Source organism: Echiichthys vipera (assembly GCF_963691815.1).
Source record: "Echiichthys vipera genome assembly, chromosome: 16".
NCBI classification, from domain to species: domain Eukaryota; kingdom Metazoa; phylum Chordata; class Actinopteri; order Perciformes; family Trachinidae; genus Echiichthys; species Echiichthys vipera.
This window is the reverse complement of record NC_139841.1, coordinates 26,373,881-26,445,693: the sequence shown is the minus strand read 5'-3', so window position 1 is coordinate 26,445,693 and position 71,813 is coordinate 26,373,881. Positions and strand designations below refer to the sequence as shown.

The 71,813-nt window shown below is 44.5% G+C and overlaps 2 protein-coding genes across 6 annotated transcripts; both read left to right on the top strand.

Annotated features, from left to right (window-relative positions):
- Positions 1 to 9,497: 9,497 nt before the first annotated feature.
- Positions 9,498 to 19,322, top strand: LOC310958620 (3-hydroxy-3-methylglutaryl-coenzyme A reductase-like). Of its 2 annotated transcripts, none has more exons than XM_083929637.1 (20): positions 9,498 to 9,630; positions 10,901 to 11,117; positions 11,316 to 11,427; positions 11,559 to 11,646; positions 11,808 to 11,892; positions 11,999 to 12,104; positions 12,715 to 12,821; positions 12,908 to 13,027; positions 13,127 to 13,260; positions 13,374 to 13,672; positions 13,800 to 13,954; positions 14,062 to 14,256; positions 14,813 to 14,971; positions 15,068 to 15,225; positions 15,346 to 15,451; positions 15,585 to 15,755; positions 15,899 to 16,039; positions 17,430 to 17,588; positions 18,203 to 18,357; positions 18,444 to 19,322. In XM_083929637.1, exons 2-20 carry the CDS (start codon positions 10,956 to 10,958, stop codon positions 18,553 to 18,555), a joined length of 2,724 nt encoding a protein of 907 aa, XP_083785763.1. In that variant the 5' UTR covers positions 9,498 to 9,630; positions 10,901 to 10,955; the 3' UTR covers positions 18,556 to 19,322. The 2 variants fall into 2 exon arrangements, with proteins under 2 accessions (XP_083785763.1, XP_083785762.1); XM_083929636.1 differs by having other exon boundaries at positions 9,549 to 9,630; positions 10,914 to 11,117.
- Positions 19,323 to 27,903: 8,581 nt separating this feature from the next.
- Positions 27,904 to 54,883, top strand: LOC310958686 (ceramide transfer protein-like). 4 transcript variants are annotated; one of them, XM_083929730.1, is made up of 19 exons: positions 27,904 to 28,375; positions 30,856 to 30,990; positions 42,736 to 42,852; positions 43,002 to 43,067; positions 47,115 to 47,222; positions 47,393 to 47,531; positions 49,742 to 49,834; positions 50,756 to 50,913; positions 51,000 to 51,092; positions 51,185 to 51,271; positions 51,363 to 51,455; positions 51,670 to 51,741; positions 52,119 to 52,214; positions 52,469 to 52,601; positions 52,698 to 52,768; positions 52,859 to 52,987; positions 53,624 to 53,753; positions 53,866 to 54,002; positions 54,118 to 54,883. In XM_083929730.1, the coding sequence occupies exons 1-18, from the start codon at positions 28,265 to 28,267 to the stop codon at positions 53,991 to 53,993; spliced, it is 1,959 nt and encodes a 652-aa protein (XP_083785856.1). In that variant the 5' UTR covers positions 27,904 to 28,264; the 3' UTR covers positions 53,994 to 54,002; positions 54,118 to 54,883. The 4 variants fall into 4 exon arrangements, with proteins under 4 accessions (XP_083785856.1, XP_083785857.1, XP_083785859.1 ...); XM_083929731.1 differs by lacking the exon at positions 43,002 to 43,067; XM_083929732.1 differs by lacking the exon at positions 51,670 to 51,741 and having other exon boundaries at positions 27,906 to 28,375.
- Positions 54,884 to 71,813: the final 16,930 nt, after the last annotated feature.

The window sequence follows — 71,813 nt, the reverse complement described above, 5'->3', positions numbered from 1 at the left end:
GGAGGCCGGGGTTGGTTGTCACTTCTTTATTATTATATAGTTTACAATGGTTATTGTAAGAGAACGGACTCAGAGAGACTTTATTAATGAATAACTAATGTGAGTCGAGTCATTCACTCAGAACCAGGCACAAAACAAAACATTGATTATTAGTTTTAAACATCAGTTACTGTTTTTACGTCTCCCCCAAAGTAAATTTAATGAAAATTTCATGTAAATGTAATGAAAAATGTTCTGGTACAGGATATAAACTCCCCACACCGGACTCCCCGACCACGATGAATAAGAAATACCATACACACATAAAACAAATGTGTCGTAATTGTGGTATTGCGCAACATACATGCCAAATCTCATCTCATCTCATCTTCATCCGCTTATCCGGGGTCGGGTCGCGGGGGCAGCAGCTTTAGCAGGGGACCCCAAACTTCCCTTTCCCGGACCACATTAACCAGCTCTAACTGGGGGATCCTGAGGCGTTCCCAGGCCAGTGTGGAGATCTAATCTCTCCACCTGGTCCTGGGTCTTCCCCGAGGCCTCCTCCCAGCTGGACGTGTCTGGAACACCTCCCTAGGGAGGCGCCCAGGGTTCATCCTTACCAGATGATCCTGAACCACCTCACCGGGCTCCTTTCAACACAAAGGAGCAGCGGCTCTACTCCGAGTTCCTCACGGATGCTGAACTTCTCCCCCTCTCTCTAAGGGAGACTCCAGCCCCCCTCCTGAGGAAACACATTTCGGCCGCTTGTACGCACGACCTCGTTCTTTCGGTCATGACCAAGCTTTCATGACTGTGAGGGTAGGAACCAAGATGCAATATACATGCCAAATACTTTGAAATAATCATAAAATTATGTTGTAAAGTGATACATATCGCTTCATATGTACTTTACCCTTTTGTGCCCCTTGTTCTCCATTAGGAATTATTATGGAAGTACTCATAAATGATTCAGCGCCGACTCGTTCCTCATTTGATCAATCATTTACTACTTTACAGCAGTTCGTTATTAAGTGAAAGGAAAACACATGGGTCTTACTGAGGAAGGTCTGTCCAGATGGTAAATGGGCTTTCTAGTCTCCTGATTACTCGAGGTGCTTTCACACTACTTCACCCGTTCACAGTGACATTCACACTGGTGGCAGTGGTCACCTACATACCCTCTAATCTACATCTAACCATTCACACCACAGTCACACATCCACTGGGAGAAATGTGGGATTCTGTGTCAAGGACACTTTGACATGCGGACTGGAGGAGCCGGGGGACTGGAGAACAACCCGCTCTACCCCTGAGCCACTGCCACCCCTGAAGTCCAGGCTTTTCTCTCTGAGGAAACTTAGGGTACGTCCACACGATCAAAACAGTCTTTTTTGTCTCCATGGTTCTTAAAGGTTTTCCTTCCACGTGGACTAGGCTTAAGAAATATCTGTGTCCACATGAAACCAGTGAAACCAGCTAAAAACACTGTAGTCCACATGCCAGGCCTGGAGGTGGCGCTGTAACTGCCACAGAAATACACCAACAACGGAGAAGAAGAGACGGGGAGACGCTGTGGAGAATCCAAACACCGGAGAGTTTCTCTCCAGATCCTCCTCCATCCTAGAGACAAACGTGTCCCTGGTTCTGGTCTTAGTGGAGACTTTGGTGCTGTTCTGGACTCTGATGCACCCATCACTCTGCAGTTAGTGTCCTCACTGAGCAGAGGGTGCTGCTGGGAGCCCCTTCACTCTGCAGTTAGTGTCCTCACTGAGCAGAGGGTGCTGCTGGGAGCCCCTTCACTCTGCAGTTAGTGTCCTCACTGAGCAGAGGGGGCTGCTGGGAGCCCCTTCCCCGTCCCTTAGCACTCACAGGCGCCACTTTCTCACTACATTTAGAGACTTTTCATACCTTCTTAACAACTTTATTTAGAAACAGAGCCTAGAGAGCAGTTTAGCTCCTTATTCAGAGCATCAGGGAAAAGGGAGAAATCTGCGGTCAGCCTAATTCATTCCTATGCATGTGGCTCAGAGTCCAGTTCAGTAAACAGTCTATGGGTCTGTCTCTGTCCTCTCACATAGCAGCAATGTTGTTGTTATGTGACGCCGCGGGATCAGAGGTAGGAGGTGGGGCAGCATTGTTTAAGAAAGTATGAGGTTTCACTGTACAGACGACAACACCACAGGGGGCATTTTGAAATCTTCCCACTCTGGGACACAGTTTCAAAAGATCCCGTTTTCAGGTCAGGCAAATGAGTGGAGGCACACAGTGTCATGAACGATGACGGGGAGAATACGGAGGACTGGACCCAAATGCAGACACAAACACGGGAGTCAGTTTTAGCAGATTTAATAAAACAATGGTATACAAAAAGTGTCCAGAGAGCGGGGGGGGGGGGGGGGGGGGGGAGTGAGGTCCAGGTGCAGGTAAAGAAACAGGGGTTGAAGGTAAGCAGGCAGGGATGCAGTCAGGGGAACAGGATCACAGGAAACTAAAACCAAAAAGAAACAATGAAGACCGAAAACATGGAACAAACTATCTTACTTAAATACAACGTGGAGCCAACGAACGAGACACGATACCGAGTAGTTGATGAAACGATCTGGCGCCGGACATGTCCAACATCGGGCTTCTTATACTGTTGGGGAGGTGATTAGTGGAATTGAGTGGAGCTGGTCCAGAACCACGTCTGCCGTCTCCAAACAGACAAACACAGAGAGGGGAGACACATACAGGGAAACACAGACAGAGGGAGACAAGCACAAGCACAAAAGGAAAGGGAGAGGCTGCCAGAACCTGGATCCTGACACACTGGCTATTTAACCTCATCCATATTTAACCTCATCCAAACAGGCTCTGCTGGCTCACACTCAAAGTGATGCTGTAGCGACAGTGTGGATTAACATAATTACCACTGGGTCATTAAATCAACACAAGCTTATCCTCTAATAATGAGGGTAAAACAGCAGCTTTCACGTTTGTTTTTAAAAGAATCAGACATTGCACAGTTTGGATGAACATATGAGGTGTGTATAACGCATTTAAACACTTAATAATACAAAAATAAACATCTGCTGTGTTCACTGAAATGAAGTACAGTCTGCAGCATGCATTAGAAACATGTACAAGATGAGTGAATGGTTCTGGAGAAAAAATATATGATATGCAGTTTTAAAAAATGGCAGGTAGTTTCACGACATTCAGACACACACAGTCAAATAATAATGTGTGTTTTGACAGCGTTTTAGTAGGTTTTTCGTTAGCAAGTTTAGTTTTTTTTGTTTGCAGATACATTTAGACACACACAAACACACACACACACACACACACACACACACACACACACACACACACACACACACACACACACACACACACACACACACACACTCACAGTGTGCCTGCAGGAGTACATTTTTTGTATAATGCAATATAAAAAATACAATAAATAAAGAAACAAATACATAAACAAAATAAATATAATAATAATAATTATAGAAATACGATAAATGAAGAACAAAGTAATAAAAAAGTAATAATATAGTGACCTATGGTTCACCCCGTCGACTTTCCAGCCAACAGAACCACCGTAATCCTCTGTTTACATCATAACTATTACTGATCAGCATTTATTCTTACCCTCCCTACCCTGTCCCTCTCTCATTATCATTTCAAACATACCTCACCGTACATGTCATGTTACAAACATCAGCAAATTGTTGTACTTGTTTTAATGTCTGTACGTTTTAAGACCATACTATCTAAACTATCCTACGTCTTCTTGTAATGGTGAATCCCATCAATTGTCCTATGTGTTTTTGAAATGTTGTATCGCACCAATAATAAGAAATACATTTACACAACAAGTGTGTCTAAAATTAGACGTCCCTGCAAAGCTACAGACACAGACCACAGGTGTACAGCACAAACAACAGGTGGGATCAGGACACAATAGCAGATACTGTCATCATAAAGGTAAAGCAGGATATGAATAACAAAGCACCTGCAGACTCAGGAGGAACCCCTAGTGGCCTGCCCTGCGTCAAGACTATTAAAGTGTATTATTCACAGCCGCCTGTTATCAGCATCATTTAAGCTGCCTCTAACCCTTAAGGTGATGTTTGCTCAACACTTCCAGCATTGTTCTAATAAAAGGAATAGAATAGATCGCCTTATTACATACATAAGTCTTCTAGATCACTAAGATCCTCTGAGGCCAATCTGTTCATGGTTCGCAGAGTAAACTCAAATCAAGGGAAAGCATCATTCAGTCATTTTGCAACAAACAGCTGGAGTAGACTTTCACCCACTCTGACCACTTTTAAAACTAGACTGAAACTTTTATGTTTACTTTATGTATCCATTCATCTTCAACCGCTTATCCCGGGGTCGGGGTCGCAGGGGGCTGGAGCCGATCCCAGCTGACATTGGGCGTGAGGCGGGGTCCACCCTGGACAGGACGCCAGTCTATCACAGGACACAGAGAGACGAACAGAGACAGACAACCATTCACACCTACGGGTGATTTAGAGTCATCAATGATCCGAACACCTGCACGTCTTTGGACTGTGGGAGGAAACCGGAGAACCCGGAGAAAACCCACGCAGACACGGGGAGAACATGCAAACTCCACACAGAAGGGCCCCAGCTGGGATGCGAACCTGTAACCTTCTCGCTGTGAGGGGACAGTGCTAACCTAATGCATTTGAATTCATGACATGTTGAGCTGTGAAGCACTTTGAGTCTGCCTTGTGTATGAAAAGTGCTATACAAATAAAGTTGCCTTGCCCTATTGTCATTGTATGATAGTGATGATGAATGGAACGATGAACGGTTTATGTGCAACGTGTGTTTTATGCAGAAGTCCAAATGATGTTTTGTGTGTGTTTTTTTTATCTCAGAAAAAACAGAACAGATTGTGGTAGTTCTTCACCTATAGTCAACATTTACATTGCATGTTTCATTTGAATAGACTGAACTGAGATAGGATTCAAATGTCACCATGCCGTGGAGAGCGCAGAGAAGCTTATTATTGACTCTCCGCTGTGAAACAAACAGACGAGGTTTGCAAAAGCGTGGGACTGCTACCTTCAGCAAAATGTCGTGATCGTCACTGAGATACGAAGAGAGCCAACTGAGGCCAACGGGAAGAGTTAAATAAATACAGGCAGAGTCAAATTTGAATAACAGGTTTTGTCGCTCGGAAATTATTTTTAATGATTAGATCTCTGGATGGAGGATCTCATCATCTCATCTTCAGCCTCTTATCCGGGGTCGGGTCTCGGGGGCAGCAGCTTTAGCAGGGGACCCCAAACTTCCCTTTCCCGGGCCACATTAACCAGCTCTAACTGGGGGATCCTGAGGCGTTCCCAGGCCAGTGTGGAGATCTAATCTCTCCACCTGGTCCTGGGTCTTCCCCGAGGCCTCCTCCCAGCTGGACGTGCCTGGAACACCTCCCTAGGGAGGCGCCCAGGGTTCATCCTTACCAGATGATCCTGAACCACCTCAACTGGCTCCTTTCAACGCAAAGGAGCAGCGGCTCTACTCCGAGTTCCTCACGGATGCTGAACTTCTCCCCCTCTCTCTAAGGGAGACTCCAGCCCCCCTCCTGAGGAAACCCATTTCGGCCGCTTGTACCCGCGACCTCGTTGGAGGATCTACTCGTGAATATTGTATTAACCTAAAGATAACGTGGTAGAAATATACAGTAGCCCATAGAACCTCTACAATATTCTTAAATTGCTCTGACAGCATTTGTTTCATGCACGTCTTCAGCTGAGTCCATATGAACCTGTTCATCTCTTTGTGGAGCAAATATTTGCTGCTGGACTGTTTGACTGGGTTAGTTGTTATTTGTTGTCCTTGTTTTAAGTTGTATGTCTTTTTCTTCCTCTCCTCTGAACTGTTCTTGAATCGTGTGTGAGCACATCAAGAGCAACTCAAAAACCAGAGTTGAATTCCTTGCACGTGTTCACACGATTGGCCAATAAAGCTGCTTAATCAGCCACTCACGCCCCAGCACATTACCAGCATCTGGCTCCAGGTTTTCTGGGGCCCGATGGTGGTAATTTGATCAACTTTATGTAGGAATATGGACGATGCGAGCAGAATATAAAGAAAGATAATGGTCTAAAAGTTGGATTTTCATACACGACCTCAACAAGACGGCTACACGGTGGTGATGTGGTTAGCACTGTCGCCTCACAGCGAGAAGCTTCCAGGTTTGCATCCCCACTGGGGCCCTTCTGTGTGGAGTTTGCATGTTGTCCCCGTGTCTGCGTGGGTTTTCTCCGGGTTCTCCGGTTTCCTCCCACAGTCCAAAGACGTGCAGGTGTTCGGTTCATTGATGACTCTAAATCACCCGTAGGTGTGAATGGTTGTGTGTCTCTGTTCGTCTCTATGTGTCCTGTGATAGACTGGCTTCCTGTCCAGGGTGGACCCCGCCTCACGCCCGATGTCAGCTGGGATCGGCTCCAGCCCCCCCGCGACCCTGACAGGGACAAGCGGTTGAAGATGATGATGACCTCAACAAGACAGAGCACCAATAATGCAGTAGAGTAGTACTATAGTGTTGAGTCATCATTTGGATTTTTCCAAAATAACGATTCCAGTCATTTTGATATCTAATAGTGGATATTGCACTGGGTCCAATACTTTAGCGTGTTGAGGTAGGAGTTAAAGTAAGAAATGAAAACAATAAAATTAGGTTTCTGGTTTGAAAATGTGGTGGTGTGTATATAGAATTTAGCTAACAAGAGGAAGAGATTAATAACATACAACTTTTAGTCAATTAGTAGACCTGCTTCTATATTTTTATAGAGTTATAAGTATTTTAATATAGAAGGGGAAAAAAACATGGTTATTACCCAGGAAGTTTTTTTTTATAATTTTTTTTAATCTTAATGCGAGAAGTGTCTCTGAAATTCTTGCACAGATGCTACCCTGTTATTTCTGTTCATTCATTCATCTTCAACCGCTTATCCTGGGGTCGGGGTCGCGGGGGGGCTGGAGCCGATCCCAGCTGACATCGGGCGTGAGGTGGGGTACACCCTGGACAGGACGCCAGTCTATCACAGGACACATAGAGACGAACAGAGACAGACAACCATTCACACCTACGGGTGATTTAGAGTCATCAATGAACCGAACACCTGCACGTCTTTGGACTGTGGGAGGAAACCGGAGAACCCGGAGAAAACCCACGCAGACACGCGGAGAACATGCAAACTCCTTGTAAATGAATAAATAAATTAATTAATAAAATTGTATATATGTAACATGTTGATCCTCTGCTCTTTTGTCACATCACAGATGAAACAACACAACATCTTTCTTGGGAATGCTCTTTTACTCCAACACTGTGGCATGGGATTTCCCTCTTTTTAAACAGGAAGTTAGGTATACTTTAAGTAGGTATACTACGGAAGCCCTTAACGGTCATACATAACATACATTTAATTCCCTGCGTTATTGATTTTATTTATTTTTTGGTATTTTTAAAACATATTTCCTGTAAAAATGTCCCCCTTTCACCTCTGCCTGACCTTTCACCGAGCCCCGTGACGTAGCATTACGCGACGTGGACGTGACGTCAGGATGACAGCGTCGCCATGTTGGAGCGGTTGCGTCAGGACGAGCCGTTAGCCGCATAGACATATAAAGAGTAGATGCCGCATCGAACGTTGGGCCGCGAGAAATGCGGCCGCCATCTTGGATCGGTCCTTCTCCCAGATAAGTTCTATGAGTGACTCGTTGAGCCTATGAGTTGAGCAGCAGAAGGAACAAGATGCCAGAGCACTGTGCAGCGTATTCCTGCTCTAATCTAATATTACAATATTACAATTCATAATCAGTACAATTTTAAACAATTATACATAAATCCATGCATTTTTGAATGTTATAGTGAGTCCCTCAGGCTGTGGCAGGTAGATAAATATTTAGCTGCCAGAGGAGCTGCTGTCCCTTATTTTATTATTATTATTATCTTGTCACAGTAGAGGCGTGGAGATTAGCCTCTGTGGGAATGTTAGTTAATTTACCCCCCGGCCAGATGTGTGTGTGTGTGTGTGCAAGCCTGTGTAGATATTAAAGGAGAAGCAGGGAGGAGAGGGGTTGTCGTACATGTGGTCCAGTGTAAATGGATTGCACATTTCCAGCAGTAGGTCAGCGGAGGATGTGCTGTGGTTTCATGAGAGGAAGACACTTCAGAGACAGTTAATCTCAGGTCACCTCAGATATTCTCAGTTTTGTTTTTTTAAATATTGAACATGACATTGACATGAATTATGAGATCATTTTTCATGTCATGTCACTTTTTTTTTTAAGTTTAGACTATCAAAGGAGAAGTGGCAGAATCTGATCAATATCCTTTGCTGTTAAACTGTTTCATCAAACAGGAGCAACATGATGTGGGGTTTATTATAAAGAATGAATTAGAGATTTACGAGGCAAGCGTGAACATGTATTTCCACTCTGTGCCCGATATTCTCACAGCTGAACTAAATGTTCCATACATTTTTACATGGTTCTCCACATCTCCACTTAAAGCAGGACGAACGTCACATGTTTGTAAAGCAGAACTGATGAGTCCAGGCTTTTTTAGTTCAGTTGTACCAGAGAAGTTGAAACAGTCTGAAAAGAAAAAATCATAAATTTATTTAACTAAGGAAAAATCTTAAATGGTTTGTATAATTTAAAATGGATATTACTGAACTATGCCCCGTGTTTTTGTTTGCACATTAAATACAATTACTACATAATTAAAATATGTAATAAAGAAGACATTCACATAATTAGACCTTGCCTAAAAACAAGGACACAGTCATTTTAGATACTATACAAAGTACTCCTACAACATCACCGTCTTTACCAATTAGAGCTACACTCAAATTGGTAACTGTGCAAGAACAAAACAGTGTGAAAATGATCGATTTAACAAAATGTTATATATATTTGTATACCACACACACTCGCTCCCTCTCCTCTCCACTACCACGACTATGCGACTGGCAGAGCATGGATCATTTCTGAATATTTATAAACATATAGGGTTCGGCTCTTGTTTTTTTTAGTGCTTTAAATGGAAGTGTGTCTGTTTGACTTGTATTTAGATGTGTCCAAAATGTCATCTCTCTCTCTCTGACCTAATTGTATTGATACTCTTGATTTATATGTATTTTAATTTTCTCTGAGTGTGTGTGTGTGTGTGTGTGTGTGTGCGTACGTGTGTTTGTGTGTGTGTGTGTGTGTGAGAGAGAGAGAGAAAGAGAGAGAGTGAGTGAGAGAGAGATTTATGTATTCATGTATGAAATATAGCCTATTAATACTCTATAAATGATTTCTCTTGTTGTGTTTATATTTATAGTGTTTGTAAAACACCTATCATACATCACATATATCATATATCAGATTATTCTATTACTGTTAATCCCACTGTGAATATTAAAATACGCTGAACCGTGTCCTGTCCTTACACTGAGTGGAGCGGGCGACCGGGCCAAGATGGCGGCTCCACCGCTCGTCAGCGCCAATAGGCCCAACGTTCGATGAGGCGTCTACTCTTTATGTCTATGGTTAGCCGGCTAAGCACAACTGCGAAGGGGCGTTGTTATCATGTACGGACGTCTCTGACCACGGGGACGTTTACACGTGAAGGTAGGGGAATTTAGAGGAATTTAAAGATTTGATATTAAATCTATAAAGTATAAAAATGCTTAGAAGGGGTTTTCACGCGACCTTGGTGGCCGGCTGTTACGTTATGAGACCCGGACGTGACAGCTAATGTGGCTAATGCTAACCAACGTTAGCCTCTAGTCCATAAGCATAATAAAGATTATTATTACGTCTTAAAACGTCTTTATTATGTCTATGCTCTTACTAACAAAAGCATTAACTGTCGTTTAAACACTCGTGTTGTATGACTTTATACAGGGTTCCTACGCAGTATGGAAAGTATGCAATATAATGTGAGTAATTTCCAGGTTTGGATAAGTACTGAGCAATGTTTGTGTTGTTTCCAGACTATTCTCTCACTTTCTAAAAGAAAATATATGAATATATACACAATCAAAACTAGTTTACTAACACAACACAGCCGACCTGTGGATAATATAATACTAATCAATCTGCTGTAGAGTAGATTATTCCCCCCATATGTGTCGTCTCCATTTTATTTATGATTAATTTTGATTTATCATTATTTTACTCATGATCTATTATTATTTATCATCATTTTATTTAGTTACAAGTATGTTTACTCCATCTGAAAAGACAATGAAGCAAAGACTTCTGTTCTCTTCTGTACCTCCTGGTTAATTTTCTGTCCCTACTGTAACTTCTGTAAGAGTTGCAGGTTCACACTTATTAATTTCACTCTTTTAGCATTTAGCTTGAGTAAAATGCTGTGTGTTGAACATGCGTAACATATAATAACAATAACATGCCTCAGTTTGGAGTTCACTCACTCATATGAGCTACAATATGAATGTAAAGATGATTACGTGGCAACATAATGTCAAACACAGTCGGAATTTAACATACGTGTTAAAAGTTGGATTTTAAAACCATTTATTTACATAATAAGCATCGAACAATTGGTATTCAGAGTATTTAATATTGACTGTTTGATAATGAATATAAAATCCTCTGAGAAGCCTTGATATTGAATCTGGAAAAGTCTGGAATTTAGAAATGGAAAATGTGAAGGAACCCTGTTTATGAATGTTACAGATTATAATAAAGTTAGGCTGTATATTTTGACGCATTTGTGTATTTTTTAAAGGTAGATAGCCAAGATATGTCACAACAGCTGTCAGCTTTGGTTTGGAATAATCATCTGTTTAACCAACAGAAGCAATTAGATCATCTTGTCTTGTTGTTTGGGACTGATTGGGTGTTTTTCCTCATCCTTTTTAAAAAACAACAGCAAAAACAAACAGGTGAGGCTGTGACCTTAGGTAGCAGGAAGACACCCTGAGACCATGTTGGCTCGTCTGTTCAGGCTCCACGGCCTGCTGGTGGCCTCCCACCCTTGGGAGGTTATAGTGGGCACCCTGGCTCTCACCGTTTGCCTCGTGTCTATGAACAACCTGGCAACCAGCAGCCAGATGTGCACCTGGAATGAGTGCCCCAAAGTCGAGGAGGTGAGTCTGCCTGAGAGGAGGAGGAGGAGGCGGCTGTGAGTGTGAGTGTGAGTGTGAGTGTGAGTGTGAGTGTGGGTGTGGGTGTGGGTGTGGGTGTGGGTGTGGGTGTGGTAGCTTTCCTCCAAAATGTCAAACAAGGAGAAGGAATCAGTCGAGTAGTGTTGACAGGAAGATGTCACTGTGCTTGTTTTCTTACAGAAGATCCACAGCAGTGACATAATCATCCTAACAATCACTCGCTGCATGGCCATCATCTACATCTATTTCCAGTTCAAGAATCTGCGACAACTGGGCTCCAAATATATACTCGGTCAGTGTGACGGGAGGCTGTAGGTCAAAGTTGTAGCGTTGTTTCGCATTTGAAATGTAATGGCCACAGCTGCACTATGAAAACGCCATCCACAGTAAAGAAACAACTGTCAACATTTCCTCTTCCCACAGGAATCGCAGGGTTGTTCACAGTGTTTTCCAGCTTTGTTTTCAGTACTGTGGTCATCCACTACTTTGGGAAAGAGCTGACAGGTCTTAAGTAAGTGTACTAAATGCACTAACATATATTTATTGTTCAGCAGACAGATTATGACTAATGATTACCAGTTTGCAATAGCTGTTGGGTTTTTTTCAGCCTATGGTTGAGGTTGTAGTCCGGTGTCCTTCCCTGACTGACTGATTTGTCTCTTCCCCCTACAGTGAAGCCCTGCCGTTCTTTCTCCTGCTCATTGACCTGTCCAAAGCGTGTACATTGGCCAAATTTGCCCTAAGCTCAAACTCTCAGGTAACGTTACACACCTTGTTTTGTTGTATGTGTGAACAGAAATACGATCTGTTGCCGTAGGAGGTATTTGAGGTGTTATTGATGAGTGCTGTGGTCTTGTGTGTAGGAGGAGGTGAGGGAGAATATCTCCCAGGGCATGGCCATCCTGGGCCCAACCTTCACCCTGGATGCTCTGGTTGAGTGTCTCGTCATTGGGATTGGCACCATGTCAGGTGATGAATACTGATATTTATTTCCCTGCAAAACTGTACAAGTTATGTTCTCCATTTTTTTAAAAGGGGACCTATTGTGCTCATTTTCAGGTTCATACTTGTGTTTTGGGTTTCTACTAAAACATGTTTACTTGCTTGTTTGCTATCTTTGTACTCTCTGTTGAAGCCGGGGGAGTAAAGCAGCACTTTCTACAGTGGAAAAATCTCCAATAAAGGCTTCTAAACCAAAAAAAAAATACACAATCGAGCATATTCCAACAGGAATGTGAACTGAATTTGAAGAGGAATTAATAACATTGGCAACCAAGTTTACAGGTTTCCCTGGTGTTGGGATGTAGCTACATGTGGCAGTGGGTGTGATGTAAACAGTGCAGTAGCGTGTCTTTAGCAGATGACCGTATAAAGAAATCATTAGAAACGGTCTGAAATCCGAAGTTTTTGCTCATTGGATTTACTTTTACATACGTTTACCTCATTATTTGGCAAAGTAAAGAACACCTGACACTACATTATATGACAAAAAATAAGCAAAAGAACAATAGGTCCCCTTCAATACTCTGATGCTGGTCAGTTGAGTTGACAGTTAATACTCTTTTGTATTGTTTTCCAGGTGTGCCTCAGTTAGAGATCATGTGTTGTTTTGGCTGCATGTCTGTCCTGGCCAATTACTTTGTATTCATGACCTTCTTCCCTGCGTGTGTCTCCCTGGTCCTGGAGGTAAGGACTATATGCAACATCTGTGAAAGTCTGAAAAGCCTCTCACTTTGAATGACTGCGCTCATGCTGCATATCTGTGTGTAAAGCTGTCCAGGGAAAGTCGTGAGGGCCGTCCAGTCTGGCAGCTGAGTCACTTTGCCCGCGTTCTGGCTGAAGAAGAGGACAACAAGCCCAATCCCGTGACCCAGAGGGTTAAAATTATCATGGTGAGAAACTCTTATCTTTGTTACAACAGATGGCAACAATACATGTGAAAAGAATGACAGCATGTAAACCGTCTATCTGTTTAATGATATCCTCCTCAGTCTCTGGCCCTAGCCCTGGTTCATGCTCACACTCGATTAGCAGCTGAACATCCAGGACATAATCGCTCCGTTGACGGGCCCATAGCTAAGAAACTGGACACTGGCGGTACAGTGTGGCCTCTGAAGCTCACCAGGTAAAAGCCTTAAACAAAGCAGATCGCTCATTCCACAAATGCATTCACTTGTTTTTGTCTCCTGTGCAGTAACGTACTGGTACATGACTTTGTCTCTCTTCACTTGTCACCAGCATGGACCTGGAGCAGGTGATAACTCTCGGGCTTGCGCTGCTCCTGGCTGTGAAGTATGTCTTCTTTGAACAAACGGAGACAGAGTCTTCCCTGTCCCTCATGAGTCCCATCACCAGCTCTTCTCCGACCCAGAAGCCCAGGCTGACAGAGGACTGCTGTAGGAGAGACTTCCCAGCCCAGCCCAGGATATCGAAATCCCAGATGACCATGAACAGTACCGTAGCAACCAACCCTGCCTCGCCAGCTTCCTCAGACTCTAAACCTTGCCCCGAGGGTGACGCAACATTAGGAGAGAAGGGTGAGACTTTTAATTGGTCCTGCTCGCTTTAGTGTCTGCGCTCACAGATGAAAAAAAAACAAACACTCTGATGTAAGGGCTTTGTTTATTAGCGTGTCGTTTGTTTCTCGTGATTCCTCTACAACAGAAGTGACTCAGCCTCCAGCAGCCTCGGTGGTGAACGAGCCCCGTGTTTCATATTTTGGGGAATCTCTTGCTCCGACACCTTGTGTTCCTCAAACCAGCTGTGACTCAGAGGCCCGGACGCTGGAGGAATGTATGGCCATCCTCTCAGATCCTCAGGTAAGCTGCCACAGAAGCTGGAAATCCTTGCTGAAGATATCTTTAGTTTTGTGTTCTTCTGAAGGTTTAAGGAATCACTGGTTTAGCCCTGGGTCTTTGTTTTCCAGAGGGGGCCCAGTTTTCTCAGCAATAAAGAAGTGATGAACCTGGTCACCTCACGTAAGATCCTGAACTACAAACTAGAAGCTGTTCTGGAGACTCCAGAGAGGGGCGTGGCCATCAGGAGGGAAATGCTTTCACCCAAACTGCCTGTTCTCTCGGCTCTGGCTTCCCTGCCTTATAAAGACTACGACTACACTCAGGTATTGGCAACATGCATATCTTTCACTTTCAATGGTGTCTTTTGCCGCTATCCCACCACATGGTACCGGCTCCACTCGACCTGGTGTGGTGTCTTCAGTGGCTCAGCTTTTTGGGGCTACGACTCTGGTGTAGCTCGGTGAATTTTGGCAGTTTTTGTATTTTTTAAAAACAAGTATTTCTCACGTCAGGGCACCACAGAGTGAATCTTTAGTTACAGATGTTACTTTCATACTCTCAGTGCTTTTGTGTATTTGTTCTGGTGTTCCTGCTCTTATCACCGGCTCTCTGGACTCTTTGTACCAGCGTTGTTGGCACAGAGGTCCGTCTGTAGACAATAACATTATTATTAGTTTCCTAAAAATTAACCTGAATTCATGTAGGATATTACTGCACACAGACCCTTTTCTGACATCCAACGCTGCTGCCATATGTTGTTTAATCTACACACACATTCATTTTGTTGCATTTTTTAAACCAATAAAATGTTTCTGATTTCATGTTGACGCTGCTACATCGTGTTTACTCAGTCTGTTACTTTGTGTTCTTGCCCTGTAGGTGATGGGCACTTGCTGTGAGAACGTCATTGGCTACATGCCGGTGCCAGTTGGAGTGGCTGGTCCTCTTCTGTTGGATGAGAAGCAGTTTTACATTCCTATGGCGACCACAGAGGGCTGCCTGGTAGCCAGCACCAATAGAGGATGCAGGGCACTCTCTGTAAGTGAAGGGATATCTATCTCTTGCTGTTTTTGGACTCTGTATGTGTGTGTGTGTACATGCTGTGTTGACGTTTTTTTGTCTTTTCCCGTGCAGCTGAGCGGGGGTTGCCACAGCAGGATCCTAGCTGACAGTATGACCAGGGGTCCTGTGGTGAGGCTGCCCTCAGCATGCCGGGCGGCAGAGGTCAAAGTCTGGCTCGAGACCTCAGACGGATTCAGCGTGATCAAAGAGGCTTTCGACCAGACCAGCAGGTCAGCGGAAACTCTCATAGAATGACTGATGGTTATTCCATTTCCTTTGGTCACGCCTATGAAATGTTATTGCAGTGTCGGACGACATACAGATCATACATGAATCTTTGCTCTTGGTAGGTTTGCCCGTCTGGAGAAGCTGCTGGTAGGCTTAGCAGGGAAGAACTTGTACATTCGCTTTCAGTCTCAGACAGGAGACGCCATGGGCATGAACATGCTCTCCAAGGTACGGCCACGTCTGTGCAGCACTCAATGCTACTTGTCTCTGTTCAGCTCACTCTTTTGTCTGTACATTTCCCTGCGTCTGCAGCGCTGTAAATACTGAGGTGTGTGTGCGTGTGTGCGCTGTGGTTTCCCAGGGGACGGAGCAGGGTCTGCACAGACTCCGGCAGCAGTATCCAGACGTGGAGGTGCTGTCTGTCAGTGGCAACTACTGCATCGACAAGAAGTCTGCTGCCATAAACTGGATCCTGGGTCGGGGAAAGTCTGCTGTGTGTGAGGCCACCATCCCCGCCAACGTGGTAAAGGAGGTGAAGACGACTAAAACCATCTCTTTGTGTTTTCGATTTTAACTGGAATGTATCTGGTCACATATCAGTCATGAATCAAATTAGTTTTATTTCATTACTTTTGTTCTGATTGTTTCTAAAACAACCCATCAACGTGTCTGCAGGTGTTGAAAAGCAGCACAGCATCTCTGGTGGAGCTGAACATCAACAAGAACTTGGTGGGTTCGGCCATGGCTGGCAGCATCGGGGGCTTTAATGCTCACGCTGCCAACATTGTGGCAGCCATCTACATCGCCTGTGGACAGGTAGTGCATCACTTAATATGCTCAAGTCTTTAATTATGGCATCTTGCATACAGTGTCTTAAAATATCCAGATGGTTCAGGAGCAACGTGAGAGCCTGAAATGGAACCTCTGAATATTAAAAGATCATTTTATGAAACCCACTTGTGAAGTAACCTACTCATGTGTGAATATCAACAAACATGATGCCTGTATTAAAGGCTAAATATATATGATACACGGGTCACTGAGCAGATGGAGGATGGATTTAATTTAATTTGATTTATGGTGTCAAATCATAACAGGAGTTATCACATTTCATATAGAGCCGGACAAAATCACACCCTCCTGATACATTAAGAACGCTGATAAAGCATAATGTGCATGTAATATCCAGTTGTGAAAGTTTGATTATGACACGCAAATGTGACACAGTTGATAAAACTGTCCAGTCCCAGCCTGGTCCTGGTCCTGGTCCTGGTCCAGGTCCAGTCCCAGCCTGGTCCTGGTCCTGGTCCAGTCCAAGCCTGATCAGATGCGTACATGAACTGATGAAGCCTCTTGGATGAGAGGTGAAACGTCTTCCTAGACAAATAACCAAGTCCAGTTGCTTTTGACTGAAATTGCTTTGAGGATAATGACGACCTGGACACATGAGAACCTTCACAGGCTTTACATATCACATCTAAAAACCGGTTTAGCAGAACTTAAACCTGGACACGATCTGTTGATTATTTGTTTTCAAAGACAAAACGAATCATTAGTGCTGCATCAGCACACTGAGGCCCCAGTTACATGACAACGCTCATGGGTGAAAACGACAAACTATTTCAACAGATGTGCCCTTTGTTTAGACGGCGACAGCGTTTTGAGAGCTTAAAAAACACTAAAAAGGTAAACCACCCTACGGAGTGGAAATCTTAATAACGCTCCACCGTTGTGTTTCAGTGTAAAGTGCTCTCCACACTGGCTCACGTGGCGTACGTGTTTGTGCAACATCTATGTACAGAGTTCAGGTTAACAACAACAAACATGTGGGACTGTTTCCATCAGTGGGACATTCAAGTGTCCTGGGTGGAGCCGAGGCAGTGGGGGGCTGCAGACCGTGCTGCAGATCCCCGTCACACTGTACGGCGTCCTGCTTCTCCGCTGTTAGGGAGAGAAGGAGAAGGACGTTTCCCAGCATGCACCAGCTCTGGGTGCTGTTGTGTGGAGGTGCTTCACAGCTCCACCTACACACCTGATGTGCAGACTACATCGTATTTCACACACTTATGCGTCACCGTATGCACACAGATTTACCCCCGAAGATGCTAATAAGTGAGAACGCAACAGCACTTTTGCATTTCCTCTGTAGATCACCTTTGTCTAAACAGGGCCTAGCTGAGTGATATTGCCGTATTGCTTGTTTCAGGACCCGGCTCAGACAGTGGGGAGCTCCAACTGTATCACTCTGATGGAGCCTGCCGGTCCAGAGGGGGAGGACCTGTACATCAGCTGCACGATGCCCTCCATAGAGCTGGGCACAGTGGGAGGAGGCACCAACCTGGCACCACAGCAGGCCTGTCTGCAGGTAATGTCACCCATCCTTTTAATTTTATAAGTGGAAAAGATCGTTTTACTTAATTTTTGGTTTGAGAGTTTGAAACCGACCAAGCACGCTCTTTGTTCATCTTTGTGTTTGCGTCCTCATGTTTTATAAATTAATTGAAAGTGTACCAGAGGAGCGCGGAGAAAAATATGTATCTAAACGACCCAAAAAAATCTTTAAAGACATTTTAGTAGCAAATGCGCATCAGTGATAATCTTCGCCTGAAGGTTTAACCACTCAGATGGTAGTTAGTGCATCAGTGATTTGCAGACATGTGGCAGTGCGACACTGTTAAGTAGAGAGCTAGAGGAGTGGAAGGGGGTGATGATGACCCTGCAGGGACCGTGTGATGAATCAAAAGAGCTTTCGAAAGAAATACTTCACCCTCAAATCATCATTTCAATTCAAGCAAATCGGGGTGAGCAGTTAATATACAAATGATCATCTTTAGGGTGAAGTATTTCTTTAAGACAGCTGATGAATAAGGAAAGATAAACCCACTGGACTTAAACAGGCTCTGATGAGATTGGTAACACAGTTCTTGGATGTTTGGCTGATGTAGAGCTTTCATCGAATGCGTCCGTGTATGTCTGTAGATGCTCGGCGTCCAAGGTACCAGTTCCAGCCAGCCAGGCGATAACGCCCGCCAGCTGGCCCGAGTGGTTTGCGCCACCGTGCTGGCAGGGGAGCTCTCCCTGATGTCCGCTCTAGCTGCCGGGCACCTCGTCAAGAGCCACATGGTCCACAACAGGTTCGATATTTTACTCATTTTCTTCGTGTCGTGTGAACGTCGGTTTTCCCTGTAATTTCTGACTCGCCGCTGTTTCTCGCTCCCAGATCTAAAATCAACCTGTCGGAAGCACGTTCGTCAAAGTCGGAGAACACCACGAGAGAAAATGCAGATGGTCTATCTTCGGAGTCAACCACACCGAACAAGTGCTCCAGCTAACAGAAGGGAACTTCACCATGGAGAGGAATGAATCATCCCTTAATGACCTGGTTCTAAAGGGAGTGCTGTGGGTCAAGGACATCCTAATAACCAGAGCCAACGTGCTGAGGACCACAGCCGACGCGTGCTCGCTTTTTATGTGTCGCCCCGCCGATTGCATTAAGACTTTGTGGGTTACTGATTTGTGCCATATGTCTGCAACTGAACATTGCGGTAGTGTTTTTGTTCGTCGGCACCGATCTTTCAGACAACTGTGAATTATTTATGTGGTCTGGAGCGGTGAGATCCACCGTGCTGCAAAATCTCTGTGCCTCTTACGGCCAAAAGCTAATCACTTGTACGGTTTCACCACCTTAAAATGCATTGAGACCTTTTAACATATTCTTGTCTTAGGAATTGATCTTTGCACTCGCCAAACGCTCGCTTGAGACGCCACTGTCACTGCTGTAGGTGACGTTCGCTCGAGTTTAAAACGCCAACTTTCTGCCTGAATGTATGTTGTGCTAAATCAGTGTTGTAGGAGATCGGGTGCACAACACTTCCTGATTTAAAGTGCTACTGTATACCGTGTATACTGTAGAATGACTGTGGCTGCTGGACCCAGGAAGGACAAAGAGCGTCTGCCAGCAGAGGTCGTTTTTGTCACAAAGTGACTCGATTGGACGAATTGTTACAGGCAGGCTGCTTCTTTGTTTTAAGATGAATGTGAGGACTGGAAAATTAAAGCCATATTAACTAATTTAATAAACCTTTATGGTAAACTACAATATGTGCAAAATATTTGTCGGCAGGTTGGAAGTTAAAGCCGCTGAACGCCCACACAGGTGTTTTCAGGCTATTCTGCTTGGGTTGGAGGTGGGCGGGGCTTTGATGAGTATTTGATGGGAATTTATGAGGTCATAAATGTCCGTCTACCAATAAGAATGATAAAGGTGTACTTTGTCCCGCCTTAACAGGTGATAGAGAGCTAACAGGAGACTCAGGAAGGTGTCAGTCACCCACAGTAGACACACCCAGTCTAGTCAACTAGTTCAGGGGCTTTAAAGGCGTCACTGAGAACGCAAACAGCAGGTTCCTAAAGCTGAGTCGTGGCCTACTGTCCTATTTACAGGATCGATGGCACTAATCCAGCAGACACCTCTAACTTTCTGTCAGCATTTACAGATTTTATATCACAGACGAAACCTCCACTTCTGCTGAAGTTGCTGCTTCATAAACATTATTTTTCAGGTTCGCCCAACATTTTTTATTTTGCCTTATCGGAGGTGGGAGTTCACATAATGGAAGCCTGGCATTGATCAATGTACTATTTAATGTTTTCAGTTTGCAGTACTAAAGGGCAGCACGGTGTATGGGTGGTTAGCACTGTCGCCTCACAGCAAGAGGGTTCCTGGTTTGAATCCCGGCTGGGGCCCTTCTGTGTGGAGTTTGCATGTTCTCCCCTCTTTATCTCTCTGCTGCACAGACACTCAGAAGTAGCCTACAAAAATATATGCTTTTGGGGCTTATGATTGTGCATAAAACAGCTGAAACTGAGAAAAAGTTCATATTTTATTTTCATTTCAGCAGCAGAAAGGTTTATGCTGTGTGTACTGGACACGGCCAGCAGGGGGCGGAGCTTCCTCTACATTCTGTCTGTTTTATGAAATCATTTTTTATTGTAAATCTGTTTTTCAAAGGTGTTATATAAATGGAGATATTATTATCATTATAAATAACTATACAATAGACCGAGCAGACTCTCGTATTGTATTTCCACGCTTTATTTTTCATTTTTGTGGTGAAATTTCAACCGATATTCACAAGATGTCACAAAAAATAGCAACAATGAATTCAATTAACTACACCAATGAGATGAAATGCACTAAAGTGAGACTTAGAACATGCTTTGCTGTTAAACTGGATGGCGTTTGCTGAACCACACTCCTGCACACGACCACCATGCAGCCTGTAAACATGGATACTTTCTAGTTTCCTGGCAACTGTTCCCAAGGCTCCTAATAAAGGATGTTGTGGTGTCGGGATTAGTGTCACAGCTGTTGCACCTTGATACGATAAACACACACACACACACACACACACACACACACACACACTCTTTACCATTGCTTACAGTATGTTTATAGCACCAGCAGAGGGCACAGCAGGCTCATGAGGCAGGTCACTGTGGCCCAACCTCTGCTGAGGTTTGAGGTTTGTTATGCAGGTCTTTTCCTGAGACTGCGCTCCCTCATATTCTGCTGAGCGGTCACGTCCCCATGCAGCTGCTGTGAAATAGCCTCATAAATATCGATATCTGAAATCCTCGCCTCTCTGTTAAAGGGATAGTTCGGATTTGTTTTTTAAAAGTGAAGATGTATGAGGTACATTGAAGGTGTTTCCTACAGTAGATGGAGGGCGGGAGCAGGCAGGAAGACAGTTATAAGCAGTTAGAAGTGATGCGGACCACCTAAAAAACACAGTATCAGTTCATGTGTACACTATATTTTGACCATTTTCAATTCTTTACCTTACTGTCAGACAGCTCCGTTTGTTTTTATGCGGGAGGAACTGAATTGACTTATCTACGCTCTCGTCAAAGCCACCAGACTCCTTTGACAAAAACAGAACATTTACTCTGCAGAACATGGGAGTTGCGGGTCTACCCCCTGCCCCGATTGGTTAGTTTGTTTTTGTTGTTGTGTGACTTTGGTGTTTTACTAACAAGACTAACAAACAAACCAGCAGACTGAAGCAGCTGTAGACCGGCAGCTCCTGTGTTCTGCGCGGTGAAATGACTGTTTTTTTCCAATGGAGTCTGGTGGCTTTGACGAGAGCGTAGAAAACAGCTTCAGTTCAGCCCTCGCATAAACATAAACAGGACTGTCTGACCGCAAAGTAAACTGGTGCAAATGTTCTAAATGCTTGAACTGATATTGATTTTTTTCTGAAAAAAAGGCTACGGATAAGTATCTAATGCAACCCCACTTAAACAATCCAAACTTTCCCTTTAATAGCGTAGAAAATGTGTGTGTGTGTGTGTGTGTGTCTAGAGAATACACGTGCAGCCAGACAACTTTAAAGAGCGGCTGCCAGTTGAAGCAAACTATAAAACGAGTACTTTCCATGAATGTATTCTATTGTCATGTTGATGTCGGTGAGGAAGTGTACGACAGCGATATGGAGTAGAATACGTTATCCAGGTGAGCCAGCTGCTTCCTTCCCCTTTACCCACTTGGAGCTGCTGAGCCGTGTGGAATATGCAGCTCGAAAGAGGATGTGATTTAATCACATTACTGCTCGATCAGCCCTGCCTGAGTCACGGCTCCTGACTCCTGGCCTCTAAATGAATCACAGACCCACTAAGTCAGGGACAATTTATGTGTCACCGTGATTACATCAGCTGCCTAAATCCCATCCCGTCGAACAACAGGTCATGTCCACACACCCTTCCTCGGGCAGGACCACCACGTTGCAGAGCGACTGTCAAGACTTTCAGGGTCCTGAAGGGATGGGCTGCAGGCAAAGGTGGCATGTAACTGAGTATTTACTCGAGTGCAATTTTGAGGTACTTGAACTTTGCTTTCCATGCCACACTAAACTTAAATAATAGACGTTCTTCTTCACGTTTATCTGACAGCTCCAGGTACTCTAGGTACAAATTTCTATTTCTGCACAGAAAACATGAAAAGTTTGACCATAAAAGTCCTTTTTTTATACTAACATAATTCATAGTTCAAACTTAACTGTTGGTATTTGCTCCATTAATTAAATAATTTTAATGATTTGATTTTAATAGTTGAGGTTTGTACAAGCGTCTGAAATGTGTTTCCTCAGGAGGGGGGCTGGAGTCTCCCTTAGAGAGAGGGGGAGAAGTTCAGCATCCGTGAGGAACTCGGAGTAGAGCCGCTGCTCCTTTGTGTTGAAAGGAGCCAGTTGAGGTGGTTCAGGATCATCTGGTAAGGATGAACCCTGGGCGCCTCCCTAGGGAGGTGTTCCAGGCACGTCCAGCTGGGAGGAGGCCTCGGGGAAGACCCAGGACCAGGTGGAGAGATTAGATCTCCACACTGGCCTGGGAACAACTCAGGATCCCCCAGTTAGAGCTGGTTAATGTGGCCCGGGAAAGGGAAGTTTGGGGTCCCCTGCTAAAGCTGCTGCCCCCGAGACCCGACCCCGGATAAGAGGCTGAAGATGAGATGAGATGAGGTTTGTACAGTTGTACAACAGCATGTACAAAACAAACTTTACGTACATTTTCCTGACTTACAATCTTTTTAATTGTACATTTTCAATGCAGTGCTTTTACTTCAGTATTTTGACAGCGTGGTATTACTTTTACTTCAGTGAAGGATCTGAGTTCTTCCTCTACAGCGATTTTACCTGTAAAGTCTGAGGGAAAAGGGCCGTGTTGTGTTCTCTTACCCACTTCTACTACACTGTACTCTTTGGTACAGTGTGTTTATCACATCTACTTACTGTCAGAACCTAAATCAATATAATTTAATCAATATATTTGTCGTGCACATTTTCTATCAAGTCGTTTTGGATTATTGAGTTCACTTTGTGGTCGTGGTTTAATGAAATCTCAGCTTCCTGCCACAACACACACTTTTCCCATTAATGGAGGAGAAGAGTTGGATTGTGCAGCTAATAGAAGTCTTGTGGTTTCGTCGTCTCCAGATCTCATGATTTCATGGAACTGCATCAGACACACAAAACCCATGACACGGCTAAAAGCTCCTCTCTCCTGTAACTCACTGGAACACGGGTGTTTGAACACTGCGAGACTGTGTGTGTGTGTGTGTGTGTGTGTGTGTGTGTTACTGTGAGAAGTGTGTGTGCTAAGTCGAGCAAGGATTATCACATGACTCACGGTTCACATAAGTACAGGCCTGGTAAAGGCTTATGTCAAGGGAGGAAACGAGACGGCGAGAGGGGACGTTCTTAATGAATGAATGCGTTATGTCACTCATTATGATGTAATAACGCCTCCCTCTGTACCCTTCCCAAGTCATTCCTCCAGACAAGTTTTAAAGTATGTAAAAAATACTCTGCAATGATTCATATTTTCTTAAATGTAGGTGTTCCCTCAAAAAAGTAAAACCAACATTGAAAAGGGGCTGGAAGCACATCTACTCTTCTCCCTCATTGAGAAAGTATGGATCCGGCCTTAAGCCCCGCCCACCACAAGTTGATGTAATCGGTTCCTTAGGTGTGTGAATCTGAATCCGGCCAGACTTTGAAGCTAATTTGACATAGTGGCGAAGCGGTGGAATGACAACTTCTGTGCTGGTCACATGATGCCAGGGGATGCACATTCCCCCATTGACCTTTAAGGCAAGAGAGCATCACAACCCCCGTGAAATGACTTGTCATCATGTCAGACTTTGATTCATTCTGAAAACATTTAGCAGAACTGGAAGAGTTGCACGATTAAATCCTTTAGTCCCTGTTCAAGCCGGCCGGAGCTCTAAAGCAGAAGGAACCAGCCTGACCGGTGGAGGTCCTGCTTGCTCGAGTCTCCAGGTAAAGAACGTTTTTGTCTTCATGCGCCTCTGAGCAGCTTTCATAGGAATGACGCGGCTCCGCATCTAAAGGCCCCTTCACATGATATGCGGTTAAACACGCCGGCCTTTCCATCCATTTACTGTGAAAGAGGCGATAGCTTCCAATGTATCGGCAGCACCCAAGGTAGCGGTGTGCAGCGCCCAGTTCAAGATTCAAGATTCAAGATTCAAGAAGCTTTATTTATCCAGAGGGAAATGATTGTGCAACAGTTTCAATACAACGGTGGGAAAGGATCAGAGTAACAATAAGCATAAAAACATAAATAAAGAATAAAGCTAACGTAAATTAAATCAAGCAATGAACTAAGTGTGACAGAGTGCAACAGACATTGTGGTTAAACGCAGGTATATACAATATACAACAATACGCAGCGTGCAGTTTAGCAGCAGATTTAAATAAAATAAGTACAAGTTGAACTTTGACCTAGTGTCGCAACTAATGAGGTAGAAGCTTTGAGTGTGACGTTCATTCAAGATTCAAGATTCAAGTTTCAAGAAGCTTTATTCATCCTGATAATTTCCCTCGGGATAAATAAATCTTCTTGAATCTTGAATTTTGAATCTTGAATCTTGAATCTTAAATAATAGTTCAAGCGACATGAAGCCATTTAGAAAGAGGGAGGAAAAACTCATTGTGTGTCCGAGGTTTCCCGAACTATGTACCGTAACATTAAAGTCATATTACGTAATGCTCGGAGGTTCATAAGCATCACAGCAGGTTTGTGAAGAGGCAGTTTATGAGCTAACGGTCGTTTTAATACTAACATCAATTCAGCTGTTTACTGCGTCCGCACCCAACCTCGTGGTGAGCCCGGCGCAAAAGGCTGATCATGTGAAGGCCCCTTAACGCTCTATGGGGTTCTCTTCATACATCCATCATCTGAATCTGTCGTCAGTACGCCGCAGTTTCAAAGAAGAACCAGTCGTGCTGTTAACCGTTTATTTCACTCATTATATGTTTCCAAGCATATGTTAAAGAAGAGGATGTAGACACATTAACGAGGTTAAGTGCTCTAAACTCTACTCCGCTAAGGAGAGGGGGTCATCGAGTGCACAAGGCTGTCTCATAGGAACCTAAAACTGTTACTCATTATTTAAAACCCTGACTGAACCCGTGGTAGAGGGTCTGATGCTGTAGGTTGCACATCAAAAACAGTGAAAACTTAAAAACAAACAGAAAAGAAACTGTTTTAGAACGACTGCGTGAGTGCAGGCGGATAAAAGCTGAGTCTCAACAAACACGCGGACATGGCATATACATGTAAACAGATAGTCAGTGGCTTTGTCTTGCAAACGAATCCTTCTTTGACCTCACATATACGTGCTAATGTTCCTGTGGACGGACCTCATCAACACGTCTACACTACAGTCCTGAGTGCTGATCCTGACTGCAGTCGTCGCCGGCTGGTAAAGTGACTCTGGAGACCATCAGGGGCTCTAGAAGAAGAAGAAGAAGAAGAAGAATTACTTTATTAATCCCGCAATGGGGAAATTCGATTTTTTCGCTCTATTATTAATCATGTTACACACACACACACACGCACAGACAGGACCTATGTACATGCAATTAATGGAAAGATGTCAGAGCGAGGGGGCTGCCAGTGACCGGCGCCCCGAGCAGTTGGGGGTGCCTTGCTCAACAGCACCTCGGCAGTGCCCAGGAGATTAACTGGCACCTCTCCAGCCACCAGTCCACGCTCCATTCATGGTCCACACAGGGACTCGACCCTCCAGTTCCCAGGGCTACATGATGCTCAGGGTCTCTGCTAACTTCTGTTTTTTGCTTTTGTCTCCTTAAGCTGCTACGTCCTGTGTGTGTGTGTGCGTGTGTGTGTGTGTTGGTGTGTGAGATTGTCGTTTTAAATGTGTCTTTTAAAGGTCTAGCTTGTTCTTTTTGATGCTTTTAATGTTAAATTATTTCTGTCTCCTTAAGCTGCTACGGTGTGTGTGTGTGTGCGTGCGCGTGTACGTGTGCGCGTTTGAGTGTGTGTGTGTGCATGCGTGTGTGTGTGTGTGTAAGCTTGTCGTTTTAAATGTGTCTTTTAAAGGTCTAGCTTGTTCTTTTTGATGCTTTTAATGTTAAATAATTTCTGCACTTTAAGGGATTGTACAATGGTAAAATGACAAAGACAATTCTCTTTGTTTGATGACGCTGGACTCAGCTGACAAAGAGACGTCAGATACTTCCACGTGTTCAGTTGAGCAACATTTGAAGAGATATGCGATGACACATGTATGAACACAGACTTGATAAAGCAGATTAGCTGACTCTTTGAGTGTAAACCTCTTGATAACGTAGAGGCTCAGAGGGTTCAACAAGGATCCATATCTAATGAGGAAATGCGTCTCACAGCTGCAACTAGTTTACAACAGCATCGACTCAACACACAATATCAAATATGTGAACTGCATTTTTATGTGTCTGGTGAAAATGGTGCCAAAGTTAATCCTAAATGTATTTCAGAATATATCTGGGTTCAAAGAAATGTCCACATACAGGTGTTTAATGTTGGTCCAAAGTGAATGTGTTCACCTGGTGCACTGACCGGTTATTACGACCGTGAAATAGAAATCAATACTTTTCTGACAGAATATCAGTGGTGTAAGAAGTATGCAGATCTTTTACTTTATAAGGTCATACAGGGTATTTATTTCTCTTTATATTTACACATTGTTTATTTATTTGTTTTTATATTTACACATTGTTTATTTACTTATTTAATTATTTGTCTTTATATTTACACATTGTTTATTTATTTGTTTTGATTTTTCCACATTGTTTATTTACTTATTTAATGTTTATTTTATATTTACACATTACTCTTTTATTATTTTATTATTTATCTTTATATATCCACATTTTTATTAACGTATTTATTTGTCTATAATGACTAATAATAATAATAATAATAATCTATATTCGTATATTTCGACTTTTTTAATAACTTGTTTAATCTTTTCTTTTTTTGTATTTAATATTTCCACATTGTTTATTTACTTATTTAATTTTTAATTTATATTTCCACATTACTCTCATTATTTTATTTATTTGTCTTGAGATTTCCACATTTTTATAAACATATTTATTTATTTGTCTATATTAAATAATAATAATAATCTATATTCGTATATTTTTACTTTTTTATTTACTTGATTCATTTTTTCTTTTTTCTTTTCCACATTTATTTACTTATTTAATTTTTCATTTATATTTCCACATTTATTATTTATTTATTTGTCTATATTTATTATTATTATTATTATTAATAATAATAATCTATATTCGTATATTTCGACTTTTTTATTTACTTGTTTAATATTTAATTTAGATTTCCACATTTTTATAAACATATTTATTTATTTGACTATATTAAATAATAATAATAATAATAATAATAATAATAATAATAATCTTTATTCGTATATTTCGACTTTCTTTATTAACTTGTTTATTTTTTTCTTTTACACATTTTTTATTAACTTTTTAATTTATTTGTCTTTATATTCACACATTTTTGTATTTATTTATTTCTAAACTAACTACATTATACTATTTGTTATACTTTTTTAAATATAATATATTTCCATACGGCTCCTGCTCTATTTCCGGTAAACATGCGGAGGGGGCGGAGCCTGCTTCCCATTTTCGGAGCGGGGTGTGACGTGGTGACGTCAGCCCAGCCAGCGCCCCTACGCACCACACAAGCTGGAACACGCGCTCGCGGCTGCTGCTGCTGCTGCTCTCCCACCGCGTAGAAGAAGAATCCAAAGGAGGAGAAGAAGAAGAAGAAGAAGCTCCAGCTCCAGACGTCAGTTGAAACATGGCGTTGAACGGGAGAGCTGTCACTAATCTACCGAGGGAAACAGCGACAACCACCACCACCATCACCACCATCATCACCATCATCACCGCGGCGTTTCTCTGAAAGTCAGAGGCGGGACTACGCTACATTTATCCGCCTTTCATCCTTTTTACCTGACGGGGGCTATCGATATATAGCCTTTAAGCTAGTTTGGGTTAACTCTAGCGCTCAGAAGCTACCGATGAAAACAACATGATTCTGTGACCTGTTCGTTTGTCACTCATTTGTTAACTCACCTGGGCGTCACATGCTAAGTGCTTATCGTTTTGTACACTTTAAGTCAAATACAGCGTTGAGGAAATGTCAGACAACCAAAGCTGGAACTCCTCCGGCTCTGAGGAGGATGCGGAGCCCAGAGATGAGTCCGGACACCTGGTTGGTATCGTGGACCTGAGCGGAGTCCTCAGTAAAGTAAGTCACATTTATTTTTATTTGGCTATATTATTATTTCCTCCTAAGTTAGCTCGGTCAATATAGAGGGCTAAAAATGACTTTAGTCTCACACATAAATGCACAAATTAATAAATAAATACACATATGCTGAATAAATAACTACATGCTTTACATTTATTTATGCATTTTTATTCACCTTACTTTATTTCTTTTTTATATTTCTGTGTCCATATGTTAATGATTTGGAGGTCCCATTTATTCAGGCATTTATTTTAAATTTTTCTTATTTCAGCATTTATTTATTCAGTTCAATTCAATTTTATTTATCATAACAAAAGTGATCTCAGGACACTTTACAGAGTAGGTAAAGACCACACTCTATGACTTATTAATGATTTACATAAATACATACAGTTCCATTTATTCCTGTATTTATTTGCACAGTTATTTAGTGAGATTAAAGTCTCCAAATGTCAAAGTCACTGCCAAGTCCTAGGGCAGAAACATTCAACTGGCGGTCCGGGACCCCCAGGGTGGTCCTTAGGGCTACTGCAGGGGGTCCGCCAAATTGTTTGATTATCTTTCCAACGTTTTTTTTCCTCAAAAATATCTCTGATATACAATAACATGAATGTAACGTATATTTAGCAAAAATAAATGAGTGAATAAATACGTTTACACAACCTCGATGAGAGGCTTAGTGGCTTATATGCAAGGTAGCCGCTAAAGTACCCATGCAAAGATACAATTGAGCTGAAGGGTTCAGTGTGCCTTTCAAAATGCACGTTTAACATTTGATGTATAAACATATGAATATGTTAATAATGATCATTGTAATATGTTAGTCTTGTATGCACCATAAAAGCAGTGTGTATAGGCTTTAGGCCACCCTAGACCCAGTTTAATATGCAACTCAATATAATACAATATTTGTAGTAGGGGGTCTCTGCTTCGTCTCTCTTTCAGCTAAGGGGTCATTAGCCTAAAAAAACATTGAAGACCTCTGTCCCAAGGGCTTAACTGTCAGATATGTGCCTGTCTACGTACTTGTGAAACATGAAATGAGGTGATCTGGGAATGATTTATGACAAATCATGGTGTGTCTATTTTGAGGGGAGCTGCGTAATCCAGAATCCTTTACCCTCCGTCAGCTCTTCCACGTTGCTGCTCGGGAATATTAGACCGGTAATCCCCACTGAAGTGAAAGGAAAGCCCCCCATTGAAATGAACAGCGCGGTATGTAATGTGTAATGCAGCAGCGGCGTGCTACGTTAGCTCATAGATCCCTCCGATGATACGATCATTTACTGTGGTAATGAGTGGTGCTTAAGGTTTATGGCTCATTCCAGGTTAATATATGACACTGCATAACTGTATAAACCTGATCTGTGCACTATTATCAGGTGATCACAGTTGCATGACACGTTTATTCAGTGCTGGTATACAAGCAGCTCCTATCTGTGCCAACTGTAGCCTACATTAAAAGAAATAATAGAGCGTATTTATGCTCATCTTCGGCTGAAGTTAAGCTAACATATCCCTATGCAGTGTCTACTTATGTTAATGTGAATACAGCAGGTAGTGTGTAAGTGCTATGCGCAAATGTCCAGTGACACTGTAAATATTGCTTTAACAACAGTATGCGAGCTGCCGGGACGCTGGTACAAGTAAACAACCCTTGTTGACTGAGCACACTGTAAATAACCGTAAGCTATTGTTGATTTGTTCTGTTTTTCTTTGGTGACAGACAGTTAAGTCCCCTGCGAGACAAACTCTTGATAACCTATTTTGCCATATGCCTCTGCTCACTTGTGCGGGTCTGTGTTTTTGCCAAATCGACCACGGTTTTAATTGGTTAAGCTGCGGGCCGAGCTAATGTGGTATTAATGTCACTGTACACTGGTAGTCTCTAAACAGATTGCACGCTGACCCGCTAACCAAGCATATTGGGAGATTAAGCAGATCTGCATCCAGAAAAGCTCACCTCTTCAATCATACTAAGCCCTCACGCGTCATGAATCTTGTGAGGATTAATGAGTGCATGAAATCCCACGTGACCTCACTGAGGTTTTTTTCCAGACGTGCAAACACACACGTTTAATGTTGGTGTTGTACACCGAGTTACCAGTGAAGTGGAAACTTCTTTCCACTTGAATAATCCAATCAGACAGTCCTTTAATAAAGACTTTGTGTAACTCTGTTGCCATGTTGATTCAAGTCTGTCTGTGATCGTTGTGGCTGTAGTTTTAGGTTTTTGATGATTATTATGCAAAATAAATCGGACAATATAAACTTGGAGGGCACCTTTTGATAGGACACCATCACAGAGTGCAGCCTCTAAACCATTTGAATGAACAAAGAACCAAAGGAGTCGTCTCAAAGACAGCTTAACGTGTTCATGAATGTGCAAAGATATACTCCAGAACACCGTAGGGATGTTTTCATGTCTCTTGACCGTCAGCAAACAAACATACTGATTACAGTGCTTTATTTTTCAGTGGACGAATTACATCCATGGATGGCAGGACCGTTGGGTGGTCCTGAAAAACAACACACTGAGCTACTACAAGTCTCAGGATGAGACCGAGTACGGCTGTCGGGGTTCCCTCTGCCTTAGCAAAGCCGTTATCACTGTGAGTACTATTGAGTTTCTTTACTCAAAGAAGCACTTCCTCTCTGTTGACTGTGCTTTGATATGCCACAACCTTTTAACTGTAAGCATCAGAGCGTATTTGATGATAGATCTGTGTATTCTGTGTTTCGTTTGTGTAATATTGGCCCTTTTGAAATGTCTTACGAGAATGTACGCTGTCGTTTGTGTAAGAGGGCCGTGTTTGCGGGGAGAGGAACCGTCACCACTCTTGCCATTAAGCCACCGAACAGTCAAACTTACTGTTGCACACATCCACTGCTATTGAAGACCTCAGAGGATTCTCTGTGGAGGTTTATTTAAATTGCAAATGTAGCCACAAACTGCCCTTGTGTGTCACTTCACCTACAGCTTCAGCTGATCTTCTTTAGACCCTGTGTTGCTCTAGTCTGACCTTTCATTCAGAAAAAGCCAAACAGTGAGGCAAGTGTGGCGTTCAGGCATTTTGGTTGCATACCAATGATAAACACCGGGGGATATTGTTCCACCACGACAAATGATGCGCAGCATTGCTTAAGAATGGAAGAGAAGCGCCATACTAAAAAGTCCCTTGACCTTTTCCTCTCATTGGTTGGCTAGCTGTAATACAGACGGGCTAATCTGTGTAATCTGACTCCATTATTATGCTAGTCAGTTGACATTGCTTTGTCAACAGCAGTCATCTTTGTGAACCTTTTAATAATCAGGTTACAAATAAATAGGGTTGTCCCCAAATAGTCGCTGGTCCCCAATCAGTCCAGGATAAAAACAAACAAACAGCTGGATCTGTGTCTTGTCAAAATAAAGTGAAAATCTATGTAAAAGGTGGCTGGCCAAAAGGCTGGAGGGCTTTTATTTTGTAGGGCCAGAAACAGTGTCAGTGTTTTTTTAAGTAGGCAGAAAAAAAATCTTTTTGAAGTGGTGAAAGAATATAAAAAAATAGTAGTAAATTCTTATTCCCATGGGCGTCCCACCCACCCACCTCCCTCTCTCTCTCCCACATCGTTTGGAGGAGTTTGGTGTATGATCTATTAGATGTGATTCAGATGTGAGGCAGCCACCATATGTTTCTGTTAAATTCACGAAGGGAGGACTCTGGCTCTGTCCTGGATCTCTGAGCGGGCCCGAGGCTTGACTCACTGTTGACAATTCTAATCAGATGATGAACTTTACCCTGGATTTTCTCACAGTTGTTCCGCAAGTGCAGGTGGTAATCTCTGTTTTCACAAAGATCTCCTGATTATTTCCCAAGTTCCGCTTGAGGGTGACTGGGCTGTCAGGTGACTGTTCTGGATTCAGAACAACGTGCTATGTGTTAACACTTCATCATGAGACTAGCAATGCTGTGTCACCGCATAGGATAGACCAAGGAATCGTAGCAGTGAAAGCTGACAGTATATTTAAGCAGACTCCCGTACCCATCGCACTTTAATATCCTGTCTCAGGGATTCAAAAGGGGCTGCGACAGTCTGCGAAGCACACAGCAAATAAATCCAAACGTGTCAACAGTGTTTAACGCTGGATGTCACGTTTCAGTGGGAGCCCAGATCAGTCATTGACCGAAGCTGCGTCTCTCGCTCTCTCCAAACAGTTACAATGGAAATGAATAAGTTACTATTCCCAGGCAGCCTAAAGAAGGCTTTGCTATTAACTGTATTTGTTCAGCTTTATCCATTCCCAGCTTATGTAAACATTAACCTCCATGCGGCGCTCTACTGTCGTCATTTCTCATTCCAGTGGAAATATGCCTCAAAAGTCTGGGGCGTAAATAACATTGAGTTCTAGCTGGTGGTGGTCATGCAGACAGTTTTTGCCTTTTTTCAACAGAAAGGTGATTTTTTTCCCCTTTTGCCACCAGTATTTCTGTCTTTGATCTGTCAGACACAGATGCACCATGGTACAGTATGTTCTCAGACACAAGATGGGATGTGGTTACGTATTTTATTCATTAGTTAGGAGTAAGGAATAGCCACCTTCACATCTATTGAGACATTAGAGTGTGGCTAAAATTAATTTCCTTCCATGCATTGTCTCAGCTTGGCAAAGACCATATTTGCTTACAGGTGTTGACAGTTTTGAGGCTTCATACTTTGTTGTTTCAATCTGGCAGAGAGTTAAGAACTTGGGTCGGAGCCTGTTGATACCATGGGAATTGATTTCTTAATGATAAAAATAAATGAATTAATTATTAAGAGCTCCCACGGAAGACTAAACAGGTACATTATACTGTATGCATCAGGAAGGACACTAATTCTTTCCATTATTGATTAATCTATCTTTTTTCTTTATCAATCGTTCCTCTATGAGGTCTCAAACAACGGAAATTATAATTTGTTGTCTTCAAATATCTTGTTCGGTCTGATTAACAGTTCAAAATCCCAATGAATTCAATGTACCGTAATATATGACCCAGAAGGTCTGTCAGATTTGAGAAGCTGTGACCAGTAAATGCGACCATAATGATCATCAAAATCATTGCAGCTAAAGTGTGCGTACAGTGTGTTGAGTTCAGATGGAAAGTCTGTGGGTTTAAATTACACCATGAGTCATTCACACACTTCAGTTAGGACACTAACGTTGAGAAACTTGGGCAACCTGTTAGAAATGTGTGATACCTACATTGCAAAACAGCCGGAGTTTGTGCTCGGAAACATTTCTCAAAGTAGCTCATTGACACATGCAAACCCAAAATTGGGATGGGCTGAACGCAACTCATGCAGCTCGTCGCTGGTGGCCCCCTGCCTAAATTCACTGGCTGGTTTCCATCATTCCCAGCACACCCAACAAGAGCATTGTCAGTAGGTGGGACGCACGATAAATTAGACACACAAACATATTACAGTGCAAAGCAATCAAATAGACTTTAAAAGGCTTCCTCAAATGTCAACAAACTGGACACAGTCTCAAATTAAAGGGGAATATTCATTGCAGAGCTGCTGGGTTGGATTGCATTGTACACGGTTTGTGTCATTGTGTCCACCATCTGTCTGAACAATAGTAAAGGTAGGTCACAAGCACCCTCTTTGTGTGTTCACAGCCTCTTTCATTACTAGGGGAACTTAATGACACTTGGATGCCATTCAGGTTTACAACCAACATATGTGGTGTGTACACAAGGAAAACTAATGTTACAGACACATAGCGTTATTAGTACAAGGTGGGTTTGAACAGTAAATTATCAATAAAAAAACACATGTCATCTAGGGTTGCTTGGAATATTAAAATGTCCCAACTGTTTACCATTAACCCATGAACCAGCAATTGCCTATTGTGTGTGCGGCGGCATTCCAGCTGGGTGGCGAGTTCATTATGCCTGCATGAGCAAAATAAAGTCACAAACTGTCAAGGAAAGACATTATTACACCTTTTTTCATTATTAAACAGAGAAATACAACTGTATACCTCAGAATTAAAGTTTCTTTCTTTTACCAAACAAAGATATCAGCTTAATGACCTTGTCAACTCATGAAAACGCACTTCATTCAAACTGGAAAGAAACAAAATAAAACTTGCCAAACTTGTCTTTAGGTTAGGGCCAGTCCACACGCGTTTTCCTGTAGATGCACAACATAAGTATCGTTTTGGCCAAACATCCATACTCAGACAGAGTTATCAGAGCCTGCAAACGGTATCTTTCGAATCCGGGTCCCATAGTAGGAAGATTTTAAAACGCCCCCTGTGGTGTTGTCATCTGGACGACAAAACCGCATACTTTGTTAAACAATGCCGTCATTGCACCACCTCTGACCTCTAGCTCCGCGGTGTCACATAACATCAACAGTGCTGCCGCATGAAGAAAGACATGGATCCATAGACTGAACTGTACTCTGAGCCACTTGCATGTGAATGAATTAGGCCGGCCATATATTTCTCCCTGTGTCCTGATGCTCTGAATAAGGAGCTAAATTGGTCGCTAGTAGCTTTTTATAAATGAAGTTGCCAAATAGGTGTAAAAAGTCGCAAAATCTAGCGTGACCGTGCCCGCCTGTGAGTGCTTTGGGATGGGGGAAGGGCTCTGAGAAGCTCCCTCTGCTCGTTGAGGACACTAACTGCAGAGTGATCGGTGCATCAGAGTCCAGAACAGCACAAAAGTCTCAACTATTTGTCTCTAGGATGGAGGAGGATTTGGGAAGTCTCCAAATATGGCAAGAAACTCGCCAGTGTTTGTAATATACAGAGTCTCGCAGTCTCTTCTTCTCCGTCGTTGATTTATTTCGGTGCCAGTTACAGCGCCAAATCCAGGCCTGGCATGTGAATTACAGCGGTTTTAGCCGGTTTCACTGCTTTTGTGTGGACAGAAAACTTTTTAAGAACGACGGAGGAAAGGAAAAGGTTGTTTTTTGTTTTATAAAACCTGAGCCGATCTCCAATCCGGGTATCAGTGGAGTCTCATACTTCTGAGGGAGACCATTAAATTAGCAAAATCAAATGTGAACAACGGCCCAGAACATTGCCTGAAAAAATCTACAACTGGAGATGTAGTCAGCGGTCGCCCATATATTCTCGCCATCACCCCACCCTAATTCATCAAGTCAGTATTATCCTGCACTGGGTTAACACTTAAACATTGAAATGCAATGCAAATGTACCTCCACAACAGTGTACCTTCAAAGGCTGCCAACCACTTTGGCCATTTTTAGATCCATGGGCAGTTAATAAGAGCACACTGGCCTACTTTTCCTTCCCTCAGTGGGGTCGGTGAGTAGTGCAGACTGAATCTGTAGCAGTGTGGTGCTGGAGTATTTTGAGTTCTCCGAGGCGGTGACAAGAGGATGCAATTTGTCTTTTTTCCTCTCCATATCTGCCACAAAGAGATAGGGAAAGAGAAACTTAAGGTCAAGTGGAGGTTAGACCGTAAATGATGTCAGGTTGCGGTGGAAATTGCAGTGTCTTCGGCCAGGAAATGAGACTCTTCCTCATAGGATGTGACTTCCTCTACATTTGGGGTCATGAGGAGGGTCAAGAACCACATGCCCCCACAGGTCTGTGTGTGTGTGTGTGTGTGTGTGTGTGTGTGTGTGTGTGTGTGTGTGTGTGTGTGTGTGTGTGTGTGTGTGTGTGTGTGTGTGTGTGTGTGTGTGTGTGTGTGTGTGTGTGTGTGTGTGTGTGTGTGTGTGTGTGTGTGTGTGTGTGTGTGTGTGTGTGTGTGTGTGTGTGTGTGTGTGTGTGTGTGTGTGTGTGTGTGTGTGTGTGTGTGTGTGTGTGTGTGTGTGTGTGTGTGTGTGTGTGTGTGTGTGTGTGTGTGTGTGTGTGTGTGTGTGTGTGTGTGTGTGTGTGTCAGAATGTTATTCGCGTTGTTTATTTAGGCTTCCCTTTCCTTCTCCTGTACTCTGACCACTTGGTGAGTCAGTGTTTCCTGCATTGGGGCCATTGGGATTCCGTTTTAGTGTCCAAAAGTCTACACTAAGATGTTCCTGGCAGAGATTATAATGATGATGTTATAAACATGTGATTTATTTGCACAAATTAGTCATGAAATCCAGTTGGGCTGGTGCAGCCTTGTAGGGTTTCTTCGTGTTTACATTGGTTTCAATCCCTCCTGTATTGAAAATCACAAGCTTTTATTTTTTTAAGGGGAGCTCCCTTTCATTTAATTCTGGAGACATGTGCACCAGCTTTTGTTTCCGAAGCTGAGTTTGAAATTTGTCTCTCATCTCATCTTCAACCGCTTATCCGGGGTCGGGTCGCAGGGGCAGCAGCTCCAGCAGGGGACCCCAAACTTCCCTTTCCCGGGCCACATTAACCAGCTCCATCCCGAGGCGTTCCCAGGTCAGTGTGGAGATCTAATCTCTCCACCTGGTCCTGGGTCTTCCCCGAGGCCTCCTCCCAGCTGGACGTGCCTGGAACACCTCCCTAGGGAGGCGCCCAGGGTTCATCCTTACCAGATGATCCTGAACCACCTCAACTGGCTCCTTTCAACACAAAGGAGCAGCGGCTCTACTCCGAGTTCCTCACGGATGCTGAACTTCTCCCCCTCTCTCTAAGGGAGACTCCAGCCCCCCTCCTGAGAAAACCCATTTCGGCCGCTTGTACCCGAGACCTGGTTCTTTGGGTCCTGACCCAGCTTTCATGACCACAGGTGAGGGTAGGAACGAAGATTGACCAGTAGATCGAGAGCTTTGCCTTCCGGCTAAGCAAAAAGAAACAGAACAAAGGTTTTTTTTTTGTCTCATTTTGATTTTAGCATTCATATTAGTTGAGACACTGCTTAACAGCGGGAAAAATGAATATTTTTTAGAGGTGAATGATTTCATAAAATGTGTTTCTATCCCTTCCTGTCCTTTTCTCCCCCCATTCTACTCCTTTTTTAAGACCATGCAGTCAAACTATCCAAAGTAGGCAGGACAGAAATATGAGTCCCTAAAATCAAAGACTTTGACACTGATCTGAGTGCGGGATATAATTAACGGGTAAGGTACTGCGGGGCCCCTCAAAAAGGTCTGTTTCTGACAGAGATATAAATAGCTGGCGGGCCCCGGCTCCGTATCCTCACAACCAGAAACAAGCAAGGATGGTCACACCGTCCACTCAATGGCTCTGTTGTGACTGTGCAGCGGCAAGACTTTACATTTGTTTCATCAGTTAATTTGTTATACACACACACACACACACACACACACACACACACACACACACACACACACACACACACACACACACACACACACACACACACACACACACACACACACACACACACACACACACTGACAAAAGGCGTCTCATCACGGCCTCAGTCTCCTGGATGGTTTAAAAATATATTGTGGGAAAGCTTTCAAGGCATAATTTAGCCTTAATGCCTTTTTTGATTTATGCCTTATTTGATTTTGTCCTTTTAACCCACGAGATAATCGAAATATTGATTTGTCCCGGGTTTCAAAGTGCTTTGCTGCAGTCTCATCTAAAATATCCTTCCATCCATGTCTTTATGAATGCTTGTCTGGCTTGTTGGATTGAATTCCAGCATACACTGACTGGGCAACGCAAATCTCCAGCTCTTTACATTAGGCCTCAAGCAAGAACTACACGTACGGACAGATTCGCTCTTAAGTATCCCGAGGCGTTCCATGGCCAGTGTGGAGATCTAATCTCTCCACCTGGTCCTGGGTCTTCCCCGAGGCCTCCTCCCAGCTGGACGTGCCTGGATCACCTCCCTAGGGAGGCGCCCAGGGTTCATCCTTACCAGATGCTCCTGAACCACCTCAACTGGCTCCTTTCAACGCAAAGGAGCATCAGTTGACGCAGCATAAACTGCATTGTCCTTTATGGATTTCTGAAAAAGTGTAGGACATACTGTATGGGGCATGATGCAGAGCTTATGCGCTGTTATTGGGGCGCTAATTTATAATTCTCAGTGTTTCCCTAAAACCAGGTAGCAATGTGTGGTGTAGGGCCGTACGGAGACCTCTTTTTGCCAGGTACCCGATCTGGATTTGGGGGGCTCAGACAGACACCGTTGCCTTTTCTATTGCTTTATTATCATATTTATGTGGACAATATTTCACCAGGTGCCTGACAAAAAGAGGGAAAAACGATACTGCAGCTGAAACAGTAATGCAGTTACTTAACACGATTTCACAACACAGATCAGGAGGGATGTAAGGATACACAGACTGAACTCACGATTGGATTCGGCTCACGATTCTGAGTTCACAATAAGATCTTTTTACAAAAAGTGATAAAATCCACAACATATATAGGCTATTATCTTAAATGAAATAATGATTATTTCTGAGGTATGATCTGCAAATAGACGGGGAGAACGAGTGCTATGCGGAGACGAATGAACGGAACGATATTTATATTTCAAAATCGCGTTGGCGCTCGGTGTTGATTCTGTGGCGCTGTGCAACACAATGGTCTATGTACGGGAAACACTGATTCTAGTGAATGCAGGCTCATTTACGCACATCATATTTCCGCGGGTCATTTACACAGTTCTCTGAAGTTAGCGGCGTTTGCTGAATCTGAAGTGGCTCATCTGACGAGCCCACCGTATGAAAAAAACATCAGTAGTAGCTTAACATCACCATGTGTTTCTCTGGTTGTTCTTTCAGCAACCTACACACACTTGCCCGAGTATACAGGCACACAATAGGTTTCCATATAGTTTTTTTTGTCTGCTTGCCTTTCACATCCAGGCTGCGATCGACGTCAGCATGTCATGACATCTCGTGACGTGCAAGGCTGCTGAGATGACCTTCCTGTGATGGATTATTGTTTACCGTAGCCCTGGATCCCAGTGTCTTTCTTTCTTTCATTCCTCAGCCCTGCTGTCCAGTCAGTTTTACCCATGACCCCGTAGTCTAGAGGTGCTCAGGGAGAACCCATTTTCTCATTTGCCTAGCAACCAAATGACACTAAAATCCCATCTACCAACCAAACACCCTGCGAGTTGTGTGCAGGGAGACTCCAGCGTTGTGGAGGTCGTATTATGAAACTAGTCGGTGCATTTAAGCGAAAAGTCGGTTGGTGTTGAAGTTGACTGCTATACTTTTGTCTTCCTTATAACAGATGTAAGGTTAAGGATGCAACACTCTTGTTTCCTTCCTCGCTTGTGCTTCCTCTTTTAGTCTTTCTCAGCGAATGGTGTTGATCTTGCGCACATGCTGCTGGTGACTTTCAAAAGAGCATGGGATTTGGAAAGCATTCAGCCTCATGATGCATTATTGACACTGAGCATCTGGTCTTGGCTTCAGTGCCGCCCAGGTGTTGGGCAACGCGGCCAAGACACACTCCTCCGATGAAGCATCTTTAAAGACACCATAGTGGGCCCTTTATCTCTCTGCCAACTCACTGAAGTAACACGATCTTCAGTAATGTTTCGGGCTCAAGCTGCTCTCTGAGCACTTGCATTCCCTGGGTGATCGTAGATTACAAGCTTGCAATTGTTAATGCTCAAATGTGCCCGTTTCATTATACCGTGCCTCTGTAAATAAAACAGTTTCGAGCAGTGTTAATCTTGTGTAGTTTAAATAGAGTTTGTAGACAGGATTAATCAATAAAGTATAATTGTATTGTTTAAACTCTCAATACAATATTGATTCACTAACCCAAAGAGTCGATAAATGTCTTATTTAAGCAAACGCTTCAGTTCATTTCAATCACTAATTTGTTCTCTCTGAAAGTGCTTATCAGTGAAAAGATTGGCCGTCATGGTTCCTGCAACACTGCAGACTCTTGGCCCTCCATAGTAGATTAAGGGGGCACTCACACTGTCCTTCCGCACCGGGCCAAAACGGGTTTTTTGGGTCAAGCCTAGTTCGTTTGACCAGTGTGAGTGCAACCGCTCCGCGCATAACTGCGGCCAGCTGGCCGTCCACGGTCCTCCTGAGAGAGGTGGGCTTTTGTAGAGCGCGTTTGCACATGTACAAGCACGAGCGTGCACACGTGTACGAGCACGAGGCCTACGGCGGTTCTGAGGTCATTTCCTGTGCGCCTGTTGGGACATAGAAAAAAGAAGGAGGGACCATGCACGGACATTTAAAACAATTGCGGTGAAAGGTTGACGTTGGTGTGATGCGGAGGTGGAGTGCTTACTGCAGATTTGGTCGATGAAAAGATTCAAAAACAGTCGACAAGACGCACGAAAACTCAGAGGTCTACGGAAAGATCTGGAAACAAAGCCACGCATCGCCATGACGTCATCAATGCGTGTGACGTGTTACGGCGTGATGACGTATAGGCAGCAAGAAGCATTCACCCAGGTAGTGTGAGTACAAACGGGCCTGGGGCCCGGGGAGAGGGAGGGGGGGACAAGGACCCTAAAGCACGGGGCGCGGTGCGGACGGACAGTGTGAGTGCGCCCTAAAGCACTACATGTGCACAGGGCTGGACCCGGATATTTGACTGTTCGGATGTTCATCCATTGGGTCGGGATTCTGTCATTTTTATCTTCAAAACTGAAGAATAACAGAATCCTCAAAGAGAACGCCTTTTAAGTGGACCAAAAGACATCTGTTCCAGCACAGTGTTTCCATTTCAGCTCAGTGTGAGTCATTATTGCATTTTACCATCATTTACAGTTGCTTTTCTCTCCTCTCCTCATGCTGAGTCAGGGTGCTGCGACTCAGCAGTCCGCAGACTTGTTGCTCCGCTGCCAACGTTTCCACAATGTTGGGCTTAAAAAAAAAAACATGCATGCGGGCTAAAATGTACTGATGTGTTCTGAGCAGAGGGAGTCCACTAGCTAGTATATTAAAAAAAACAACACTGCAGCACTGTGCCGTCTATCTCAGCCAGCAACAGAGAAATGTCTGGCTGAGTCGTCATCTAACCGAGCAGTCTGAAGTGTGTAGAGGTCTGTGTGGTTATACTGTAGTAGCCCGGTGCCGTTTTCAGTCAAATTAAGGAAGCTACACGGCCGAGTTCACAGTTTACAGCTGTCTGTCTCCTTCTCAATTCATGCTGCACGTTCATTCATGACAATGGCGCCAACGAATACCCGAATAGTTGCGGTTGATGAGCACCAAAGCTCATAAAATGGTATTGGGGATAACCCTACTTCTGCATTCAATACAATATATTAAAACGTCCCAGATGTGTTTGTTGTTGTATCGTGTGCAGGAATGCAGAGGTCTCTTCTCTGATGTGGTTTCTCTTTTGCCGACACTTTAAACTGCATTATCCGGCCTCCCTGCTCATTCAGTCTTTTCCAGTTCTTTGTCTTACTTTGTCCTCAACTACGCTCCGACAAGCCAGTCTCTCACCCGTGCATCAGCCTGTTCTTTCTCTGGGATTAGACCTTGAGAGTGATTTAGCCTCGGGGCTGAGTGTAGAGGTATCCTTTCAGAAGGACTGATGCATTTGGTGAATTCTACACACAGGTAAATACTATTGCTTTCACAGTCTTCATACACACGCACAAACATACACTTAGACCCTATTCGGACGGGATTAGTTCTACGTGGGGACGTGGGGTAAAATAGTCTTCCCTTAGGACGACTGGGATTAGCTTTAGTTTAGGGATTTTTTCCGTTTTACAGAAGTTTTTAACAACATTTTCCACAATAATTACTGACATGGCACATTCGGACGGGTAAAAATGATCTTACCCCATGTCTCCCCACATGAATCTAATCCCGTCCGAACAGGGCTATAGAGTCCCTGGTTGCTCGCCATGCCACCGCAGCACTTTCCCAGCGCTGACAGTACACTGGAGGGCTCTTAGGAATATGCTCCTTCCTGCAAGTATCCTTAAAAGGCCAGTTATCTGCTACTCCTCCTCCTACGGGACTGTGTCTGAAAATGGAGGCTTTTGTGCCTCTAGTACACTCTTCTTTGTCTTTTGTCTCTGTGAGATTTATAGATAGGCCTGCATTGAAGAAATTCTCCCCCCATCATTTCTTCTGCGGTAGATTGCCATGTTTCCAGTCTCAGGGACAGATTGTCATCTGCTATGGAGGAGCAGTTTGCTATTTCAGTGTCATTTTAATAGCTATTTACATAGATCGCCACTTCTCACACCTGCCTCTCTCTACACTTGCTGAGCAGGAAAAGAGATTCGTGCTATGAAAAGAACATGACAGCAGGCCAAATGTATGGCTGCATTATCGCAGATATGAAGCCAGCTGGGTCGCCATAACGGGCCTCATTTCACAGAATCCTCCAGCATCTGATCCTCTCTCTGCTTCCCTCGGATGTCAGGAGAGGATTTGATAATAACGATTTAAAGGGTCAACAGCGTGATGTTTTCAATGCACACTGACTAATCTAACGTTTTGTCCCATGTCCTTTTTTTCTTTGGTAGCCTCACGAGTTTGACGAGTGTCGACTGGACATAAGCGTAAACGACAGCGTGTGGTACCTGAGAGCACAAGACCCAGAGCACAGACACCAGTGGATCGACTCCATCGAGCTGCACAGGGTAAGACATGCACACTCTTCACCGCTGGTATCAAAAGAGACCAAATCCTTGGCACATTTGCAGCAATTAAGCACATCTAATACCAGGTTTTGTGATAGCTTGTTTATTGTGTGCGTGTGTTTGTGTATGTGTGTGTGTGTTTCTATCAGAGTGTCAGAGAGGGGAGGAGAGAGAGGGGAGGAATCCAGGGAACAATATTCATCCCTCCACCACTGGTGCGTTTGTTGGCAAGTCTGTAGGACCTACTGAGCACGAGTGTGTTTGTGTTATCCTGTGTTTATTTAGTCCATAACAGAGTTTCACACAGGCACGTACGCTGTGTGGATAGTTTTATCCTGGAGGGTTCATTATCATGTAAAGGCTTTTAACAGAGGGCACGCTTTGTGAAAGTTATTTTAACCTTGGATAAACAGTTGACTCAGGGTAAGGATACATTTCACACACAGGCAACTCTGAAAATGGTTACACTACCTGCTGGGTCAAACACAAATTAAACAACCGGTTTTGTTGACTTTTTGGGAAACAGTCCTGAAAAAAGTTGAGGTTAACCTGTCCTGGAGGAGAGCTTGTTAGCCCTGGACTATAGTCAGGGATTACTTACTGTTGGGTTTGCCCGAAATATCCAACCATGTGTCTGTTTTTAAGGGCTCGATACGCCAGAGTAGTGCGTTTTTAAACAAATGTTTAGTACACACCCTTGATTTATTAGTGTGAATGTAGTCAAACAAAGCAATCCCTACTCAGTGCATTTGCATGCAGTTTAAAAACCCAATTATATTCAGGTTAAGGCCATACTCCAACACCATGTAAACACAGTAACAGACCTGGATAATTATTCCTTTAGGGCGCACTCACACTGTCCATCCGTACCGTGCCTCGTGCGGATGCTCGCGCCCGTACATGTGCATCTAATGCTTTACTAAAGCTCACCTCTCTCAACCGTGCCGCGGCCGGCAAGCATGCCATGCCTGGGCGCTGTACAGTTGTTTTCACACTGGTGAAATGAACGAGACTTTAGCGGTGAAGTGTGCTTCGGCACGGTACGAATGGACAATGGAAGTGCGCCCTTAGTAACCGGGGTATCCATGCACGCAGACATCTCACTTCGAGTTATACAAGGTATCAGTCTGCACATGCGCCGGTGGTTATAACTGTCCCTCAAACCACTCTGCGGCAGTGGTTTCTGAACCGTTAATAGAATAAACCAGGAAGCAACGGCACCGAGAAGACCCGTTTCTAAGACCAGCTGTATCTTGGTGGAGCACAACCTAATGTCAGGAAAGGTTATTTTGGGGTTACTGATGTGCATGTAAACGCGCTGAGTGTCGACTGCTGCAGAGAAGACAACGGAGGCAGATGAGACCTGAGTGTCTATAGTCATAAAGACAAAGCAGCCAAACCATCAAAAATGTAAATGTTTTTTGAGTGTGTCTGGTATTGATTGTTCATGCTAGCCAGAGAGGAAAGAGAAAAATGATTTCACAACATCAACAGAACCTTTTCTCTGCTGATTTTGTTTGTAAGTCTTAATCAAAGGCAGACATAATCCAGAGTGAAGCAATATTTGTGAGTGTGTCTGACACGGCTGCAGAGAAGGCAGTCACCACGCCTTCAGCCTGTCTGCCAAAACACATGGACGCTCACTGCTGCTGCTCCTTAGTTTGGGAAATCCCCCCCTCTTCCCACCTCACCTCATCCCAGCACCGCCCGGGGAGCCACCGTGACACAACGCACACACACACACACAAACACCGTCCCACCCACTATGAGTCACCACTAAAAAACTCTTCTTACTAGAAGGCCCCGCTTCCCTGTCAGACCCGCGTTACTCACAGCACTCAGCGGCTCAGCGTCTCCATGGAGACATAACACACCGCAGCTAAACATAACACACCGCAGCTAACACTTATGTTTGAGAGTGAAAACATCTAAATATTAAAAAACAACACTTGTCTCTAGGAAACTACCTCAGTTGGAGTAAGCTGTGCTCTGTGTACGTTTTAAATGTGGCACAAATTCCAGTAATGTACGGTCACTCCTACTATGGCGATTTAATTTTATATTTTGTCTTTGTGACTCTGAGAAGTCTGTTTCTGCTTTTACGGACACCAACACCCAAACACCTCCTCTCTGTATTTGCCTTGCTGCATGCATCATAAGAGGAATTACCACACAGTTGAGAGACCCAGCTGCTGATAAATGCTACTTTTAATCCTTTTGTATTGTCTGATTTTATCAAATAGTAAAGCTACAATAAAATCTTTTTGTCTCATCAGACAGATTAAGCAGCCGTCATGCACAATGTAAGATAGCGCAGTGTGTGCTGATGTAGTCAGTAGGGCAGCAGTATGTTGGCTAAAGGGCAATCAGCACTGCCTGAAATCCATGTGAAAGCAGGCGGAGTTAACTCCCGGCCGTTGACCGACAGTTACCCCAGGCGCATACAAATGCCTGTCACGTGCGCTGACATCTCATGCCCCCTGGTGCTGGAAATGGGTGGTGTCTCTTAAAGGGGAACACGACTCTGTTTTCTCCCTTTCCACCAGCGTCCCGTGCATCGTTGAGCCTTTCCTCGCCGCCGTCACCGAACATCTATTTTGAGGGTCGGGCTGTTATGTAAGAGGAGAAGGGGGGGAACCAGTCAGGTTTACAGGAAGTCAGTTGATGTTTCAGTTGTGTTGCCATGGTCACGGTAACTGTCATGTTGTGCTGCCGATGAGCTCACGGTTTCCTGTCAAAATGTTTTATCACAACATTCAGGATTTAATCATTTTGTTTTTTGTAGTTTCTAATAAGAATTCAACACTTAGTAAATACTCAGATCTCACACAGAAGTCTACCATTCACTGCTATTACTACTGATCACAGGAGGAGATTTTTAATGCTTTGATTAAACATTGTATTGTATTTATTTGTTCCTTTCATGAAAATGCATGTTCATTACATTGTACACACAATGATAAATTCATTTCACGATTCCAGTTACGTACATTTAAACATTTACATGAATGGAAAGGAGCAGATAAGAAGAATACAATTCTTATATTACATTAATGTGACGTTTAAATCATCAGAATAGATGGGACACGATGATGAGAACACTTCAGATCAGATGCACAGCTAGAGCAGTGAGTACTTAAATCAGTTAAAGTGAAGGATTAGTATTCGTCCATTTTAAGAAATTCGGCAACAAATGTTTGGTTCAGTCCCTGTCAGCGGCGACCACTTCTTAAAACATAAAAAACAGGGACAGCAAACATCAGAATTTGCACCCCAAAATAACATTTGTTGCATTAAATATTGATGTTACATCACTACAATTGGATTTGCCCCACCGTTGTTGGTGCATTCACTTGGTGTCGGAAGAAATTAAAGCTGTTACAGAACCAGAAGAACCTGAAAGAAAAACAGAAAGGAAATAGTTTTTTTTATGGCACTTTCTCATTATTAAACTGATGTCTAACTGAAGATTAGTCAAAATAAAAGGTGACTTAAAACGCAAAGTGTATTTTCAGTTTCAGCAACCAAAAGCTGATGCCCAGTTGCCGAGCCCTTTTAAAAGTGTTGAGCCCAGGTTTTGTGTGACTGGGGGCGCACTCACACTGTCCCTCCGCACCGCGCCAAAACAGATTTTACGGGTAGAGCCTAGTGCGTTTGACCAGTGTGAGTGCAACCGCTCCGCGCATAACTGCGACCAGCTGGCCGTCCACGGCCCATTTGGGAGAGGTGGGCTTTTGTAAAGCGCGTTTGCACATGTACGAGCACGAGCGTGCGCACGTGTACGAGCACGAGGGCGGCTCTCACGTAATTTTTTATGCGCCTGTTGGGACGTAGAAAAAAGAAGGAGGGACCATGCGCGGACATTTAAAACAATGGCGGTGAAAGGTTCACGTTGGTGTGATGCGGAGGTGGAGTGTTTACTGCAGATTTGGTCGATGAAAAGATTCAAAAACAGTCGACAAGACGCACAAAAACTCTGAGGTCTACGGAAAGATCTGGAAACAAAGCCACGCATCGCCATGCCGTCATCAATGCGTGTGACGTGTTACGGCGTGATGACGTATAGGCAGCAAGAAGCATTTGCGCGAGGCCCAGGTAGTGTGAGTACAAACGGGCCTGGAGGGGGGGACAAGGACCCTAAAGCACGGGGCACGGGACGGAGGGACAGTGAGTGCGCCCTGGGTTTTCTCCATAAGTCACTGCTGACTTGTGGAAGTTTAAATGGATGATTCAAACGTGTCTCCGTGTCGGTTTCCCCGTAGGTTGATTCCGGATATGGCTCAGAGTCCAGTCTGCGCAGACACGGCTCCATGCTGTCTCTCACATCGGCCACCAGCGGCTTCTCTGCCACCTCGACGTCCTCCTTCAAGGTGAGTTTTCTGCTTAGTGTTTACTCCGGCTGAACGAGTCATTTGTCGTATTTGTAGGTACACACACAAAGTGGTTAATTTTGTCAGCACAGCTTCTGGAACGGTTGCGTTGTGGTGCCTGGAAATGTAAACGAGGGTGTAAACACTGTGTTGCTTTCTTGTTTCTTCAGAAGGGACACAGCCTGAGAGAGAAGCTAGCAGAGATGGAGACCTTCAGAGACATCTTGTGCAGACAGGTGGACACGCTGCAGAAATACTTTGATAGCTGTTCAGACGCGGAGTCTAAGGACGAGCTGCAGAGGGATAAAAGTAAGACGCACTCCTTTCAACCAATCATTATTATTTTTTTAACTGTGCTTTTAGATGAGGAGTGAAGATCATTTTATTCTGAAAATACCACCTTCCTGCACCTTTCCAATAGCATCCCAGGTTTATATTGGAGCTGAAACGATAAGAATTAATTAATCGATCGATTTGATATTGAATCTGCAACTATTAGTTACTATAGTAACTCACTGTTACTCATATATACTATCACTAGTTTAATAAACTATAAAATTTGTAGCTGTATCGTAGCTGAACCTGCAACTATTTTGACCATTTTTCAAACTAAAATGCGAAACACTTCCATGTTCCAGCTTGTCAAACGGGAGGACTTGATGCTTTTCTCTGCTATATTTGGTAGTAAACGATATATACATAAATATATATGTTTGATTCGGTTCGAGTCCCTGTGTGGACCATGAATGGAGTGTGTTGATCAAGGCACCAGACCCCCAACTGCTCGGGGCGCCGGTCCACTGGCAGCCCCCTCACTCTGACACCTCTCCTTAATTGCATGTATATAGGTCCTGTTTGTGCATGTGTGTGTATTTCAGGCCTGTGTGTGTGTAACCTGTATAATAATAATAACAGAGTGAAAAATATATATTTTGAAAAAACTATTATGGCAAATGCAAGAACTTATAATGAGCATGTTTCTCTACTTTTAGGCTTTTTAGACCAAAATGTGAGATCAAGAAAACAACCAACAGATGATCAGATAATGAAACTTAGTTGATTTCATCACACAGCTGTTGCATTAGGGCTAGCAGTGTGTGGATCCTGGTCTGTAACACAAAGATGGAAACACCTTGATCGCCCCCTGGTGGCTGACCGTAGTAAAGAATTTCCAAGTCTGGGTCCTTGAGAAGAAGAAGAAGAATTCCTTTATTCATCCCGCAATGGGGAAATTCAATTTTCACTCTATTATTATTATTCATGTTACACACACACACACACACACACACACACACACACACACACACACATACACACACACACACACACACACACACACACACACACACACACACACACACACACACACACACACACACACACACACACACAGGCCTGAAATACACACACATGCACAAACAGGACCTATATACATGCAACTAGTGGAGCGAGGGGGCTGCCAGTGACCAGAGCCCCGAGCAGTTGGGGATTCTGTGCCTTGCTCAACAGCACCTCGGCAGTGCCCAGGAGATGAACTGGCACCTCTCCAGCCACCAGTCCACGCTCCATTCATGGTCCACAGGGACTCGATTACATCACAAATAGCCCCCCTTATCAAACATGTCATTGTGTCATAACAAATACAGCGATCATGAATTAAATGATCAAACTTAACATGTGTTGTTGTTGTTGTGGTTGATTTATAGATAAAATGAACACTTTTACCACTTGATTTGATCTGATTCTTATAAGCAGAGGACAAATTAATGTTACTGTTGGAGGTAAAAATGAAGTAAACTGCGGTGAGTTCACTGGACAAGTGACTCATGAGGCGATTATCCCGCAAACTTTTACTTTTATTTTGTTTTTCTTCATCGTGATAAGCACTGAAAATGATTGTGTGAGCGTGGACATGATGGATAAGTGAAGCGCAAGAAGTTGAATTAAAGCAGAATTAGTGAATTCTGGGAGCAAATCCATATTTCATGCATAGATAATGAAAATATTTACAGTTTAGAAGACCGTTGCACTGAATCTTCTGTGGAGTGCGTGCGTGCGTGCGTGCGTGCGTGCGTGCGTGCGTGTGTGTGTGTGTGCATGTGTGCGTGTGCGTGCGTGCGTGTGCGTGCGCATTGTGACTCAGACAGCAGTTATTCCACAAGCGCCCTCGCCCTCACCCCATCTTGGCTGGCTCAACATTTGCTCATGGCAGCCTGTGGATGAGCACAGTGAATGAAGCGCTGCTTTTGTTCCTCTTCACCTCCCTCTCTCCTCCCTCTCTCCGCTCCTCTCCTCTCTCTCTCCTCTCTCTCTCCCCCTCTTCAGTCTAAAGATGAAACCAGACCATTGTCATGTTGTCCAGCACAGCAGAGTTCTGTCAGTCTGACGGTTGCTCTGCGCCGTAGCTGGAGTCGGAGTGAACGGGCCGAGAGGCGCTGCCCTGGAACACTGGTGTACTTTCAAGAAAGGCCACTACCTGTTTGCCTTTCCTCTCTGACACTTTCTTTCCCTTCTTTCAGTCGTGGAGGACGATGAGGACGACTTCCCCAACACCCGCACAGATGGAGAGTTTCTGCACCACAACAACAACAACAACGGCAGCAAAGAGAAATGTGAGTAATGCAGAGTTCTCACTCAAAGCCTCTGAAAAAAGATGGATTCAAAGTACTTTTCTATCACTTTTAGAAATACTTTGGATTAAAAAGGCAACAACCAAGCTACAAGTTCAATGTATTTTTCATTAAAAATGCAACAATCAGGTTTTAGTTTGGATTATTTATGATTAAAAATGCAACAAATTAAGTTTAGTTTGGATTATTTATGACTTAAAATGCAACAATCAGGTTTAGTTTGGATCATTTATGACTTAAAATGCAATAATCAGGTTTAGTTTGGATTATTTATCACTAAAAATGCAACAATCAGGTTAAATTTGGATTATTTATGACTAAAGATGCAACAAACTAAGTTTAGTTTGGATTATTTATGACTAAAAATGCAACAATCAGGTTTAGTTTGGATTATTTATGACTAAAAATGCAACAAATTAAGTTTAATCTGGATTATTTATCAGTAAAAATGCAACAATCAGGTTTAGTTTGGATTATTTATCACTAAAAATGTAACAATCAGGTTTAGTTTGGATTATTTATCACTAAAAATTCCACAATCAAGTTTAGTTTGTTGCATTTATAGTCATTAATAATCCAATGAATCTTAAAGTTTTAATTTTTTTTATGACTTAAAAGGCAAAAATCTAAAAATTTGGACAAAATGCAACAATCGATCTTAAAGTTTGGATGATTTATTGATAGTTTAACACTCACAGGCTGATCTAAACGGCATTATCAGAACTGTGGACGTGGCAACATAAGAAACAGACCCAACAGCTGAGATCACAGTTTGACTCCAATATTAAAACTCTCTCAATAGAAATACCCGTAACTGTTCTGACTGTGGTAAAACATTGTCATAGTAAGATTGTGACTGAGAAAATGCGTTTGTTTGAGTGCCGTCTCCCCTGTGTCACGCAGTGTTCCAGTCCTTGAGTCCCAAGGGAATCAATGGCATAGACTTTAAGGGTGAGGCCATTACGTTCAAGGCTACCACCGCTGGGATCCTGGCCACGCTGTCCCACTGCATCGACCTCATGGTGAAGAGAGAGGACAGCTGGCAGAAGAGACTGGATAAGGTAAGCAGTGTTTGGATGATCCGCAGCAGAGAAACAGCCACATGCAAAACAACAAGAGAGTCATTTCTGTGCTTTTGTGCGTGTAGGAGATGGAGAAGCGCCGAAGAATAGAGGAAGGATATAAATCAGCCCTCAATGAGCTGAAGAAAAAGTCCCACTTCGGAGGTCCAGATTACGAGGTGAAGTATAAAGCTGCGTCCGTTGTTCGTAGTAAACGTTGTCGCGTAATGGACTTCTGAAGTAACGCCGCCTCTTCCCCTTTTACTGACAGGAGGGTCCGAACAGCCTCATTAACGAGGACGAGTTCTTCGATGCGGTCGAAGCTGCTCTCGACCGGCAGGACAAAATCGAAGAACAGGTAACGTCAACGTGCGGTATTTCTTTAAAGAAGGATCGTGTCTAAGGTCGTGTCTTACAAACAGTGCAATGAAATCATTGTTTGTTCGCAGTGTCACACCGAGAAGACGAGGATACAGCGATCCAGCCCGGTCCCTCCTGGAGACGTCTACTCCAGCACCGGCACACACAGATTCTCCGATAAGGTAGTCCACTCTTCGACTCCCTAAAACCGTACACACCTTCAAGCGACTGTCATCATTTCTCCTTCATTTCTTCACGTTTCTCATTTTCTAATTTCACGCTTGTTTTGTTGTTACATCTCACGGTCTTTTGTGTAACTTTTCCTCTTCCTTTCCCCTCATTTTTTTTGTTTTGTTCTTGTCCCATCACCCCCGTCGGTTCTCGCCTCCCCTGTAGCCTCGTAGTCAGTCCTCCCCTGCTCAGATAGTCCGCTCCCTTCCTCACGAAGTCCACAGATTCAGCGCCGAGGTAACTCACTGTCCATCTCTGGCTCATCTCTGTGTCGCACCTGTCTAGACTAAACACCGCGTTTGCATGCGTCCCCAGTAACCGTGTGAGCGTCACTGTGAATCTACTGAAACCTCACCGCAGCAGCTTGTAGCATGAGCTCCCTTTACATCTGTGTGAGATAATAACTGTTAAGGTTTAAAGACATTGTGCTACTAGGTCTGTTGTGTAACATTGCACCAAAGCTTTGTGTCTTCCAGTGTGTGTGTTCGTTAGTTGTAGTCCACAGAAACTACTGTAGCAGACTGACTGTCATTGGGTGCAGCTTCTGAGGCAGTGCCCAGCCATGTTGATATATGTGTGCTGCCTCTGTCCCTGGCCCTGTCCCTGTGTTATAGGTGGAGGAGATGGTGCAGAATCACATGACCTACTCCCTGCAGGATGTTGGTGGAGACGCCAACTGGCAGCTGGTTGTAGAAGAGGGAGAAATGAAGGTATGAGGAGGATTTAAAACCACGTCACTTAGGTGTCTGTAACTGTAAATCACTTAGTAGAGCATATTTATATGTAATGCGCCACCATCTACCCCCGCCAAGTGTGACGCAGATCGGGTGGACAGCTCCATGGTTAGGTTTTGTCTGAAGTAAATGTACTGGTAATTTGTTCTTAAAGCCATCATCTGTAATCAACTTTTGGAGCTACCTCCCACATGCGTGATGACGTGAATGTCTCGTGTTCGTGTGTGCAGGTGTACAGGAGAGAGGTGGAAGAAAACGGAATTGTTTTGGACCCGCTGAAGGCCACCCACTCAGTAAAGGGGGTGACCGGTCACGAGGTCTGCCACTACTTCTGGGACACTGCCTACCGCAATGACTGGGAGAGTACGTCCTTCCGCTCTCAATCAATGCTAGTTTAAAGCTACGGCTTACGGTTGAGGACCTATTTTAAAATTCTCCCACTTTCTCTGACTCTTTCAGCCACTATTGAAAACTTCAATGTTGTGGAGACGTTGTCGGAAAACGCAGCGATTGTTTATCAAACGCACAAGGTAAGAGCTACAAGACCGCAAACACGATAACCCCACTTGTTTTTTTTATCTGTTGAATCTGAAATGATGGAGGAACCATGTGTGTTGCAGCGGGTGTGGCCTGCATCTCAGAGAGACGTGCTCTACCTGTCTGCCATGAGAAAGATCCTGGCAAACAACGAGAACGACCCAGACACCTGGCTGGTCTGCAATTTCTCTGTGGATCATGACGATGCCCAGGTGAGCCTTCAAGTCTGTTCAGATCACAGACTCTCCGTCGAGGTCCGTTCTCTCAACTTGATCCAATCGTCCTCCTCTAAGGGAGTCTCCATCTTGTCAGACTTTGACTCCGCCTCATTTCCTCTGACCAAAAAAGGGCATGTATGTGACGTTGGGGGGAGGGGCGTACGTCCATCTGGCTGACGTTTACCTCCGAGGAGAAGTGAGGACCAGAGGCTAGCTGTCACTCAAGAGGCCACGCCCCTAATTATGCATAAACTTAAACCTCCAATGAAATAAAAACTAGACTGCTACAAAAAAAATTACCCCCCTCAGTGTTGTCATGGAGATATGATCTAAACATACAGACGAGAATTTTTTTTGTCCTTAAACAGGTTTAATGATGCTGTGTAAACAGCCTGTTTAACATGGGGGTCAATGAGAAACTGCTCTGTTATGAAACCTGCCCCTAGTGGACACTCAGAGAACTGCAGTTTTTGGCACTTCCTGAGTGGATCAACCAGGAAGTCGCTGTGGTGGGGGTTTGGTCCAGATCCAGTGTAGGCTTCAGACACCATCATATAAGGGATTCATTGAGATTCCGAATGAGAAATCACGCCGCTGCTCGCCTTAATTCTCCGTCCTGTCATCCCACAGCCATCCAACAAGTGTGTCCGCGCCAAAATCAACATCGGCATGATCTGTCAGACCCTGGTCAGTCCACCAGAGGGAGATAAAGAGATCAGCCGAGACAACATCCTGTGTAAAATCACCTACGTCGCCAACGGTGTGTATCCATCTCTTCTTCTGGCTTCAGTTGAGGTTAATGTTATAAGTCTCAAAGATCCCTTTCAAATGTTGCCGCCCAGTAAAGTTTGCTCTCCCGCGTCTGTGCGCAGTGAATCCAGGCGGCTGGGCTCCTGCCTCCGTGCTCAGGGCCGTGGCTAAGAGGGAGTACCCCAAGTTCCTCAAGCGCTTCACCTCCTACGTCCAGGAAAAAACGGCCGGCAAACCCATCTTATTCTGAGGAGCACAGGTAACGCATGAGCTGACGGGTCCAGCTTTATGTTCTCACCCTCCCACCTCTGCATCTCTATTCAGCACATGCTCCTGCGAAATGCTAACGCAAAGCTTCTCTGTCTTTCCAAAAGGACGGAACTGCACACGAGGCTTCGACGACCCCTGTATCTTCAGACTGACTGCTGCTCTGCTGCCGTGCCCGGACTCCAAGTTCCTCCAAGTGGTTTTCTCTCTCCCAGTTCTTAGCTGCAAGTTAGTTCCAGTAAGGGAGGATGGGCCGTAAGGGCGCCCCCTGGTGGCTGCATTCAAACACCTGTTCGACAACCCTCTGAGAGACGCTCACATGAAAGATATTGAGTTAATATAATCCTGGATATAATAACAATTTATCATAATCATTTCAAGAGCAAATACCGTATTCTCCGCACTATAAGGCGCAGCACATTATAAGGCGCATAGAACAGACGCTACAGTCGAGGCTGGGGTTACGTTAAGGACCGCCTCTAAATTCACTGATGTTGTGTTTGCGTGCTAGCGTCGTTGCCTTCAGTCGAATAGTGATTGTACTGACACTTCTACTTGCTGCTCCCTGTTCAACAACCCACTGTCCGAGTTTGTCCTCCAAATGTAGCCGTCTCGCTCTGTTCTTTACACGAACACACAAATGGAAATGAAACGGCACGCTTCGCGCAGTCATATATCTCAACATGCACCGCGCGTTACTTCTTCTACGGGGGAAAATAGAGTCGGCGGCTGCTCACCGTAGTTGGAGACCTGTTGTGGCTCAATATTGGTCCATATATAAGGAGCACCGGATTACAAGGCGCACTGTCGGCTTTTGAGACGTGTGAAGGTTTTCAGGTGCGCCTGATAGTGCGGAAATTCGGTACTACTTGTTGTTTCCCCTCCATTGTGATTTGATTGATAAATAATCAATAGAGAACCCTGCAGAGCCACATTTCCATCAACGCTTAGATCTGTTTTCCACCGTAGACTCTTAAATGTTACAGGATGGTACATCTACCGCATACAATGAGTAGTATGGTGTTTTTAGTTTTTACGTATCCTCCTGCGTTGCTCACACGTCCGCTGAAAAACGTTTCCGTTCCTCACCGCTGCATCCAGCTCCTGTTATTTTTCCTCATCACTGATAATTAGGGCTGCAACTACTTATCATTTTCATTATCTTTTTTTCCCTCTCGATTAACATTAATAGTTGTTTGGTCTTTAAAATGTCAGAGAAATGGTGAAAGATGTCGATCTGTGTTTCCCCAAAACTTAAGATAACGCCTTTAAACGTCGACGAGCAAAGAAACCAGAAAATATTCACATTTAAGAAGCTGGAATCGGAGAATTTGGACTCTCTCTTGAATCAATTATTAGAATAATCGATTGATTTATCAGCCGACAACCGGTCGACTGATCTGTGCAGCTACACTGACGATGCAGAGGGACGTCTGCGCCAATCCACAGGCTGCAGTGCTTCTAGCTCCGCCTTTTTAGTGCGGGATCAGTGCGTTAGGAACAGAGGGGGCATAAAAGAACAGGAGAGGATGGAGCGGTTCTGTCGGTTCCTCCGCGATGGAAACTCAAAGAATAGGCGTTGTTGTGTGTGTAACAGAATGAGCTGAATGCACCCGTCAGTGGGCCCGGTCCCCCTCCCCTCCCCTCCCCGTGAGAAGCAGCAGCTCCTGACGCCACCGTTGCTCTGTCACGTCTCTTTTCTTACAGATATATTAATATATAAATGTACGTATGTTCTATAAGAGGTTTGTAAAAAACGACAGAAACCGATCTTTGCTAACAGACTGAAGTATTTTATTCTTGCCGTGATTTCTTTGTTTTCATAATTAGTAAAATCCCAGCTTTCTTTTTAAGCTGCTAACTTTTGCTAGAAAAACGTCACCGACTGATTAAGTCCAGAGGGCCGTCGGCGTCTCACGGGCCCCATGATATAAGACTTGACCTCTCTGACCCCCCCGGCGCTCTCATGAAAACGCCGCACGCCGGTGCTGATGGAGCGACGAGGCGAGAGGAGTTTGTCATATATTTAATGTACAAAGACAGTTTGTGTAAATGGTTCGCTTGGCTTTATATTTGTGTCGTTGTCGAATGTCGTCGTGTCACAGCACATGTTTTGAATGTTTAATGAATTGTAAATAGCGTCGCTAACATTTCTGTGAATGTCCGACCGGAGCCCCGATGCCTTAGCGTTCCAGGAGAATCTAGATGTTTCAGACGGGGTAAAAGGTGCTGATGGTGCACATGTGAAATGACTAGAGAAGTGCCTCGTGGCTGAGATCCCCCTCGCTATTCTCTCCTCTAGGAGTGCATTTAAAACACCAATGAATGAAGCGGGTGACACTTAACTTGGGGCTATAGCGGGATACTTTTACGTCTTTAAGTGTGATAAAGAATTAAGACGCATTTCAGTTTAAAGTGAAACTCCTGTGTAAAATAATCCCATGGTCTTTTTTGACACTTACTCTGTAAAAAACTGTCTTGATGGCTTATTTGATTTGTGCAACAACTATTAACGGAGAGATCCGGGAGAGTCGCTAACAGCCGGACGTGGCTAACACTGATTAGCTAGGGGCAGTACGGTGAATCAGAATCAGAAATACTTTGATAATCCCAGGGGGAAATTGTTTTTGTTTCAAACTCGAGCTATACAAACAGCATATTTAACAACACTGTTAAACAGAAATGTAAAACAGTATATATAAAATATCAAAATAGACATTCAAAGGTCTTTTTTAACCACGAATGCTGCTTAAAATAACACCAAACCTCTGCAGCAGCATGAGAAGAGTCCCTACGCGCAAAACAAAGCAGCAACAGCGTAGTTAGTGAAGCCAGTGTTTATTAAAAGAGTGTTTTAAAGACTTACCTACTGGCCCCTGCACCAGCTCCTCTCATAGTAAAGTCCATTCAAGTGGATTACCAAAGTCAATCCCAAAGGAAGGAGCCCATTGGTGCTTTGTTGTGTGTGTAGAGACTCTTCTCATGCTGCTGCAGAGGTTTGCTGTTATTTTCAGCAGCATTAGTGGTTAAAAAAGACCTTTGAATGCCTTCACCGTACTGCCCCGAGCTAATCACTGTTAGCCACGTCCGGCTGTTAGCGACCCCCCCGGATTTCTCCGTTAATTCATGCACGGAAAAAACTGTCTCGATGGTTTATTTGATGTGTGCAAGTGTCGAAAAAAGACCATGGGATGATTTTACGCTGGAATGACACTTTAAGTGTCGCCCCATCCACATGTGCTGTGTCCTGGCTGTTTAAGTACTGAAACCATGCTGTGAACACAAGAGTTCGATCATTGTGTCGTGTGTTTTCTGTCTAAAAATGTCGTTCAAACAAGTGCAGAGCTGCAAAGTCCAGAGGTGAGTAAGGATCCGTGCAGCGTAACAGCGTAGGAACAGTTCCTTATCACACGTCCTCTCTCATCATCCTGTTTTTGTCTTTTCAAAGTAAAACCGTGACCCTGGACTTTGCAGTTTTACCGCCGAAACCGAACCATCACAAACATTTTTAACAGGAAGTTACACGATTAGTTTGAATTCCCTTCATTTCCCAGACGGTGAAACATCAGCACGTCTACATGAGTGCATTTTTAGTACCGTTTGCAGCTGCGGACAGCACAACATGTTGCTTTTGCTCTTCGGTCATCGTCTTTCCGCTGATAGACGTGTAGCTGTGTTCTCAGTCGCTCCGCTCCTGAGCCCTTTGCTTTCACAGCTTCAGACTTGTGTGGGTGAGAGAGAGTGAAGCCAGATGATGCTCGGCCTCTCGACTGAGTGGAAACAGAAAACCAGGCCCGAGCTCTCTTTCACCTGAAGCAGACATTTCAAGTTCCAGTACCTGAATGTAATTAGAAATACATTGTTTTTGTAAATACTTTGTTCCTACTGATGCTGTGGGACGGGTGGGAACTTCCAGATGTACTGTGGCGCCGTCAAACTTCTTCTGCCCTGTTAAAAAAAGTGAAATAAAGAAGTTTATCCACCAGTTTTCAGCGTTCGGAGACATTTGTTCATGTTTATCTAATGTCACAGCCTTTTGAAATGAACAGCTTAAACTGAAAAACATACTCCACTCCTCCAAGACCCTAAGAACGTGTTGATACTAGAATGAGCTCCTGTCACAGGGAGGAAGTCCTTCGTATCGGTAGTAGCTCAGTCCATAGGTGACTCGCCTGGGAACCGGAGGGTCGCTGATTCGAGTCCCTGTGTGGAGCATGAATGGAGCGTGGACTGGTGGCTGGAGAGGTGCCAGTTCACTGCCGAGGTGCTGTTGAGTGAGGCACCGAACCCCCAACTGATCGGGGCGCCGGTCACTGGCAGCCCCCTCGCTTTGACATCTCTCCATTAAGTGTGTGTGTGTGTGATAAAGGGATTCTTCTTCTACTTCTATCCAGTGAGACCAGCAGACGGCAGTGTTGTGTTTTAAAAGACTGAATGATCCTTGTTGACGTGTTGAAGCAGAAACAGCAACACCAATATTAATCAAAGCTCTCTGGTTAAAGAAGTAAAGGTGGTTATTATAAAACATCTGAAACAACACAATGTTCAGACCAAAGTTCACTTTTACTGTTTTTGAGACGTCACTTTTATTTGAAACATTACAGTAAATACGTTATTGTCAGGTTCAAGCGACCTAAAACATCCAAAACCTAACAAAAGAGAGACACACACACACACACACACACACACACACACACACACACACACACACACACACACACACACACACACACACACACACACACACACACACCTGCATATTAAAACTGGAGCTGATTGTATTTTTATGTCATGCATGCTGTATACTCAGTAACCTGAAGCATCTGTGTGTGTGTGCGTGTGTGTGTGTGTGTCCTCGCCTCCCTCCCTCCCTGCTTTAAAGACAACAGAGCAGAACTGCAGCCTGAAATACAGCTCATTTGTCAGTGACACGGGAATGCTTTGACCTTCCCAAGACAGGCAGGCTTTGCCGACTCAGCGGTTTCTCTCTCTAGCCGAATTACAGTCGTCAAACGCATGAATGAGAACGGCTCCCCTCACACACACGACCGCCAGCATAACAACCAGGAGCTGAGGGGAAGCAGGGAGGTCTGGGAAGAGTCCTCCTGAAGATGGAGATGAGGCTCACACCGTTAACTTCCACTCCCCCAAACCTGGGCAGGTCCACAGGGGAAGCACCCGGGACGGAGGGCGGGGGGGGACTTCCACTGCACATTAATGACCAATAGCTTAGTTATTTTTCTTAGGTTTAAATATGCAAATGAGGCATTATGCTGTGAAATATGAGCTCATTTGAATACATTTCCAGGACAGAAATGTGAACATGGGATAAAGTTGCATTCAAAATGCTCCTTTCCACCTTTTGTTGACATTTTAGGGTCAAAGGTTTTTACAGGTTTTTTTAATCGCCCTATAAATCAGAGTCATAGTCACCAGCCTTAATAAAAACAGGTTTTTATGAATAAAATATTGTATAAATATACATACACACAGCTGACGGTTTGACAGAAACAAATGTGTGCAGAAAAGTGTAATGTCACATGTCCATAAGGATTCAGAGCCTTTGCTGTGACACTCGTACGTTTAACTCAGCTGTGTCCATTTCTCCTGATCATCCTTGAGACCAGGGCGGCCCAACCCGGCTCCTGGAGGCCCACTGTCCTGCACGGTTTGGGCGGCAGTAGCTCAGTCCACAGGTGAACCGGAGGGTCACCGGTTGCCAGTTCATCTGGAGCAAGGCACTGAAACCCCAACTGCTCCAGGCACCGATCCATTGGCAGCCCCCTCGCTCTGACATCTCTCCATTAATTGCATGTATATAGGTCCTGTTTGTGCATGTGTGTGTGTGTAACATGTATAATAACAGAGTGAAACAATTGAATTTCCCCTTGCAGGATTAATAAAGTAATTCTTCTTCTTCTTCTTTAGGTTTCTCTCTGCTCTAACACACCTGAATCTGATGATGTGCTCGTTATCAAGCAGCTGAAGCTCGTCACAGGTTTGAAAATCTTTAGACTCAAGCGTGTCGGAGCAGGGAGGAACCTAAAACATGCAGGACATTGGCCCTCCAGGAGCAGGACTGGGCAGGTGTCAGATTACAGTTTCCTTCTACTGCCAAAGGGTCCATCCATCCATCCACAACCGGTTGTCCCCATTTGGATTGTAGGAGCCTGATCCCAGCTGACATCGGGCGTGAGGCGGGGTCCACCCTGGACAGGACGCCAGTCTATCACAGGACACATAGAGACGAACAGAGACACACAACCATTCACACCTACGGGTGATTTAGAGTCATCAATGAACCGAACACCTGCACGTCTTTGGACTGTGGGAGGAAACCGGAGAACCCGGAGAAAACCCACGCAGACACGGGGAGAACATGCAAACTCCACACAGAAGGGCCCCAGTTGGGATTTGAACCAGGAACCCTCTTGCTGTGAGGCTAACCACCACAGCACCGTGCCACCAAAGGGTTCATGTGGATTCTAGATAAATCCAGTTATTAACTAAATAAATAACAAAACTATTTGGATCCAAAAGGGCATTTAAAAGTAATATTGGTAAGTATCGTGTCAGCCACATGGTTTTGAAGTGTCACTCACTGTCACACTATGACTATTGCAACATATTGAAACAACAAGAATATGTTTCATATGTTTTACCGTATCTTTTGCAGAGTTCGTATCTGAGTGGACGGTCGAAGGAAAGAATAGTAGGATAAGAATAACAGGAGAGAATGGTCCGGTCAGACTTTGCAGCTCAAGGAGAAGAAAAAGTGATTTGAGGATTTCTGAATAAATCGACTTGATGTGACACGATGCACAAGTTTGTTCTGCTGTAAAAAACATGAACTTTCAAACTAAAAGAAACACAATTATACAGAAATAGGACTAAACAACCAGTAGGCCGCACTGCTGCACTGCTGTCCCATGCTGCGTCATCTGGCTGCCTGATAACATCACACTGGTGATAATACACATCACTGCTGCTGATCCAATGACTCCTCTGCAGCAGAAATCTGCATTTTGAATTTTATTAGATTTACAGTAGACCTTTAACAACATTTTCTCTTCATAACATTTAGTGTAAAGATGGAGCCGCTCCTCCAAAGTGTCCCAAAATCACATGTGTGTCATGAAAAAGGCCTATTGGGACGCACCGGCGGCCTCTCTCTGCACTGCTGAAGAGTTGGAGTGCTTTAATATTTAACCGACAAACACGGTTGTGCATCGATCTTCTCATCGAACTCTCGGGAAGAGAGCAAATTTCAAAATGCCAAACTATTCCTAGAAGCAGTGTTTGTGTAAAGATGGAAGCTTCCAGATGCACCTCGCTGCTTCCATGAGATGGTTGAGGACAGGAGCTGGGCGTCTCTCGCTCATTCTATATTCTCTTAGAAGACTAATTATAGATTATATCACAAAACAACCATGTTCTTCCCTCCTCTCTCCCCGTCTCTGTGGATGCTGAGAACAGTCACACACACACACACACACACACACACACACAGCACGCTGGTCTCGAGGCCACAGAGACGGTTTCTGTGGGATAGCTGACTATACTGAAAAGAGAAAACTGTTGTAGAGCAATGATCTGGTCCACGTGTGCGTTCTCTCGGCTCGGCCTTTAGGAGATTCTGAAAAATGCATGAGAGCGGTCTGCACCTGAGGCTTTGGACCTAAGAGAAGAGCTCAGACGTCTCCTCCTTCACGAGTGAGAGCGTGATGATCCTGCTCTGCTTGAAAAATACTCTATGGAACTGAATAGGATGCTACTTCTGACTGTAGACCCCCCCCCCCCCCGTACTCTGCAGTAACAGGGCTGGATGATCGTGCAGCCCCAGTAATGGCTGCAGTGGGTCTGAAAACACATTATCTGTACACTAACTACAGCAAAAAGGAGCCCTGATGGAGACGACACACCAGTGAGGACAAAGCGGTGTCTCCTCTCCTCTCCTCTCCTCTCCTCTCCTCTCCCACAAACTAATGGATGCTTGTTATGGAGGTAATTAAGAGAGGGATTCATTGATGGCTTTCACCCGTCAGCTCCATCCACATGAAAGTGCTGAGCCGAGGATACGCCGAGGCAGCCGGGTTCACCAGCCGAGGAATTCCCAGCTGTGAGTCATCGGATGGTTCATTGTTGCGTGAGATGTGTGTGTGTGTGTGTGTGTGTGTGTGTGTGTGTGTGTGTGTGTGGGAGGGGAAAGCCGCCCTGCAGGAATCTTTGATCCTCCTCACTGATCATCCCACTGTGCTTCTTTTGAAAGGCGGATCCTCAGTGTGATGCAAATCAGCTCCGATCAACGTCAGGGAAGATGTGAGAGACAGCGCACAATATTTCCACCTCACCCCCCCCCCCTTCACACGGTGCATTTGAGATACACACACACACACACACATATATATAGATAGATGTATATAAACTGACTCCCTCTGCATTTCTCTGCAGCACTTTAAAAGGTTCATCAGTACTGATGAACTCAACATTTCCATGTATTATTTTTCCCATTTATTAGACATCAGGAAAATATATCTTCATATAACAGATGTCAAAATAAGTAACAACAGTAAGTAAGTGTTCTTAATCAATGCAGCGGTCAAACATAATGTATGTATTATATAAGATATTGATCTCCTGATGGGGAAAGTTCCCTTATTGCCAACACTGTGACATCGTTGGTTAGAAATAGTTCCTACAGGATTTGAGAGTGCACTAAACGGTGCTGTTATGATGCAGTATGTGTACCGCACGATACCTTTACTTAAAGGTTGAATGTGTAGAATGAGCAGAACATCTACATGTATGTATATATCCTGTCTGTGCATGTGTGTGTTTCAGGCCTGTGTGTGTGTAAAATGAAAAAAAATAGAGTGAAAATTGAATTTCCCCATTGCGGGATGAATAAAGGAATTCTTCTTCTTCTTCTAGTGTCTCAAGATTGTTTTTGACTGACAGTTACCGTTAGCCATTAGCGTTAGCCGTTACAGCTAAAACATGAAAGTGATGTTAGCATCAAGGAGAAGCGTAGCCATGTGGGCGTGCGTTTGAATGGCGTTCCTCTCCTTTCTCTCAGTCCATGGAGTGAATGCTCGGCCTATAGTGACTCTGGTTGTTGCCCGTCTCCGCTCGCTCAGCTGCTGGGACAAAGAAGCATTTCAACCAGAGCCAGCCTACAGTAGCTGCACCCAACAACAGACAACCCTGTCAACGCCCAACGCTATTGGCTGCTACAATGGAAACAGAATGGGACAGAAAATCATTGTCAAACCCATCAAAAAAAATTTAAATTTTAAAACATTCAGACTAAATATTTTTTTTATGGAAAAGCAAAACTTTCATTCTGTAGCCATCAAAACGCCCCGTGTGTGCATAATTATTATTTTTAATAAAGATTCTGCAAATTCAACCTTTAAGAGACATAGGCAGGGTTAAGGCAGCAGCAGGAGGCAGCAGGGTGAGCACTGCTCTCACACACACACCAGGGCTGGTGTTTGGACTCATCAGCTGTTATCAGAGGCACCTGTGTGGAGAGGTCTGGAGCTGGGTCTGACACACCGCGCTGAAGACAAAGAGACGGAGAACCACAAACTATCACCGCAGATGCTTCTTTTAAACGGAACAGCCACACAGAGGAGGGGCTGAGGAGGTGAGGACTGACGGTGAGTCAAACACACACACACACACACACAAACACACACACACACACACACACATACACCCCTGGTTAGGGGGAAGTTCAACCTGTTGTTATCCCAATTTGTCACATACAGCCACTTTGTCACGATATGAGGTTTAAATATCACGGTTATTATGAGTGAATTTCTTTATTGGACACTATGGAAGGAAAGACGCACAGTCATTCTTCTGGTCCTGCACATGAAAGAGAATATTCAGGTTGAGCACGTCCTCACAGAACTGGAGTTCAGGTAACTACCACATGTCCACCCTTTCTGTGAAAAGGGTCCAATGTGTGGCCCTGCCCGTCAAACTGTGACACTCCACGACGGTTGTTGTTGTTGTTTTAAACACAGGGAACGTTGTTAACATTGTGAATTCAAACAAAACAGCCTCAAGTTTGTTAGGGAAAGATCAAAAGTGACCGTGGTCTCCTGATTGAAAGTCCCGTGTCTGAAACATTCACCACCCCCCAAAATCTTCCCTACCTGGACTTGGTCACTCTTACCTCCGGCGCACTTCCTACCAAAGGATTGCATCATCGCTATTTTATCGTAAAGTTTGCATTCACCCAGGGAAGTCACATATGTTCATGTCTAACACAACACGTAAGGAGAAGCACTAAGGGCGCACTCACACTGTCCTTCCGCACCGGGCCAAAACAGGTTTTTCAGGTCAAGCCTAGTGCGTTTGACCAGTGTGAGTGCACCCGCTCCGCACCTAGCTGCGGCCAGCTGGCCGTCCACGGCCCGTTTGGGATAGGTGGGCTTTAGTAAAGCGCGTTTGCACATGTACGAGCACGAGCACGACGGCTCTCACGTCATTTCCTGTGCGCCTGTTGGGACATAGAAAAGAAGGAGGGACCATGCGCGGACATTTCAAACAATGGCGGTGAAAGGTTCACGTTGGTGTGATGCGGAGGTGGAGTGTTTACTGCAGATTTGGTCGATGAAAAGATTCAAAAACAGTCGACAAGACGCACAAAAACTCCGAGGTCTACGGAAAGATCTGGAAACAAAGCCACGCATCGCCATGACGTCATCAATGCGTGTGACGTGTTACGGCGTGATGACGTATAGGCAGCAAGAAGCATTCACCGAGGCCCAGGTAGTGTGAGTACAAACGGGCCTGGAGGGGGGGACAAGGACCCTAAAGCACAGGGCACGGGACGGACGCACAGTGTGAGTGCGGCCTAAGTTGCGTTTTGCTAGCCATTTAGCGGTTATCACAAGCCCAGTTAGCATAGCGGCGTAAGGTACATTTATTTTTTTTTTTAACCTTTCGAGGGGCTGATGCATCCAGTTATTCATGTGACAGTGTTTCCAAGTTAAAGACAATTGAAAGAAAAAAGACAGGACCTGGGACGACGCTGCCTCAGCTGCTGAAGGACATTATAAACACAGCCTTCTTGGGGTAATGTGCAGTGACCAGTGGACCGTGTAATGCTCTGAGCCCAGCTGCTACTTGTGCACATAGATCACGTATCCGTTCCATTTCTGGCCCGAACGCACCGTGCAGCATATAAGGACACCCCTCTGCACGATGCCTTCAGGGAACTTTCTAACTACCCGAGTGACCGACCTCTGCAAACGTTTTATTTTGAGAGAGATGATGGAAATCCTTTAGACTTAAATACAAAAATGATCGGGTGAGAACGAGAATGTGTCCATCAGCTGACAGCGGCTCTTACCATGATTTGGGATGTCGCTCGCTTCCTGTCTTCACTGACAACATTTACTGCTGATGATAGGATTTGTATTCCAGGGTGTTCATGTTCAGAGCTGCAGGTTGCTGCACATTTGTGTGATAAATGATATTAGAGGCATCCAGAACGTGCTTCCTCTTTGCATTTGCTGAAAATCATTTGTCCAAGGGGCGGCTGGGAACCGGAGGGTCGCTGGTTCGAGTCCCTGTGTGGACCATAAATGGAGTGTGGACTGGTGGCTGGAGGGGTGCTTGTTCATCTCCTGGGCACTGCCGAATTGCTGTTGAGGAAGTCACCAAACCCCCAACTGCCCGGGTCGCTGAGCCATTGGCAGCCCCCTCGCTCTAACATCTCTCCATTAATTGCATGTATATTGGTCACTGTCTGTGCATGTGTGTATTTCTTCTTCTTCTGCCTGTGTGTGTGTGAGGTGCTGTTGAGCAAGGCACCGAACCCCCAACTGGCAGCCCCCTCGCTCTGACATTGTGTGTGTGTGTGTGTGTGTGTGTGTGTGTGTGTGTGTGTGTGTGTGTGTGTGTGTGTGTGTGTGTGTGTGTGTGTGTGTGTGTGTGGCCGGAAGTAGAGATGTGAATGTGTGTCAATAAAGTTTACAAAAGAGCAAAAAAAATACAATTGTCAGAACACACATAGGTGAGGTGGTCAGAGGAGGATCGTCGTGGATAGGACTAGCCGTGATAGACCGTTACTTCTGGTGGAGCTCTGCACTGTAATACTGGCCCCTGTGCACTGATTCAATTACATACGCACACCGCAAACACACCTGCTCATAACCACACACTATCACCTCTTTGGTACCGTAAGGCAGCGGCTGAGGGGGAAATGTGAGTAACTGATTGACAAGTGCCGTCCCTCCCCACTCTTATACACTGCTCTGTCTTCTCCCCCCACTTTGTTTACCGCCCTACCATTGATCAATATTTGCAGTCTCTTCTTCAACCCTCACCCTAGGTCCTCTTGCATCACCTCTTGACGCCCTTGGACAGTAAATCTAGCGCGAATCCCTGCGCGGAGGAGTGGTCAATACTTCATTGTGCTGCTGTCGCCCCGCTCCGCTCCATATATTTCACCCCTGAGGTGTCGCAGGCTTCTTGAGCGAGGAGGGAGAGGAGGGTGAGAAGAAGAAGAAGAAGAATTATTACTTTATTAATCCCGCAAGGAGAAATTTCACTCTGTCATTATTCAGGTTACACACACACACATTCACAAACAGGACCTATATACATGCAATTGATGAAGAGATGTCAGAGCGAGGGGGCTGCCAATGGATCAGCACCCCGAGCAGTTGGGGATTCGGTCCACACAGGGACTCCAACCAGCGACCCTAGTCACCGAGTCACTTATGGACTGAGCTACGTGAGGACAGAGAGCAGGGAGAGGAGGGTGAGGAGGGTGAGAAGAGAGAGGAGAGGAGGTTGAGGAGAGAGAGGAGGTTGAGGAGAGAGAGGAGGTTGAGGGGGGTGAGGAAGGAGAGAGCGAGAGGAGGGTGAGGAGAGAGAGGAGGGAGAGGAGAGAGAGGAGGGAGAGGATAGAGAGGAGGGTGAGGAGAGAGAGGAGGGAGAGGAGGGAGAGGATAGAGAGGAGAGAGAGGAGGGTGAGGAGAGTGAGGAGAGAGAAGGATGAGGAGGGTGAGGAGAGAGGGAGAGAGAAGGATGAGGAGGGTGAGGAGAGAGAGGAGGGTGAGGACGGTGTTCCAGCCGTCTCTCTCCCCAGCAATGCTTTCCAGCTCTTTCTTTTTTTAAACGTGAACCCTGAGGTACTCCCAGACCAGACCAGATGTACAATCTCTCCAGCGTGTTCTGGGTCCACCCCGGGGCCTCTAACCGGTCTGACATGCCTGGAAACAGGAAGTGCCTAGGAGGCGTTCTGATCAGACCCCCGAAAACACCTCAGCTGGTGCCTTTGGACACAGAAGGAGCAGCACCCTGACTCTGAGCCCCCTCCATGTGTCTGAGCTCCTCCCCTGATGGAGGAAGCATGTTTGGGCTGTGAGGGTCAGGACGCAGGTGGACGGGTTGATGGACCCCCCCCCCCCCCCCTTCATCCCAACTGACCGGTGCAACGCCTGCATCCCTGCTGACGCCGCACCAAACCACCACCTGTGTGTGACCATTATCATTATGATTGTATATTAATAAAGCAGATGACTTTGGTCTTTGTTTCTCTTTCTTTTCAATTTGTTTCTCTTTCTTTCTTTCTTTTTAATAGTCTTTATTCTCTTCTTTCTTACTGTCTTTTTCCTTTCCGTCTTTCTTTCCTTCTCTACTTTTTTCTTTCTGTCTTTCTTTGTTTCTTTTTCTTTCTCTACCCTTTCTTTCTTTCTTTCCTTCCTTCTTTCTTTGTTACTGTCTCTCTTTTCTTTCTCAGTGTCTTTCTTTCTGTCTTTCTTTCTTTCTCTACTCTGTTTCTTTCCTTCCTTCTTTGTTACTTTCTTACTGTCTCTCTTTCCTTTCTTTTTTCTTTCTCTACTCTTTCTTTCTTTCTTTGTTACTGTCTTACTGTCTCTCTTTTCTTACTGCCTTTCTTTCATTCTTTTTTCTTTCTGTCTTTCTTTCTTTCTCTACTCTTTCTTTCTTTCCTTCCTTCTTTGTTACTGTCTTCCCGTCTCTCTTTTCTTTCTACTGTCTTTTCTTTCTCAGTGTCTTTCTTTCTCTCTCTCTTTCTTTCTTCACCCAACCTCTCGTTGACAAGCAGGGGAAAGTAATTAACATCACTGTCAGTATCCATCTATTATCCTCCATCCTAATGGAAGATGACAAAGTGTGTGTGTGTGTGTATGTGTGTATGTGTGTGTGTGTGTGTCCGTGCGTGCGTGCGTGCATGCGTGCGTGTGTGCGTGCGTGTTGGTAGTAAAGTAGTCTAGTTTCATTCACCCTGACAGTGATCCTGTAACTCAGAAACTAGGCCTGTATTATTTGTGTTTCTGTATCTACGGCATCAGTAAAATCCACTTTCCCGTCAGCGGTCATAATCCCAATCGCCTCGGACACGAGCTTGACAGGGAATAAACCTCACCTATGACAGCTGGAGCGATGCTACTGTGAGGTCTTCATGTGGTGACGAGTTGGGTGAGGACACGTTGACTTTATCATTGTCTTATCGCGCACTCACACTGTCCATCCGTACCGTGCCCAAGCACGCTTCATGGCTAAAGTCTAGTTCCTTTGACCAGTGTGAGTGCAACCGTACCATGCCTAGGAGCAGTACGCTTGCCGTCCACGGCCCGTTTGGGAGAGGTGGGCTTTAGTAAAGCACGTTTGCACACGTACGAGCACGAGCGTGCGCACGTGTACGAGCACGAGGCCTACGGCGGTTCTGAGGTCATTTCCTGTGCGCCTGTTGGGACGTAGAAAAAAGAAGGAGGGACCATGCACGGACATTTAAAACAATGGGGGCGAAAGGTTCACGTTGGTGTGATGCGGAGGTGGAGTGTTTACTGCAGATTTGGTCGATGAAAAGATTCAAAAACAGTCGACAAGACGCACAAAAACTCAGAGGTCTACGGAAAGATCTGGAAACAAAGCCACGCATCGCCATGACGTCATCAATGCGTGTGACGTGTTACGGCGTGATGACGTATAGGCAGCAAGAAGCATTCTCCGAGGCCCAGGTAGTGTGAGTACAAACGGGCCTGGAGGGGGGGACAAGGACCCTAAAGCCCGGGGCACGGTACGGAGGGACAGTGTGAGTGCGCCCTTAGTTCGCTTCCTGTTTTATTTTGAAATCTCTCTCCTCTCATGTCGTGTCTTGTTGTCTCTCTGGTCCTTCCTCTCCTTGTTTTGTACCTTCCCTGCTCAGCGTGCCTCATGTTGCCTGTCCTTGCCTTGTTACCCTCTCTGTGTCCCTCTATAATCCTGTTCCCGTCCCAAGCTGTGTGATTACTCCTGTCTTTACCAACCCTCTTTATCCCATTTCGTTCCTTGTCAGTTTGTTGTTGGCCGGGTGACTTTCAGCCGTAACACAAACGCATTACAGGGAGCCTGAAAAGATGGATTCCTGTGCGATATGTGAACACAATTCTCACAAGGATTCGGCAGCTGTGCAAAGTAAACAAGAGCGATAAGTGCCTGCCCAACGGCCTGATAAGTGTGGAGGAATAAACCTCATATACGGATACATTTAACAGGAAGAGATGTGTGATGGTGCATAGCGGCACGGTGGTGCTTTAAACGTGCTCACAAGAACAGTCCTCACGCTTTAGCACGTTAGCATGCTAACGGCTTGGACACATTAACATTCTGACCTGATGATTGAGCCAAATTAAAAGTCAAGAGAGGAGTCACCAAAGTTATTACAAATCATCTTGAGGGGGACAACAAACCTGGGCTGATATGCAAATATATTTTTGTTGCAATTAATATTAAAGAAAAGCCTTTCGTGACTGTAAACCGTGACTCTTCAGAGAGACACAGCGTCCTGTTCAGTCTTCCTGTCGCGGGGCATTTAATGTTCAGCTCTCTAAACCTCCCTGGTGAGAAAATTGACCACTTCCAGTCATCCACTCATCATTTTCTCCAAACACCAGGTGCACAATTCTGTGTCCAAACTCTGACTATTAGTTCCCGTATGTGACTCTGTAAAACCTCAACTTTACTCTGCATTTAGAGGTGCAGGTGGATAGAACTGGGCTAGCTGTTTCCCCCTGCTTCCAGTCTTTGTGCTAAGCTAAGCTAATCAACTGCTGGCTCTGGCTTCATAGTTAAAGTGTAATTCTGGCGTATTTCTATCCCACGTTTTTTTGTTCAGCATGAAAATACATCAAATAAAGCATTTAGACAGTTTTTTTCATTGGTCACCTATTAACAGAGAAATTCAGAAGAGTTGCTAACGATGATTAGCTCAGACCGGGAGCGTACCCATGTTCCCGGGTCTGTTACTTTTCCCACAATCAGTGCCGAATTGCACGGCTAACAGGCTTATGTAGACCCTAACACTACCCCCCTTACCCTGCCCTCACTACCCCCATACCCTGCCCCTCACCCTCACCCTAACCGCAACCTCTAACCCTAACGAATTACGTAGGCAGATGAACCTCGGGCTGGTGCGCTGAACGCATCCAAAACACCTTTTTTTAACCACTAATACTGCTCAAAATAACAGCAAACCTCTGCAGTAGCATGAGAAGAGTCCTTACACAGAAAACAAAGCACCAACAACATAGTTAGAGAACGCAGAGTTTATTAAAAAAAGACTGTTTTAAAAGGCTACAAGCCTTAGCAGCCTGCTCTGTTCATATTGAGAGGCAGCCCAAACAAGACGATTACCGAATGCACTGGAGTTCAGTTCGATCCTTTCCTCCTTGAACTGAACTCCCGTGCATTCGGTAATCGACTTGTATGGACTGTCTCGCAATACGGACGTATGCAAATAAGCCGGAATCCCACCTTAATGCACAGACGAGAGAGTGGTATCGCTCCTCTCATCTAACGCTCAAGAAAAGAATCATATTCATATCAACTATTCCTTCCAATGTCTCTGGAACAGTGACTTTTGCTGAACCCCCCCCCCCCCCTCATCAAGCAGCAGGTTGGAGTCACCACCGTGGGGTTGTTTATCTCCTCCTACTGATATACGACTGGATGGGTTTGTACCCGAGGGATAAACCCAGTCAGTGTTCATTCCTCTTCTAATAGAAAGGTCTACTTCACCTCAGGCTCGCTGGGATTCTTGGTGCGGACCACAAATATTGTTGCTCATCTGAGGGACCATCCACCTCCAGGCCTCCACCCCCTCTTCCCTCCCAGTTTCCCCTACTCTCTCCGTCTCTTTCTCCATACTTAACATTCTCACATTGAGTCTGGGTTTTTTATTGAACGCACACTCCTCTACCCCGAATTACAATTTGCTCGTCGACTCGGCCGCTTGTCTGTTGCCCCACACGTACTCTAATACAGTCCAAAGGTCAGCTCCGTAACCTGAGTGTGATTCCATGGCGCTCTGACTGATGTGCCCTGACTACGCTGCCGCCCACACGTGCCTCATTGAATTACGTTTCACATGACAACGCTTACTCACACATGGCCTTGACAGCATCTACACACCCCCACACACATACAGTACTATCACTTAGGCCTGCGGGGACATTCGGCCTGTTGGTCCAAAACATCTGTTTTTGGAAAGGATACGCTGCAATATCAGTAAAACAGGTGTGTGTGTGTGTGTGTGTGTGTGTGTGTGTGTGTGTGTGTGTGTGTGTGTGTGTGTGTATAATTAAATAAATCCTACTTCTGATGCTTTAATCTTGAGCTGTGTTTCATTAGCTGTTCAACACGACCTCCTTCACTTCCCCTCATGTTATTGCGTAGCAGCACGCGTCACACGGAGGCCACTCGGAGAGCTGAGGAAATTTGGGGAGGAGCGGTGGACGAAATTGGAACGCACCTGCCCTCGTTCACTTCAGCC

Bases quoted from the DNA above. Each gene is read 5' to 3' on its own strand.
- LOC310958686 (XM_083929730.1), top strand. From the start codon at position 28,265: ATGTCAGACAACCAAAGCTGGAACTCCTCCGGCTCTGAGGAGGATGCG. The intron at 47,532-49,741 runs GTAAGACGCACT...CCCTTCTTTCAG, and splicing joins CGAGCTGCAGAGGGATAAAA to TCGTGGAGGACGATGAGGAC. The intron at 51,742-52,118 runs GTAACTCACTGT...CCTGTGTTATAG, and splicing joins TCCACAGATTCAGCGCCGAG to GTGGAGGAGATGGTGCAGAA.
- LOC310958620 (XM_083929637.1), top strand. From the start codon at position 10,956: ATGTTGGCTCGTCTGTTCAGGCTCCACGGCCTGCTGGTGGCCTCCCAC. The intron at 11,118-11,315 runs GTGAGTCTGCCT...GTTTTCTTACAG, and splicing joins AGTGCCCCAAAGTCGAGGAG to AAGATCCACAGCAGTGACAT. The intron at 12,105-12,714 runs GTGATGAATACT...ATTGTTTTCCAG, and splicing joins TGGGATTGGCACCATGTCAG to GTGTGCCTCAGTTAGAGATC.